At 37.2% G+C, this 72,089-nt stretch overlaps 2 protein-coding genes across 3 annotated transcripts; one reads left to right on the forward strand and one right to left on the reverse strand.

Annotated features, from left to right (window-relative positions):
* Positions 1-1,660: 1,660 nt before the first annotated feature.
* Positions 1,661-20,007, forward strand: GPR89B (G protein-coupled receptor 89B). 2 transcript variants are annotated; one of them, XM_083362769.1, is made up of 14 exons: positions 1,661-1,834; positions 3,739-3,798; positions 4,576-4,679; positions 5,933-6,039; positions 6,150-6,251; positions 8,892-9,012; positions 9,278-9,358; positions 11,865-11,974; positions 14,641-14,729; positions 15,507-15,599; positions 15,845-15,940; positions 16,610-16,699; positions 17,791-17,856; positions 17,952-20,007. In XM_083362769.1, exons 1-14 carry the CDS (start codon positions 1,793-1,795, stop codon positions 18,156-18,158), a joined length of 1,368 nt encoding a protein of 455 aa, XP_083218895.1. In that variant the 5' UTR covers positions 1,661-1,792; the 3' UTR covers positions 18,159-20,007. The 2 variants fall into 2 exon arrangements, with proteins under 2 accessions (XP_083218895.1, XP_083218896.1); XM_083362770.1 differs by lacking the exon at positions 5,933-6,039 and having other exon boundaries at positions 1,819-1,834; positions 17,952-20,002.
* Positions 20,008-21,231: 1,224 nt separating this feature from the next.
* PDZK1 (PDZ domain containing 1) lies at positions 21,232-35,687 on the reverse strand (the record flags this gene model as incomplete). Its single annotated transcript, XM_083361262.1, has 8 exons — positions 21,232-21,270; positions 21,644-21,946; positions 23,844-24,029; positions 29,496-29,692; positions 30,124-30,319; positions 30,962-31,098; positions 33,089-33,335; positions 35,481-35,687. 8 exons carry the CDS (start codon positions 35,685-35,687, stop codon positions 21,232-21,234), a joined length of 1,512 nt encoding a protein of 503 aa, XP_083217388.1.
* Positions 35,688-72,089: the final 36,402 nt, after the last annotated feature.

Below are 72,089 nucleotides of genomic sequence, written 5' to 3' on the forward strand. Positions count from 1 at the left end.
TTTGTTAGCTATTTAACAGGCTCTAATTTAGTAAAACTGATAGCAAGGACGCTTAATTCTGAATCGCCCGCTAAAAATGCTATCGGAACCTCCTCAAACCAGGCCTTTCCCTCATTCCCGCGCTTCAGCCTATGAAAACAAAGCAATCCTCTTACTCGTGGACTTCAACTCCCAAAATTCCTGAGCCAGCAATGCCGGCTCAAGAATTGTGGGAGTTGAAGTCCATAAGTCCTAAAAGGGCTATAGTTCCCCACCCCTGCCCTAATTCGACAGGCAAATTGGCCCGCCCACCATCCCAAAGCGCCGCCTTTAGTATCCAGATCCCGGAAGTCCAGCTAAACCGCGTGAATCCCTTTTCAAGCCTCTGCAGTTACATTTGGTTCCCTTCCGCTTCGGTGTTAGGCGATGACGTGATCTCTGCGTCTTTTTAAATTACTTGAGAGAGAGCTTTAGACTCAGTATAAAGGAAAGTGAAAGCCACCGCTACAAAACGGAGCAAATTCTTCAGTCTAACCCTGACCCATTTTCTGCCTTATCCCTTCACTCTCTTATGAGAAATCAATCAATCAATCAATCAATCTATCTATCTATCTATCTATCTATCTATCTATCTATCTATCTATCTATCTATCTATCTATCTCAGGGGTAGGCAACCTCGGCTCTTTTATGACCCATAAAAGTCAGCTATGCTGACTCAGGAATTCTGGGAGTTGAAGTCCATGAGTCATAAAAGAGCCAAGGTTGCCTACCCCTGATCTAGATAGATAGATAGATATAGATATCTATATCTATATAGTGAAGTTATAAGAGGTGCTGCTCATTCCTGGTTTTATTAATTTTTATAGGGGAGATTCAAAACAAGATAAAAGTATCTTTCGTCTCCCTGCTTGTCTACGGAAATTCTTAGTCATCCAGATCGTGATTGTCCCAAAGCTGCTTTTTTCCAAGAGGCAGCAGGACTTTCTTTGAAAATGTTTCGCTTCTCATCCAAGCAGCTTCTTCAGCTCTGATTGGATGATGGAGAATGGAAGGATTTATATTGAATTATATTGAATGCAAATGACCAGCTGTCTGCAAGAAATATAAATCCTTCCATTCCCCACCTTTCAGTCAGTGGCACAGCCTGCCGTCAGAAATAGTAGCAGGAGCTTCACCACTGAAGGTTTTTTTAAAGAAGAGACTGGACAGCCGCCTGCCTGAAATGGTATAGATCTCCTGCTTGAGCAGCGGGTTGGACTAGAAGACCTCTTGAGGTCCTTTCCAGCTCTATTCCGATCGACCGATTGAGAAACGAAACGTCTTCAAAGAAAAACAAAGTCCAGTTGCCTCTTGGCAAAAAGCACCTTTGGGATTTCCCTTCCTTTCTCTAGGCCAGCGTTTCCCAACCTTTAGGAACTTGAAGATGCGTGGACTTCAACTCCCAGAATTCCCCAGCCAGCATAGCTGGCTGGGGAATTCTGGGAGTTGAAGTCCACGCATCTTCAAGTTCCTAAAGGTTGGGAAACGCTGCTCTAGGCCTCATCAATTCCCGGAATCTCCCCGGGAGGAATAGATCGGGGATGGGGAGAGAAGACAGACCGAGAGCGCGGCGCAGACAAGGGCTCGGGCTGCTCTTCCAGTTTCCTATCTCTGCAACCCGTCCGAGCTTTCGCCTCGGGACCGAGGAAGCGAATGAGGCGGGGCTGCGTCTCCCTTCTGCAAGAGAGGCGCGAGCTCGGCTGAGAGGGCGCTTTGGGGGTGGGGGGTGGGGTTGCAAGAGGCATCCCGCCCGCCTCGGACGGGCTGTGCACCATGAGCTTCTTGATCGATTCCAGCATTATGGTCGTCTCCCAGGTACCGGGCTTCTCTGTTCCGCGTCAGGCTAGGCTGAGGCGCGCAGCAGCGAAAGGCGGGAGAAGCCGGGCAGGAGGGGGCAGTCCTGCTTCCGGATATAAGGGAATCCTGGCCTTGCAAGGGACGACGGGGGGGGGCGGGGGGGGCGGACCGCGAATTTAGTTGCTTCCCTTTGCCCAGCCGAGCACGAGCCCCTCCCTCTTAGGACAGGGGTTTAATCGGGCGTGGGAAAGCTCGGCTCTTCCTTTAGAAATTGCTTTTCTTTTCTTTTGGAGCTGAGTTATCCCACGTAAAGAGGGTTCCGGTGAATTAAGGTCTGCCCGCGGTGGCACATTGCATTTGTGAATTGGGCCTCGGAAAATGCGCGGAGGCCTGGGTTCCTCTTCACTGGCTTGTGTTAGCGGTGACGTGGTGAACCGTGATTCAGTGAGCCATGGTTTACTCAAATGTTGAAGGGTTTGTTGCACGGCATCTTAAGCCACTATTTAACTGTAAAGGCTGGCCTCAGAAGAGTGATGGTGCGCCCTCCAATCGTTTTCGACTCCTAGCAGCTGCAGAGATCTTCTCCACGATGAATCTTGGCAACCTTGGCTTTTTTTATGTCTTGTGGACTTCAACTCCCAGAATTCCTGAGCCAGCGTAGTATAGCTGGCTCAGGAATTCTGGGAGTTGAAGTCCACGACTCATAAAAGAGCCGAGGTTGCCAACCCGTAGGCCAGGGAACTTTATCTCTCACCAAAGAAGTCAACATTAATCTTGACATTGATAACTTGCTTCAGTAATTTTAATATCCTGAAATTCAAGGTTTTGAATTCTCCAAAACTGTTCACTATAAAAAACAGAGAAAGGAAAAAAAAGTCCCAAATACTGATTCTGTAAGATTTTGAGATAGCTAGATTTAAATGACTTTCAAGGTCTGCTGGAATGAAGAAACAAAAGCAAAGAACAATTAATTCTCCACTTTAGAAAATATGCAAGATTATCCCCCGTTTTCATGGAAACACCTGCATCCTGAGATCTCATTTTTTAGTAAATAAAAATATAAGAATAAAATGACATGGAGGGCACAGCCAATGGAATTTCTAAAGGAATGTCCATCATAACTTTGAACAATCACTAAAAAGCCAAATGTAAATCAAGGATTACCTATATGCTTACACTAACATCTCACTTTGCATGGTACAGAAGTTCTTTTTTTAACTAAACGATTAAAATTAGTGTTCTCCAGGACATACAGAATAGTTTCAAGAACCAAGATGGCTTTATGCAACAGTTTATTTTTTATAAATGCTATGTAAATAATAATGAGATATTCCCTTCTGTGAAATGTTGTTCTGTTTTATCCTTTATGTTTTGTTTGTTAAATATTTTTCATGACCTAGAGATATATTTACGCAGTCTCCACAAAACACTTAACGTTCCTCAGGTTCAGAATGAGCTTTTAAATTGGAAAAATGTAACTACAATATTGGTACAATGTGTGTTTTAAAATGTTTGTGGTTAAAGCAAATAATTCATTTATCCAACCATTAAACACACAGACATACACACTAATAAATATGTTTTGGTTTATCAGGTTATCTTACCTTCGTAACAACAGCATTTGTTCATATGCTAATATGCTTTGAGATTTTCACATTTTGCAAACAGCATTCTAGCCATTAGCTATCATACACATAGACAGAAACACAAAACTGATGGAAGAAAAAGACCTAGTAGTCCATTAAGTCTGTCCTTTGTGTTTATTTGCTTTTTTGTTTTCTTTTTAATTCATTATTTTTAATTATTTTCATATTTACTTTTTATTTTGTATTTTTGTCAGATGGTGGGCATGTGTTTATGTCAAGCACTGAGAGCGCTGAGTTTATAATTACTGATGATATTCTTTTTATTTGCTTCTGCAGGTGCTGTTTTTTGGATTTGGATGGTTGTTCTTCATGCGACGGCTCTTCAAAGACTATGAGGTGAGAAATTTAAATTATAAATTAATAGCAGTAATCTGGACAACATACATGTTGAAGGCTAATAATTACAACAACAGTTAAACGGTTTGAACCAATAGCAAAACCAATAGATTTTATTCTAAATTGGAATTTTTGTGTTTGGAAAAATAAATTCTCTCTTACCATAAAAACAACATAAGCTGGAAGAGTTCACTTAACTTCCCAGCCCAAATGTTTAGGGGAATAGCCAGGTTTTTAGTGCCATGCATAAGGCTAACAGCAACTGGAGTAATAGGAATTAATCAGAACACTGACTTCTGATTGGAACTTCCTTGTGATTTAAAAGTAAAACCACCAATGTAGAATATGTAAAAAAAATACACATTGTAATATGCCTTGTAAGGATGCACAAACTCTGCACTTGCACAGAAGTAGACATTTGACATTTGAGAGTTGTTAAAAAAATTTTAAATAGATATTTTTAAGATTTTTAAAAAGTCTGCCGTTGTCCTGTATGAAAACAGTCATCCAGAGAAATTAATGCTAAGGAAATAAATTTTAGATTAAAACCTTTATTTAAAAATATTTCTCTTTTTGAACATAAAAATGTTCAGACTGGGAATGTAAATATATTATCAGTACAGATTTCATCTCAGCAAACACTTGCTTAGATATATCAGCCTGTATGTATTTAATTCCAGGATAGTCTAATTTTTTATTTTTGTTATGGATGTCCATTACATCCATAACAATTACATAAAAATTAATTCAAAAATGTTTATGTTCATTTTATTACAGGTTCGGCAGTATGTTGTACAGGTTGTCTTCTCTGTAACCTTTGCTTTTTCATGCACCATGTTTGAACTTATCATTTTTGAGATTCTAGACATCCTAAGCAGCAGGTAAGATGACACTAAATTCCAGCTGCATAACATGGCACTGAGATCTATAATTGATAGATTTGCTTTCTTATTTGTGGCTTCATCGCCGTTTAATGTTTTAGCATGTTTAAACATAAAGAAGTGAGTATACATTATTAATGTGCAGCTGGGTTCTGAAACAAAGTAGAAAAATGATGGCCAGGCTGTTTTATTATTTGCTTCTTTTAAAAAATGTTGCTGTTAAGTACTGCCAACATTCCTAAAGGTAAAGACACATTAAAGAAATTGCCACAAATGGTATGATATAAGTTATTGGTTCTCTGATCTAAAATTACTAAGCTTTCCAAGCAGTATCAGCAAATGCCAAAATATGTATGATTCCCAAATGCACGTAATTCTATTTGTGTAACTCCAATTCAGAGAACACATATTTTCCTCAATAATTTATTATTTACTAAAATAAGTAATGAGTCCTACGGGAGAAGGGCGGTATATAAGTCCAATAAACTTAAACATAAACATAAAATATAAGAGCCTTGGTGGAGCAGTGGGCTAATGCCTCCTTAAGTAACACCAGCTGCCTGCAATTAGTGCAGGTTCGCATCCCACCAGGCTCAAGGTTGACTCAGCCTTCCATCCTTCTGAGGTAGGTAAAATGAGGACCCAGATTGTTGGGGGCAATTAAGCTGACTTTGTAATAATGCCGCTTGGGGTGTGTGTGAAAGCCCTAATAAGCAGGCATATACATAGAATGAAGGCTACTGCTAAGCTTGTAAGCCGCCCTGAGTCTTCGGAGAAGGGCGGGATATAAATGGAATTAAAATAAAATAAATAAAAATAAATAAAATATCTTTGCTTGTTAATGAACACTTGTCCTCTGAGGGGCATTGATGAAAATCTTTATATGTTTTTTGGACTTTAAAGCTTAAAATGCATACTTTTAGACAAATAATAAAAAATGTGTCTTCTCCTGAAATTACACTAATGGGAAACTATATAACTTTGATTTTTTTAAAAAAAAAAAATTGACTGGTGGAAAGGAGATCAAATATAAGTATCTGAACAATTTGCATAATTTTGACAAGAACATTTAATGTATAACTTTGTATCTAGTCTATTACTGTGCATCTTTCTAAAATTATATTTGATTATAAGTGTAAATTTTTTATATTTTATGCAGATAATTGCTTACTATATGAAAGTAGACAAAAAGTAAAGCTAGAATTATTTTGTGACGATGATTAAATAGTCATCAATCCTTCCATTACTTCCAGCTCTCGGTATTTCCATTGGAAATTAAATCTTTGCGTGATTTTGCTTGTTCTGGTGTTCATGGTGCCCTTTTACATTGGCTACTTTGTTGTGAGCAACATCCGATTGTGTAAGTATCATGAGTATTGAAAATAAAAATTATAGTGGCACTATAAAGTTTAAATAATATTTTTTAATATAATTAACATAAGATATTAATTTTCTTTCTATTACTTTCAGTACACAGACATAGACTTCTTTTTGCCTGTGTTGTCTGGCTAATATTTATGTATTTCTTCTGGAAACTGGGAGATCCATTTCCTATCCTTAGTCCAAAACATGGTGAGTTTTATTATTTCATTAACTTATAAGTGCACATCTGACTGTTTTTTGATTTGTGCAGCTATAGATGGGAACTTCTATTGCTGTGACTGCCTTTTGGAACAGAATACTATCTCGCCTCCTTCCCCCCCCCCCCCACAAAAAAAATGATGGTGCTGACCCTGTTGGTTTTCCATAAGACTTTGAAAGCCTGGCTCTCTCTCCCAACCATTGGGCACCAGTGGTTGGGAATGCTGGCAGGAGGTTACCAAGCCCATGTTTGAGACCTGAGAGCTGCTGTGAGGGAGGTTTAAGCTCTCATCCTTCACTCCAGCTCCTGGTGGGGACATGAAAGGAGCCTCCAACCAGGCGTCCCCAAGGCAACAGGGTCACCGGCTAATCCTTTGAACCTGGAAGTGCCTCAGTGCTTCTGACCTGAATGCAAAAAAGCTCTTCTTGCAGTGTTTTGAGAATATAAACATGTTTGTGGTTTGCCTTGGTTGTACTAGGTAGTCCTTGCTTAATTAATGTAATTGGAAATGGAATTTCCATCACTCAGCAGAGCAGTTGTTAGGTGATACATCATGTGGTCACACCACTTAGTGACTATCTTAGCCTATCTCTCCACATTTCTGCATTTTTGGCCACTATGTACACCACTATTGCCTACCACTGCTGCCCACGTAACATCCCCAGTTGATTTTCAACATCTTCTTTCTGCTGCTACTGCATGCCCTGGCCTCCCTGGATAACAAGACATCCACATATGTTAGTAATGTGCAAGTTGGGATTGCAAATAGTCATAATGCAATAATGGAATTAATGATTTGGAACAACTTCTTGGTCAATAGGGGTCAGAACAAAAATACTGGAATTCCCGCTCTATCTAATATTTGCTCTCACGTGATGATTACAGTTCCGAAGGGAGCCTTAGTTTGTAAAAAGTTATTTCTAAGTAGACAGTCACATTGTTAAGCTTAACAAAGGCTTCAGTTTAATATTGTAAATTAGCTTCATTACAAGATATAAGTAGTCCTCAACTTACAACATAATTTATGGCTTTTCTTGTTTCACCATTTTTAAGGGCTCCGAAGATTTTTCAGTTAAATTTGTATGTAATCAAATAAATAAAGTAAGCAGAAACCAAAATTCATACTGAGTTCCAGAAGCAGAATTGAGTGTTTTTTTTAAAAACAGTGCTTCAATAGCACAGAACAAGTAAGGTGGAGAGTAAAATATTGTCAGTACTGGGACCACACTCAGGTATTCAAAGAATTACAGTTGTATATAACTAGACCTTGTTTGCTACACCGTTACACCCAAATTGTAGATAGATAACACTCTCAAATGTCACTTTTTAGTCCATTAGATATAACTGTGCATTCTTTGCTTGAGAATGAGGCTTTTAATCTCAAGTAAATCTGTTTTTGGAACATAGACAGTGGCATTGAATCTATATAAATAATACGTTTGCTCCAAGTGACCTGCTGAGGTCACTGTTCTCTTGCTTGGATAATGAATTCTGTGGCTGATCTTATGAACTGCTTCTGAACAAGTGATTGAGAACAGAATTAGATTTGTCTTCCCAGATCTAAGGATTCTGACTCTGAATGACTTTATTTATTCTGAATACTTGAATTCCTGTCAAAGCAAGGATCTTATATCCAAATATGTTTATAAACATGATTCTTTTTCTTTTTTTTTTGGTTATCTACTGAATATATTTAGCAAGTTCGTGGAAAAAGAAATGAATTGAAGAATAGTTTCAATGACTCTTATTCATATAGCCTCATTTATTTATTATTTAGAATTAAGGAGGACGTTAAAGAGCATAATGGTAATCATGTTCTCCATCATAACATATTATTCCATTTTTTTTGTTAAAACAGCAATTTTTTCCTTATAGCCACCTAATTCTGGAGCTATATTATTCTGGAATTCAAATTTAAATAGGAATAATCTAACAAACTATCAGAGCTTTTTTTCACATTACAACTATACACTGTTGATGTAGTAGTTAACTATACAGCTATCTAATGTCACATGGAATCTGTGAAAAGGATTAAGTACAAGCCTTGTAGAGTTAGTTTAACTTTCATATATGCCAATTGCCATTTGAGGCAACAAAGTTATTGATCAGCTTTACTCACTCAGTGAGATGTGCTACAGTGAACTGAACTATATTGCTGTCTTTGCCAGTTTTCAAGTTAGGGTTCAAGGCATTCTGTCTCTTTCACTGACGATGAGATTAGAAGCCACAGCAACCTGGTTCTTTATCTGCTTCCATTCAATTAACTATGTATTTCAGTTTGGCATAAAACAAAATAAAGCATTGTTGATTAGGGAAGATTAGACACTATTTGGGAGTACTCATTTTCAGTTGAAGTTTTTCACTTAATCCAGAATGATTCCAAGATTATGACAGCTATATTAGAAGTTATGGTTCATTTTTTTCCAATTATTTTTGGTAAAGCAGTCTGTTAAATACACAGATATGTTTTTGCCCCATTACAAGAGCACACTTGAGGGTTCTTATGAAGGAGTATCTGAATAATTAAAAAAAAATGGTGTAGATCTAATATGGTAATGAGATTCTGCTTTTCTATTGTTCTCAATAAACGTAATAATAAAATTAACCTTGTGGTATTTTCTTTTTATCAGGAATTCTATCTATAGAACAACTCATCAGTAGGGTGGGAGTGATTGGGGTAACCCTCATGGCCTTGCTCTCTGGCTTTGGTGCAGTGAATTGTCCATACACGTATATGTCTTATTTTCTCAGGTAAATCTCCCCTCCTCAAAAAGATTCAAAGCAGTTTTAAAATCCATGTCTGTTTCTACCTCTCTATCCTTCTTCATGTCAGTCTGCCTGCTTGTCTGTCTGTCTGTCTGTCTGTCTCTGTGTGTGTGTGTGTGTGTGTGTGTGTGTTTGTATTTGCTGTTTTTGTTGTAATCAAGTTATGGAGAAGAATCAGAATAGCTGAAATTGGGAAGAGATTGTTCTAGAAATCATAGGAATAATTCTAGATGTATACATCTTATTATAGGAATGTCACAGATGCTGATATTCTATCTCTAGAACGTCGACTCCTCCAGACAATGGACATGATCATCAGCAAAAAGAAAAGGTCAGATAAAGATATTAGAGTGTCCAACAAGAAATTATTTGCTATTGAACAATAATCTATATCGTAAGATCCTGATATAAGTGTGGGTGAAATCTGAGCGAAGTACAGATCCAAATTTTATCTCGATTTGTGTACTTGGGTACTTATCTGGGATTAGTATTCTATTTAGAATTTAAAATTAATATAAGATGTCAACCCTGCAAACATTGGAAGTTTTTGCTTTGACATAAGATTTATAGTATAGTAGTATTAAACCTCGGTTAAACTGTGTTACTTAATATATTTTGAAGAACATTAAAAGGGTTAAATATTTGGGGGTGATTTTGTCGCCCTCTAATACAAAGCTATATAAAAATAATTATGAAAAACTATGGGGGAAAATTCAAAAAGAATTGGAGAGTTGGGAAAAATTGCAATTGTCTTTGTTGGGACGGATTGCAGCAGTGAAAATGAATGTCCTGCCCAAATTTTTATTTTTATTTCAAATGATACCGATTCTTAAGAAAGATTCTAACTTGGAGGAATGGCAGCGTGGTATCAATAAATTTGTGTGGGCAGGGAAAAAGCCACGAGTTAAATTTAAGATTATGCAGGATACTCGTGAGAGAGGTGGCCTTAAATTGCCTAATTTTAAACTATATTATGAAGCTGCTGCATTAGTAGGAATAAGCGATTGGATTAATTTGACGCAACCGAGGTTATTAAATCTTGAGGGCCATGATTTGTTGTTTGGCTGGCATGCATATTTGTTGTATGATAAGAAGGTAGATATTGTGTTTAGGATGCATATTTTAAGGCAGGCATTGCTGAGAGTTTGGAAGAAGTATAGACATAAGTTAAGCAGCAAGATACCATTGTGGGCAATTCCAAAACACGCAATAGAAAATATACATGCTGGTTTCAAACATGATGTGACTACGTACAAGGAAATTTTAAGCTTGGAAAGGAATGTTTGGTGTTTGAAATCATATAGCCTCTTGCGAGAAGAGAAGGTTGTTCAAACTTGGTTTCAATATATTCAGTTACGGGCCAGGTGGAAAGAAGACCAGAAAAATGGATTTGCAATGACTGATGAAAATTTGATAAAGCAAATTAGAAATCAGGGACCAGCACATATCAAACGGATATATCTTGCACTGATAGAGATTGATTCAGAAACAGAGCTTGTTAAGGATTGTATGATAAAATGGGCCCAAAACATTCAGGAAGTTATTACAATGGACACGTGGGAAAAGATTTGGGTGAGGAATGTAAAATTTACTCAAGCTCAAAATCTAAGAGAGAACTTTTACAAAATGTTTTATAGATGGCATTTAGATCCTAAAAAGCTTGCAAGTATGTATCCGAATTACCAGCCTAAATGTTGGAGGTGTGGTGATGAAGATGCAACATATTTTCACATATGGTGGACATGTAAGAAGGTTAAGGTTTTTTGGATAAAAGTCTGGTGGAATATGCAGAAGATTTTTAAACGGAGGATAAAGTTTTGTCCGCAATTTTTTTTGTTGGGAATAATGGTCGACGCTACAGTTGTGGACTCCAAGTTGATGTTGAATTTAGTTACGGCAGCAAGACTTTTGATAGGTCAATATTGGAAGAAAGAGGAATTGCCGACCATAGAAGAGTGGACTTTAAAGGTTTCCGACCTGGCAGAGATGGCGAAGATTTCGGCCTATTTGAAAGATCATTCGCAAGAACGTTATATTATGGAATGGAGAAAATGGATTGAGTTTATCCAGAACAAGTATAGGGTTAAGAAGTTTTATGTAGCATTCGAATAAGTCTTCTTTCGTTTTTTTTTCTTTTTCTATTTTAGTTTTTTATATATATTTGATATTGCTAAGATTTGTTTTATCCTATATAAGCTAGAGAGTGATGGATTTTAGAATGTATAGTTGTTAGTATATGGTTGTTTATGATTGCTTTTTTATATATATATATACCTTGTATTTAGCTCTGGGAAGTCGGGGGGGAGGGGGGGAGGGGGGGAGGTAGGGGGGAGGTAGGGGGGGGAGGAGGGAGGGGGAAGGGGGGCTTTTTAAAGGAAAACTATTTTAAAACTTTTCAATAAAAAAAATATATTTTGAAGAACAGTATGGATGTTCTCTTGAGTAATACTTTAAAAAGTTTCAACTTTCTTTATTACCAGCTAGCCTGGTTAAAGGTTAGATCTACTTTAAGAATAATTCATTAGAATATCCCTGATTTAAATGAGTCACCTCCAGTAATAAACACATGTAGATGTAATTTATAGAATGTAATGTAGTTTATTCCTAATTGGAAGCACTTTTTAGTTTGACATAATAGCATGAGCAGTAGCACACTTCTACACCAAATCTGCTTGATTCCTTTCTGAATGGAATTCTGAGTGTTCCTTTAAATTTTGAATGTCAGATTTTATAAAACATAAAAAATACAAATATTTACAGATTAGCTATGTTGTTATGGGATTTGGCTCTACTTGATATTTTATGATTTTACGTTTCTAACTTTGTCTCCCGATCAGGATAGCAATGGTTCACAGAAATATGTTCCAGAGAGGGGAAGTGCACAACAAAACCACTGGTTTCTGGGGAATTATAAAAAGTGTCACAACATCTTCACCAGGAGGTGAAAGTATCCTTTACTTGCAGACGGAGGTCCAAAAAATCAGCTTGCTGCCTTTTACAATAAATGAAAAAAAAGTAGAATATTTTATTAATGGGTTGTATTAAATTACCTTGCTTTCAGCTTTTGGAGATCATATACTTGAAGAGAATAATATCAATCCAAGTTTGTAAGTGTTAAGCACTGACATCTAATCTGCTAGGACACTTTCATGACCATTTGTGCATTAAGTAGCAATTTATATAACACACAGTATGCAAGAATGGAAAGCCAGATATAATGAATTTAAGCAATCTTATTTTTATAAAATAGCACTTTCCATCATACTTTCCATTTTACTGAGTATTAATAGAAACAATTGATTTATCTATAAGGGAAAATAAAAATTGTGATTGATTATACTTTAAAGTGCTTTATATGTTGTGGATTGGTTTATTGTGTTTGCATGTTTGCATTATATAGGATTCAGCTGTTCTTAAAGGAGAATAAAGTCAAAATTTTATAAAAAGCAAAGTGTTTACCATTAAGGATTATTTACTTATAAGTAAATCTGCAAATATGACTAGTCTTTGACTTAAGGCAGGGGTAGGCAACCTCGGCTCTTTTATGACTCTTGGAGTTGAAGTCCATGAGTCATAAAAGAGCCGAGGTTGCCTACCCTTGACTTAAGGACTGGTCACAGTTATAATTAATCCTACAAAAGGGATTTACAACCCAGTTTAGAAATTTCTATGTGCCTTTTCCTGCATTGACTGCATTTAGGGCGCTCAGTAACTGGCCCACATTTAGGTTCATTTGCAGTGCATTGCAGTCATGTGACTGCAATTTACAGCTGTTTAGCTGGAAACTGGTATTTACTTCTGGTTTCCAGCAAAAACTGGCCCATAGTGAACAGTGGTTTCACTTAACTACTTTGTATGCTTAACAACTGCAGCAAAAGACATAAAAGTGAGTCTGGTCACATGGTGATCTGCTTTATAACGATCACAATTTACGGCCATCATTTTTGGGCTCAGTTATGATCATAAGTTGGGGACTACCTGTATTGTGGCATTTTCTGTTTCTGAAAGGCATAGGTATTATTGTAGATTTTTTTAAAAATTGGATGTTTAAATAATAACATCCTCGGTAGTCATTCTTCCTGTTTCATTGGGGCCCTTCAGATTAAAACCATTGTGTAAAATGCCTGGGGAGAAAATATCTACTGCAATATGAATACCATGTATATCTTTTTAACTTTTGTATCGTTGTATTTTATTGTTGTTAGCCGCCCTGAGTCCTTCGGGAGATAGGGCGGCATATAAGTCCCAATAATAAATAATAAATAAATAAATATCTCCTTAGGGAAGGTACTGCAGAGTGGTGCTTAATAACTGAGAAGGAGCTTTCATTTTACTTAAAGTTGTTCTCTGTGTAGCCAAGCCGTTTGAACTTTATTGTTCAAAAGAAATGATCAATTCCCCAAGCAGTTATATATATATAGGAAGATGCTTTCTTTGAAACATTCTTATTTCAACATTTCAGAACATTAAATGACTGGCCTACTTTAAATAATGGCCTGAAATTAACTAAGGGCTATATGGCTGACATGATTTCTTTAATTTAGTAAAGTAGCAGTAAAATAAGATAAGTTTCAACTTACTGGTCTTCATCCAGTCCATTACCTCAGTTCTAATTCAGAACGTTTACCAGAATAGGCAGAAAATAAAAATCTTAATGTCATTTCAATGTACGTTTCCTGGATAATCTTTTCCGGTTATTTCAGGTACACATTGAATAAAATCAGGAATTAAATGAAGTCCTTCTTATTTATGTAATAATTGCTCCCTTAGTCTTTTCTGGGAACAACCCGGCAATTAGGAACATAATGACTATAAAATAATACTCCCTCTTCAAAAATCTATTCCATAAGGATACCATAGTCAATTGTTTTGAAAGCTAATTAGAAAGCCAGAAGGTCAGCAAGACTAAATTTTTCTGTATCCTATTGCTCAGGAAAGATTATTCTGTAGGATGATTGAGGTAATTGCTAAACCAACTTGGATGTTTACTCAAATTGAAATGGATCTAGAAAATCACCTTCATTTCAAAATGTCTGGATAAAGTCTGCAAATAAGTACTTTCTATCCAGAAAGAGATGTTAAAAATGATCTGCAATTATCCCTATAGTTATATAATATTTTATAGTATTCAATTGCAGCTTTTATTTTCTTCCTGCAGATGGCTGTAATGAGTAATGTTGGATTTCATGTCTTGAGTTATTTACAGACATTTTAAAAAACCTCTTAAATGTGCCTTGCCATACATATTGTTTTAAAAATTGCACTTTTTCAGATATTTCAAATTTTATTTTATATCCACTATGTGTTAAAGAATAAAATAAAATTTGAAATATTTTTTCCAGATTTTAATGAATCGGTTCTTCATCCCAATGGTTCCACTAATATTTTTTTATACAGGCAAAGGGCATCAAACTGATGTATACAGTATACTGTATACAGTATGAAATGTGCTTTCATTTGTTCCCTTTTTTAACATTCATATAATCTTAAACAAGATATCACAGTATTGTTTTCCTGTTGATTTTTGGGTTTGGGGAATAAAATCACGCTTTAAAAAGAAACATGTCTTTCAAAATGATTAATGATTTTGAGCTTGACTATCTTGGTTTTAAGATTTGACACTCATCCAGCAAGAAATTGATGCTTTAGAGGAACTTAGTCGCCAGCTTTTCTTGGAAACAGTTGATTTGCATGCTACCAAGGTGCAAACTAAGGGCATTTTTCCCAAGTCTGATGGGTGGGTAACTGGGATTGATATATGAGAGAAAATGTGAGAAAAACCTGGTAAATTAAATGAGCCAAGAGAAATGTTATGACTTTATGATACTGGTCTATTTTTTTTTTAAATTCCATTTATATCCCGCCCTTCTCCAAAGACTCAGGGCGGCTTACAAGCTTAGCAGTAGCCTTCATTCTATGTATATGCCTGCTTATTAGGGCTTTCACACACACACCCAAGCGGCATTATTACAAAGTCAGCTTATTGCCCCCAACAATCTGGGTCCTCATTTTACCTACCTCGGAAGGATTGAAGGCTGAGTCAACCTTGAGCCTGGTGGGATGCGAACCTGCACTAATTGCAGGCAGCTGGTGTTACTTAAGGAGGCATTAGCCCACTGCTCCACCAAGGCTCTTTATGTTAAAAGCTTGAACAACTTTTTTAAAAAGTCTGTTTATAGAAAAAAAAATCAAGTATAAATATGAATGTTCTGCAAATTGAAACTTTCCAGAAATAGATATCAGGCTTTGTGACTCTAAAGACAGGCTTAGAATACCAGAAATTTGGTTTTGTTCCCGTATTCTGTAATTTCGGTTCACTTATGTTAGACAAATGTTGATTTTGCAATTCTGTAGATTCATTACCTGTTAAGAAGCTAAACAACTTTATCTGTAGAAATGATCTGTACTGTATATAAAACCATATGCTAGTTTAAAATAATCTAAATGTTCTCTCTCTCTGAAAAAAAATCTATTTGCAGGAAAGAATAGAATATTCTAAAACATTCCAAGGGAAATATTTCAACTTTCTGGGTTATTTTTTCTCCATTTACTGTGTATGGAAAACTTTTATGGTATGTAACGCTGCTGTTGGTACAGTCATTTATAATTTGTAGTCTGACAAAATATGTGCTTAATAAAAAGAATGCTTTCTAAACCTATCATTTTTAAAAAATGTTGATTATAAATACAATCACATTTTAAGCCAGAATGGACATTTTTTCTCATAGAGAAACATTGCCTATGAAAGATAAATGTGTATATCTTATAATGGTTTTAGTGAAAGTATCTGTTATATTTCTTTCTTTCATCTCTTCAGGCAACAATCAATATTGTATTTGACCGAGTTGGGAAAACAGATCCAGTAACAAGAGGAATTGAGATTACTGTGAATTATTTGGGGATACAGTTTGATGTAAGAGCTCTCTTAGATTTTAATCCTACCTACCGATCCCCATGTTCATTCTTAATTTCTGTTTTATAGAGAGCTTGATAATGTAATATTAAACTTTTTTTGAAAGTATACCCTTGGGAAAATTATTTGTCTATAGCTGCTGTTAAGGTAATATATTGTGAGAAGACAATGATTTATTTATTCTTCTGTATAATTCTTAAAAGTTATTTCTATTGGATCTTATGTTTTGAAGACAGTTTAATATCCTAGAGTACTTGAGAGGCCCTAGGTTGCAAGATACAATTATAAACAGCTCCGCCTTAATTCTGCATTGTTTCTGTATACAGTGCTAAGAATTGTTTTTTTTCCTGAAAGTATTCTTGCTAATACTGGAAGTCTTCATTTAATGCCCACAATTGGGATGGCACCTTGGTTGCTAAGTGAAACTGTGACTGTGCTTATAGTCTTATTTCCTTTGCTTTACAGACCTGTAAAGGTTGGAAATTGAGGACTGGTCACAAAGTTTCTTTTTCATCACCATGGTTGCGAAACAAGGACTACTTGTACTCTTGAAAAAGCTCTGTGCACATAAATAGCAACTGAAGTTAAATAGCCTTTCATGTCCTACATGGTCAATGTACTTGTCTGTATCTTTGCGGGTTTAACCATTTCCTGTCTTTATTACTACAGGTAAAATTCTGGTCCCAGCATATTTCATTTATTCTTGTTGGAATAATTATTGTCACCTCTATCAGGGGCTTATTAATAACACTCACAAAGGTAAGCCCAAGTGCAATCTTACTATGTGAACTGTGTTGAAGTAAAGAAGAGAGCATATTAATATATCGGTCTGTAAAAGTGTTATGACTGAATTGTAAACTTCAAAAATATGGAATCACTGCAGGAAGTAGCAGCTTTAAGTTGAGTTTGTCTTGGTATTGTTCTGAGAAGTTCCCAACATTTGGTCTAACACCTTATAGAGATGTGCAGTATTAAGACCTGTAGTAACCCAGATTACTTCAGATATATAGTGCAGATGAGTTTTCTGCATCACTTAATAGTTTTTAAGGCCAGAGGTAGGGAACAAAGTTTCCCTGTATGATTCCAATATGTGATTGTTTAATAAGTCACAATAAAACATTGGTATTGATTTTATAAGAAGTGAAAGAAAATTGCTTGACATTAAGTTACCATTTTTCACTTCGATATGTTTTAACAGTATAGGGCTGATATAAAGGTGCCTTTTATATATAATAGTTCTATTGTATCATATTGCAAATGATAATCATGATCTTAGTGAAGTGCTGTTGTTTTTTATGCACACTAGAAAACATCTCAACAGGTTAGTTATCATTGGCTAATCCTGCCACATCAGCAATATGTTTAGTTGCACACTGCTCAAGTACCACTATTTATAGCTAAAATGTGATAATTATCACTTAAACAGTCCCATTTATCCCTGGGCTATGCCATTTGTGTTGGATTTGCAAAAGTATTTCTGTAGACATAACATCATTTTTCATCTAAATTCTGCATTTCCTTGGGCTAACCTACTTGTTCACTTAAATGCATGTCCGAAGATCATAAGGACTGCTTGCATGTAGGACAAATTATTGTTATTATTTAGATGATTCTGGGTGAATGTGGAGTAGAATGGGAAGTATGCTGAAATACGCATAATGGAAAAATAAGGGTTTTAACACACATTACATTGTTTCTAAGAAGCAGTTCTAATGATGGTGATTACATTAAGCATGAAGATGTTTTAGTATTATCAATGTGACGACTTTTTAATTTAGCTCTAAAACATTTATTAAATCATGTTTGCCATGTTATTATTTCAGCTGACTTTCTGTGCTTATCTTTCTTAGTTTTTCTATGCTATCTCAAGTAGCAAGTCTTCTAACGTTATTGTTCTGTTGCTGGCACAGATTATGGTGAGTATTTTAATCCATTTGAATCGCAACTTGTGCTCTCTCAGCTATGTCAGGAGCAATAAAATTGTCTAATGCTTCTCTTATCTTCTCTGCAGGGAATGTATTTTGTGTCCTCTGTACTTCTGATTCGAATGAGTATGCCTCTAGAGTACCGTACCATCATTACTGAGGTTCTAGGAGAATTACAGTTTAACTTTTACCACCGATGGTTTGATGTTATATTTCTTGTCAGTGCTCTCTCCAGCATCCTGTTTCTCTATCTGGCACATAAGCAGGCTCCTGAGAAACATATGACACTTTGAATTTATTTTAATTCTGCAGCCTGCAGTTATTCGCAATTATGAATTTGGTATATCACCATTTTAAGATGGCTTCTCAATGATGGACACTCATCTCTTTGGTTCAAATCAGATGCTTCACTGTATGCAAGAAGTGACAAGCAGTCTCACAAGGACAGCCTCCAGCTCCATAAAAATGAGAAAAATAAAAAATAAAAGGGAATACTAGAGACCTCTCAAAAGGCTGGAAATGAAGAAGCCATTCTGCAGTTTTGATTCAATGGAGTTGGCAACATGTTTGCGTCATTGTCTTTGCCTTGAAGATAATGATTCTAAAAGACTAAATAAAACAATATTTGTAATAATTCCCAATAGTTTTCTTACGGTTTATAGATTTGTAAAGTTTCTTCTTTAAAGTGGAACAAAGTTTGATGAATTATTAATTTCTGACTGAAGTGAAAAAAACAACCCTTACCTCCTGGAACTCAAAAATACAGGCTTTGTCTAGCACTGCTAATCACTTTCCCCCTTTCATCCCATTAAATCAGCATCAGAACATCAGGTCCAAGCATTAAAAGTGGTCATCTCCAAAACTGTTAAGGTGGCTCTCAGAATTCCTCCAAATGTTTTTTCCCAGTTGTAACTCTTTTAATGTAATACAATGGAAAACGTAACACCACATTTTGATAGGCTCTTGGCATGCTACTTAGAAACCAAGAACTATATAACCAAGTAAATCTCAAGTAAGGTCCATACTGTTGATAGAACCTGTTCTTTTAAGTCAGTACTGTATTTTAAGAAATCCATTTTATGGATATCAGACAGGTGTTTACAGCAAGTGAGGAAGTAATTAGCAGTTGAAATTTATTTTAATTTTTTTTCAAGCAAAACCCTGTGCAAACATGAAAGTACAATATGTAAAATGAAGAATGCAGGGGAGTTAAATATCTTGATAATAATTTAATATATGGGGCACTGAAGAGAATCTATCAGTCTTACTTCATACTATCAGTAGTATCTTTTGCTTTGTTGGTAAGGAAATATTGCCAGGACTTGGTACTGGCTTCAATAGATCAGTGTTCCTTAAATTACGTTCCTAAGGACGCATAGTATCCCCCAGTTCCTCTCAGGTCCACAAAATCAAAATTATTTGCCAGTCTTATGTTGAAAAATAATACAATATTAAAAATCCATCAAACAATGGTTAGAAGCAGCAGTAGCAGCAAATTGTCAAGATTTTAATTTGGTAAATATTGACAGTGCTTAAGGCACCAGGCCAGAAATTGGGAAACTATTGAGTTCTAGTCCTGCCTTAAGCATGAAGGCCAGTGTGACGACCTTGGGCCAGTCATGCTGTCTTGCTTTAGAAAGCAAGCAGTGGCAAACCACTTCCAAAATCTCACCAAGTAAATTAAGGGACTTGTCCTGGCAGTTGTCAGGAGTCAACTGATTGAAAGGCACCAATATACAACAAGTAAAACAACAACAACAACACACAAACATGATTTTTGGGTCCCCCATAATTTTTTCAAAATGGGAAAGGGTCGTGACAAAAAAAAGTTTAAGAAACGCCAATCTATATTGTTGGCATTACAAAGGTCAAAGAAAGCTTTGTGGAATTGGGAACGCAGCAGCATTTTCTATCCTCTATGCAGATAAGAAAAAGGAATGGGGTGTGCTGAAAGAATGACACTGAAACATCAACCAAGACTGTACATATTTGTGTTATATTAACCATAGGAAAAAAATCTTGATTTTTTTAAAAAAATAATTACTACTAAAGAGCCTCTTGTCTTCATTATTCTTTCACAAAAAAGACAACTGTGTGAATGTTACACTCAAGTGTTTGCTTATAAATTCATAACAAAAGCCTACACAGCTTTGGTTGGTTCTTGGTTTCTTTTGTAGGACTGTTCAGAATTCCTGTGGTTTGATCAACTGAATTAGCATTGGGCAATATTGAAAGGGTTGACTGCAACAATTTAACTTCCCAGCTTTAAAAAAAAAGTACAGCAGGAAATGCATAATAGGGCAACATTACTGGAAGGAAAGAATTTCTAATTCTAATTTTTACCTTGAATTTGAGGTGGAAGGAGCTGGGGATGAGAAGGGAAATTGTGCTGCTGAGGTTTGATCATTTGCTAGTAAAATTCAGTGCCCCAGTCTTGTGACACTGGGGGGCAAGATTGGCACCCCTTGCATTAAATAAGCTGAAGTAGTCTGCTCATGGGTGGAACAAGTGAGTGCAATTGGAATAATATGCTGTGACATGTTAGCTGGTAAGTCAGAACGTATATGTGGAATGCAAACCAACTGTTGAGTTATTTGTTTACCATCTTTATTAGTGGAGAACATACAGTACCTAATACTTCTTTTTCTCCCTATTTCACTCAACACTTTAAACATAGAGGAGATAAAATGAAACTATTTTTAAACTCAGCATCTATCAGAACTAGACATCCTAATGAGTAGCTAGTATTCTTTAGTTTCTTTGCAGAACCTAATGCTCGGCTACAAGATTATTTCTGCACTTAATTAAAATTGGATGCAGTTGACAAAAATATCACAGAATAAATGTGATATATTTTAGTTTTAATTGATATAGTATTCAATTTAATTCATACAATTGGATTCTCAATGTGATTTTGCGTGACTAGTTTCTGAAAAAAAACTCCAGTTGCAGCGATTTTACTCATGTTCAAATTAACATGGGGGAAAAGTGGTTCAGACCATCTATTTTCATATCCAGATCGCATATCTTCCCCCAGTTTAAACACCCACACACTGAGGAATGAAGGACAAGAACCTCGGTATTATGTACTGACTTAGTACTGTTCTCTAAAACTATCTTTGGCTGAAATTAATCCTGTGACGTGTTTGCATCCAGTGTGGTATGGTAGACTGTACTCTTGAGAATAGCTTAGCTATATTATTTCCAGTACATTCATTTGGAAATAATTCTCTGTGTGACTTGGTTTCAAGTAAGTATTACAGTCAAGATTTGTTTTTTTGGAGAAATAATACAGTATTGGCATACTTGCTTCAGAATAGCAGCCCCTTTCAGGTATAATATGGAAAAAGATGGACTCTGCTATCATCACAGTGCAGTATCTTCTTCAGACGAGGATGAACTGGACTAGGGAAATAAAGCAATAACTCTGTTAGAAAGATGGAAAATAGACTTATAGCACCATAAAGGATGACCAGTTACAATATATCGTAAACTATAGATTTATGGATTGAGCTGTGTGATGAATTGTTAGAAGTCTGAAATGATGGTCTGATTATGAATGATCAAAATCTTACAATAAAAATCTTTTAAAAACCAAATCATCTAACTGGTTAATTACAAATGTTTAGTCCTGTGATTTTAAGCATGGCTTGAGTGAAGGCTAAGTCTAGCTCTCTAAGCCAATTCTTTAGATCATGCAATTATTTGCAATGTATCATACTGGTTTGATAATCAGGTGCCACAGATTCTTGTGAGATTTTTCTGAAGTTAAACTCACCCTTTCTTGTGGTTCTGGCAGCGCATTTTCTGGCTCTGTTGCTTGTATCTCTGCGTAGGCAGGAGGCTCACCATGGCCATCACTTAATGGGTCAGCCATGGAGGCTGTAACAGCCTTCATTTGGGAGCAGAAGTGCTGATAAGCCTTTTTGTCGCACACCAATAGTGTCAGACTGTTACCGCTCTCTTGGATTCTTGCTACTACGTCTTCATATTCTTCATTCTCTACATTGGTACCATTCACTTCTATCACGATGTCATCATCTTGCAGCCCTGCTATATCAGCAGGCCCATCCTTTTTTACCTGCAATTAGATTATATGAAATGACTATATTAGTAACTGCTGTTCTGCTCGACTGAGAGCAGCAGGCAGTCCACAGTAGATGGTGTACATACAAATACATATTTACTTTTTTTTATTCAAGGGTGTGAGTGCCAGTTGCAGTCAGATGCTGCTCTTTTGGATAAAAGCATGACTATTTGGGGAGGGGGTTGTGCATGGAGAGTGTGCTTGTAAGATGACAATTAGAGCCCATTTATTTTGTGCAAAAGGGGTATGTTGTCAATTGCAATGTCTTGACTTCCATTTGACAGATTTTGAGTCACTGGGCATTCTGGGCTGTGGACTACATTTCTGCTGCCATAAGAGAGATGACAATCCTAGTCAAGGGTGAAACTCAGAAGTGGCTGCATTCTTGATCCAGCAGCAGTTTCTGGATTTATCCCCTCTGACTGGGCAGGACTATTATCTTAATTAAGGCCTCACACAAGGTGTGTTGTTATGTTTGGGCCAGGTGGGCTGGTCATCTGAGAAGAGGGACAGAATAACCTGAATATTATTGGCTCCTTTGGGGGTGAGTGCTACAAGTGAGCACTTGACTCTCACATTTGAATTAAGATCTCAAATGGCTGCAAAGATAACTATTTTGTCCAAAAATGTCCTTTTCCCAACATGAAAAAAGCACCATTATGGAGAGGGAGTTGCAATTTCTAAAAAAATTGAACTATACACAAACTTTGTTTGCTCCAGGTAAATAGGGCTTAACCGTAATCTGACTCTACAACTACATATTTTATATTTTCTGCTCTTTAGTGAAATAGCAAAGACAAGATAAGTTTTCCCAAAGATGCTTTTTCATGAGGCAACTGGACTTCCTTGTTTTTCTTGAAGATGTTTCGCTTCTTGGATGAGAAGTGAAACGTCTTCCAAGAAAAACAAGGAAGTTCACTTGCTTCATGAAAAAGCATCTTTGGAACAACTATGACCTGGATGACTGAGAATCTCCATAGACATAAGTTTGTTATCATTATATGTACATACAAATCAGCATTTTTTTAAAAAAAAAATGACTGCTTTTAAAGTAGCAAAGTGTCCCAAAAACAAAACTCCAGTTTCCATGAACAGGCAAATATTCATTGTCTCAGTTTGTAAGTTATGGCTCTATATTATTTTCCCTATCATTCACCATAATATATGCCAAGAGATTATGAAGACAATTTACTTGGGTTGAAAATTGAAAACACAAAGTTACCTCTTAAGCCACACTGAACATAAGCAGAATTTATATCAATTCCTGCTACTGTTTCTTTTCCTGCAAACAATTGAGACAGTGAATTTTCTACACTATGTCTATTTGTACACTCCTAACAATGTGGGAAATAACGTTAAGTGGAAAATTTTATCACTTGGACTTTAGAAGAAAAACTGCAAATATATTTACCATTTACTGTAGACTAACACTTTTTAAAACAAATTCTTAGTCTGATTCTATGTTTATTTACAAGTTGATAATTACTTTAAAGTGCATAAAAGTGCTAATTCAGTCAACATTGATTAAATCACCTTTTAAGATTGCTTGTGCCAAAAAAATTTAGCAGAGAAGGAATGAAAAACACTTAGATGGAATTAAAATAGGAGAATAGAGGTGTATTATGTTGCTCTAATATTAAATCCTAAAAGTATGTTTCCAGAATTAGCATCAATAAATTAGTTTGTTTGGGTCTGGAAGATACTTTACTCTGCCCGTTTCAAATTTCTTTTATTCAGTAACTATTGTATCTTGGTAAGACACAGAACAAAGATACACTTCTATATATATTCTGCTGAGTACATTCACACTACAGGATAGAAGGCTGTACTTTTTTTGCCTGATCAATGGTGACTTGTTTTGTTTGCCAATGAAAAGATTCTAGAGTTATACCTCTTTGATGAATACTCCAGGTATATTGTTAATGGCATTCAATCGAAAGCCGAATCCGGTGAGACCTTTTATGAGTTTACAGACCCTGGGCTTGTGATTTTCTTCCTCAGCATGCATGGGTATCTTTGCAATGTTCAGATGTGGCTCCAGTATTGTATGGCAGTACAGACAAGGAGATATTTTAGCCTTAACCAAGAACAAAAAAACATGAATTGAAACATCATGAATACAAGCTGGAGCTTGATGTTACACAATTCTTCATGTTGTGGAACAGAAGCGGAGACGCAGATGCCATGGGTGTCTCCTCTCCCCCAGCTCTTTACCATACAGTTTCTCACAATCCAGAAGGAAGGAAGTTTAAATTGCTGGAGGCAGCTAAGTTGTGACTCCAAAGGAAGTGGACAGGATTATGAGGAGGTTAAGCTCCTCCACATGCTTACTGGACCCGTGCCCTTCCTGGCTGGCTTATGCAGCTCGAGAGGGGACATGAGGCTGGTTTCAGGCGGTCATCTCTGCTTCTCTGAGTGAGGGTCACTTCTCCGCCACCTTGAAGGAGGTGGTGGTGAGACCTCTCCTCAAGAAGCCCACCTTGGACCCAGCTTCATTAAATAACTTTCGTCCGGTCTCCAACCTTCGCTTCCTTGCGAAGGTTGTTGAGAGTGTGGTGGCGCATCAGCTTCCTCAGGTCCTGGATGAAGCGGATTATCTAGACCCGTGCCAATCGGGCTTCAGGCCGGGCTACAGCATGGAGACGGCATTGGTCGCTCTGATGAATAATCTCTGGAGGGCCCGGGACAGGGGCCATTCCTCTGTCCTAGTCTTATTAGACCTTTCGGCGGCTTTCGATACCATCGACCATGGTATCTTACTGCGGCGCCTCAGGGGATTGGGAGTGGGAGGCACGGTTCTGCGGTGGTTCTCCTTTCTTCTGGGACGCTCGCAGTCGGTGTTGGCAGGGGGACAGAGGTCGACTCCGAGGCCTCTCGTTTGTGGAGTCCCTCAGGGGTCAGCCCTCTCGCCTCTCCTGTTCAACATCTACATGAAACCGCTAGGTGAGATCATTCGTGGTTTTGGAGTAGGGTACCATCAGTATGCTGATGACACCCAGCTTTTCATCTCAACTCCAAACAACATCAGTGATGCCCTCGACGTGATGTCCCGTTGCCTGGAAGTGGTTCGGGAATGGATGGGGAGGAACAGGCTTCAACTCAACCCGGACAAGACTGAATGGCTGTACATACCGGCATGCCAGGATACTCAGAGCATTCCATCCCTTAACATCGGGGGTGAGTTATTACCCCCTGTTGATAGGGCCCGCAACCTGGGTGTCCTCCTAGACTCACAGCTATCCCTGGAAGATCACATAGGAGCTGTGACCAGGGGGACCTTCACTCGGGTTCGACTGGTGTGCCAACTACGACCTTATCTGGACCTGGATGCCTTACGTACAGTCACCCATGCACTTGTGACCTCTCGCCTTGACTACTGCAACGCTCTCTACATGGGGCTGCCCTTGAGAGCCACTCGGAAGCTTCATCTGGTGCAGAGTGCAGCTGCACGCACACTTTTGGGGGCCTCCCGATACTCCCATATCACACCTCTCCTCCGTGAGCTGCACTGGCTTCCAATTGTCTTCCGAGTGAAATTCAAGGTGCTAGTAATGACATACAAAGCCCTACATGGCATGGGTCCGGATTACCTGCAGGAGCACCTACTGCCAGTGTCAACACCCCTCCATCCTGTGCGCTCCCACAGAGAGGGCCTCCTCAGGGTGCCACCGGTCAGAGAATGCCGGCTGGTGGCCCCCAGGGGAAGGGCATTCTCAGTGGGTGCACCAACCCTCTGGAACTGCTTGCCTACCGAAATCTGGATGGCCCCCGACCTCCGCACCTTCCGGCGCGACTTAAAAACCTACCTGTTCCAGCAGTCCGGCCTGGCCTGATAGCGCTTGGGGTTTCATTTGTTTTTTACTATTGTTTAACTGTATACCTACCTTGCTCTGTACACCGCCCCGAGTCCCTCGGGAGAAGGGCGGTATATAAAAACAAATAAATAAATAAATAAATAAATAAGTTGTAAGAAACTTGGGAGTTGAGCAATGACTCCATTGTGACTCCTGCTGGCAATTTTTTGACAATCAGCTGAGGGATTTTGTGTGGGTCTGGGGGAGGTGGAGACAAGTTGAAGCACTTCCCCATTGTTGGAGAGAAGCTAAACAGGAAAGAGAATTGCACATGTCCAAATGTTTTATGGGGTATATTTCAAAAGAAAACATTTTTTAAACTTTAAATTATAAAGCTTAAAAATAAATTATCTCTCTTGCCCACTTCTGGCCTCAACATTACTCATCGCTTAGTTTGTTCGATTTCACCACCACTGTGTAACTTCTGACCCCTTTCCTGGAGGAAATGCAGTTTGGGATTGTAATGAGGCAGCCACTCTGACACTATTGAAGCTTCACAGGGTTGTTGTGAAAAATAAACGGAGTACCATGTAAGCTGCCATTAACTCCTAAAAGGAAAGGTGGAATATACATCTAAAATTAAAATCTGAATAGGACTAAAACAAATTCAGATGTCAGGAAAGAGATGCTGGAAACTTGAGGAGTAGCCTTAGACTTTTGCAGGTCAGCTTTGATAGTCTAATTATAAGCAGAGACAATTACTGCTGCCTATCAGTAGATCACACCTTCAGTTACTCTTTTGTTTCTACATCCTGTCAAGATAGCAAAAAATAGAGAAAATAAAGCAAAAATAGTTCTGAAACTCTTGATTGATACAATAGTTTTGTCACTTTAAGACCCTATTATTGCTTAGGTCAGGCATGTCAAGCTTGCAATGTCACGTGACGTTGCACGATGTATTGTGACTTTTTCCCCATTGCCGGCAATGGGGTGGGTGCGGTTTCGGCATGACACAGCTGGCCCATGGGCCAGCAGTTTGACATGCCTGGCTTAGGTACTTATATTCCATCTTGAATATAGGGATCTTTACTTAGAACAGCTTATACCTTTAACGCCGTCAAACAATAATATCTGCCTACTCCAGGTCCTTTGGAAGGACTCAGGAGGTAGACAAAAATGCTAAACTCAGTCTAAATATCTGGCTGACTATACAACCAACCAACAGTTGACTTACAACTATTCATTGACAGTTCAAAGTTACAATTGCACTGAAAAAAGTGACTTATGACCATTTTTCACACTTATGACCTTTGTAGCATCCCCATGCTCATGTGATCAAAATTCAGATGTTTGGCAACTGGTTCATACTTATGACTATTGCTGTGTCCCAAGGTCATGTGATCAGCTTTTGCAACCTTCTGACAAGCAAAGTCAATGGGAAATCCAGAGTCTCTTAACAACTGTGTTACTAACAACAACTGCAGTAATTCACTTAAAGACTGTGGCAAGAAAGGTCGTAAAATGGGGCAAAATTCACTTAACAACTGTCTCACTTAATAACAGAAATACTAGGCTCAATTGTGGTCATAAGTCGAGGTCTACCTGTAATATAAAAAAATAAGGCAATTGTCTTGAAAGGGATCAATAGTTTCAAGAGGAGGAAGGTGTTATTTGAGGGAACACCTGCTGCCAGCATCAAGTTCCCTTCGTCCAGTGCGCTCCCACAGGGAGGGTCTCCTCAGGGTGCCGCCTGTTAAAGACTGCCGGCGGGTAACACCCAGGGGTAGGGCCTTCTCAGTGGGTGCGCCTGCCCTGTGGAACCAGCTGCCTGTGGAGCTTAGGACTGCCCCCAACCTCTGCTCATTCCGCCGGGACCTGAAGACCTGGCTCTTCGAGCTCTCTGGCCCAGGCTGAGAATATTTTTAATTTTAATTTTAACTGGGTTTTAATTTTCTCAGGGTTCTATTTAATCTCTTTTAATTTATTTTAACGTTTGTATTGACTGTTTTTTAAATGCCCTGTAAACTGCCCTGAGTCCTTCGGGAAAGGGCGGTATATAAATCTAAATAAAATAAAATAAATAAATAAATAAATAAATAAAGTACCGTAAATAAACTCCATCAGCTGTCATTTGTTTCAATAGCAAATTGAAAGATGACCTTCTGGCCGAAATAGGGTTACACAATTGAGGGTAGTTTATGCAATTCCTTTTGTTGCTAGCTTATCTGATTTTTCTGTTTTACATCAAATCCTTTATTAAATATAGGCTTCTATATTGTATTTAAGCTGTACATGTTGCATGGTTCTAATATAACATGATTAGTTTAGAAGAAGTCCTCATAAAGGTAATTATGACATTCAGAGTCAAAATATGGTTTAGAAGCAGAACTATATTTTGAATATGAATTGTATAGAAAAGTTTAAAAGTTTTAAATCTAGATAACAACATAATCTCATACAGAAAAATGGCATTTGTGCTAAACTCTTTCTCTTCAATCTCATGGAGACTGGAAATCAGATTAACTAGGAAAAAGATAACTGGTACAGTAGATAGCGATTTAATAGTATAATCCTTATAAATGTCATATCCTGTATGTCTTCAGCTCTTTCAGTCCTTTTTTTGCATTCCCTCCATTACAGCAAGAAATAATGCCTAATCACCCAGGGCTGAGTAGTTAAGCATGGTGAGACCCGATTATTACTTGGATGAAAGATCACCTGGAAATCAATGGAAAGTTAAAAGAGCATTCCTGAAAGAAGACAATAGCAAATTACATCCATGTTGTTCCCAAGAAAATTAAATAGAGGACGAATCAAGGTCACTTCAAAATGACTTCTCTTAGTAGCCAAATAATATAAAAGAACTGATTTGTTCAGCTGCGATTAATTTTAGAATCCAAAGAATAATGTGCAAACATTGCTATCAGTATTCAGATAACAAGGCAGATAGCTACCATGCCATTTAAATATTGAAATTATTTCCTTAACAACACTTTTACTGTGATGCTTGCAAGAACTTGGGATTTACTACATATGCAATGGATCTAATGCATGCTCTTCTAGATTTTTGTTTTTTTAAATAAAAAGAGTCAAACGTAATGCTTGATTTCCCAAAGAGGTTACTTAGCCTATAATCTTGCCATGACAAGATATTGGGCAGTCCAGGAAAGCAAATATTATTTTAACAACTGGACAGCCTGAAGGCTGCTGTGCTGTCCTTTCCTCATCCTTAAAAAAGCAGGATTACAATGTCAAAAATTGCTGCAGTGAAATTTCAATTTTTTTAAGTTATCTAGCTGCATTGTGCATATTTTTATTAGTAACCATATTTCAGGATCCTGGCTTGTGACTTTGCAGAAGTAGTCTGGTAGCTATGTGCTGTTGTAAAAAATCCTGGAAATTGAGCTGGGGATATTTTTACTAAGAGAAGCAGAATTCAACTTCTGGAAAATTATGACTGAGTAGTACATTCCTTTGTCATGGCAGGAGAAAGCAATGCAAATAAACCCAGTCCTGTCAAGCTATCAGAACTATCTTTTGGTTTTTAATGCTCAGGTGCTGCAAACACAAAGTTCTCTTGTAACATATAATGATTTAAAGCTGATATTCTCAGAATGTTAGGTATGCATAAACTTTTGCATCAGGGCACCCTTGCAACAGCTACAGCTTTTTACCCCTCCCCTCCATTACACAGCTCATTACATAATTTCCAAATTAACTCATTCTTGCACTCAAGCTGTGAACATTACCATTTTATACATGGTATCAGTCTCTTCATCCACCACTAGTAGTGTTGTGTTTTCACCAGATTGTTTGATTTTCTCTACCACAGCTTCATGGTCCAGTGCTTCAACTGGCTCTCCATTTACAGCGACCAAGATATCATTGTCCCTGAGACCTGCTTTAGCTGCAGGGCTGTCTGAATCAATATCCTTAATCAAGTGGCCTGCACAAAAAATAAAAATCAAATCAAATCAGAAAAGTCTAATATCCTAGCAAAACACAGTCCCATAGCCAATGTTTAATTTTGTACTTTAGTTTTCAAACTCTAATATTAAGGCAGATGACAGGCTTGACCCTAACCCTTTCATCTTGGTATATGCCCTCCGTTGTGGACATTCTAATTCAAACAATATACATCACAAAGCAGAAGCCAGACCAGATCTATAAAACTGGAATTGGGAGATTTTCCCTTTAACAACCATTATACAAGACTACAAAGGAGATGCCTGACTAAACTTGGAAGGAAATTATGGAGTTTCTTAAATGCTATTTCTCCTATTAATTGGAACATAGTTCTTGGGTGTGGGAATATACTATACATCTTTTAAAGAAGTAAAGTACATATTGCATACTACCCTGTGGGCTAATTCTTACCTTTTCCATTTTGCTCCATTCTCAGGTAAAATCCATAACCAGTATCCCCCTTTTTGAGCTCAAGATTTCGGGGTTTGTGAGGTAATAATTTCAGACTGGCCTTTCCCCTTGTCAGTTCCATATTCCGCCTGTAGTAATACTGATCAGTTTCTTTATCTGACAGTAGAAACACAACCTGATTCCCAGACTTTTTCACCTGAGGACATAGACATAGAGACAATATTTTTGCCCTGCTGTGCAACCTGAAACAGTCTCACCAACATACAACCAGTGCATAACAGTTATCCTTTTTGTTTTGTTTTTGTTGAAGTTTTCATTGGTGGAGCTAGAATTGTTCTGTACTGTCATTATAAAACCTGCATTTCTGAAATTGATGTTTACAGTGTTTGCTTATTCTCATATTTATGTATTTCAGGTGTGCACAGCTTTTTAACTATTTTGGATAGTAACGATATTAAATAATACTACTAGTATTCAGACTCAATTTGGAAACAAATTTTTATAATGTAAAATAGAAACCACATGGATGGATATGACTTGATTCAATTTGGAAGGATGGGACACTATTAGGAGGTGGTTGTACTTAATTTTAGGGACTGTGTAATTCACCTTGCTTAATATGAAAGAGTTAATTCAAACACATGTTTTTCCATGTATTGCGTGCAACTTTATTTTCCATCTGTGCATGCCAGTCTTTGTCTAAGATGATCTACTTGCGCATGCTGTGGCAAGATGCAACTGAGGCAATAATTACTTATATTCCATCAAATTACCATTATAACTTGATCTGAATAATCTACAAGAATTGGGTGACAAACGAGGTTAAGGCTTAAAGTACCTTCTCAACTACTTCTTCATGTGTATTGTTCTCCACATTCTCTCCGTTGATTTCTATAAGGCGATCATTTGGCTGCACTCCAGCTTTCACAGCTGGACCCTGTGGGGTCAAATCTACAATGAACAAACCTTTCTGTCCTGGAAATGAGAAGCAAATGGGAGAAACAGAAACAATTCTTTACTGGTTAATGGCTAATGCCTCCTTAAGTAACACCAGCTGCCTGCAATTAGTGCAGGTTCGCATCCCACCAGGCTCAAGGTTAACTCAGCCTTCCATCCTTCCGAGGTAGGTAAAATGAGGACCCAGATTGTTGGGGGCAATTAAGCTGACTTTGTAATAATGCCGCTTGGGGTGTGTGTGAAAGCCCTAACAAGCAGGCATATACATAGAATGAAGGCTACTGCTAAGTTTGTAAAGCCGCCCTGAGTCTTCGGAGAAGGGCGGGATATAAATGGAATTAAAACAAAAACAAAACATTTTGCTCACAGTGACCACAGCATGGGTAGCATTATATCCAGTCTAGTTCAAACAACACTGATGTGGTACCAGAAATGTGGCAATAACATTTATGCCCTTTCAGTGCTTCCAAAATTGAAAAGCGTTTATTATGCTGTAACCCAGTATTAGTTTATGCTACTTCTGGCACGCAACATTAAAAAACTACCTGAAGAGATATCTTATTTATATTCTCAACTGTAGATGTAAATCAGGTAATAATGCAGCATTCTGGTCACTTCTTTTGTCCACATTGTCATAATATGACTTCCTTATAGAGGTCTAACAATACAACAAAGTCTGGGTTCCTATATCAGAAGACCATGGCAACATATGCTGTGGATGGTCTAAAGCAGCCTATTTATACAGCTGACAAAACCTAATCAAAATTTTTAGAATTTGCATTGCTCTTGTGATAACTGACTCCCAACTGTCTTGAAGAAAAAATCATTTTTCTGTTCCTTATGATTTGAATGTTGATGGCATAGCAACAAAATAATCTCTAATGTGAGGAATTCTAACACTTAAAATGGGGGCAATTAGTATCTAAAAACTACTAAAACTTTTTGTCATGATCTTTAATTTGTTGGAATGATGCACCATAGGGCAACAGTGTTTGAACCAAAGTTACCTCAAATTGACTAATTTACAGGATGTGTCCAAAATCTAGAACTCATTCTCCTGAGGTAATGAAATTTGGGTAAATTGTGATTGCTAGCTACTACTACAAATCACCTGATCTTCAATTTCAACATTCTGTGACAGCTTCTTAGTCCAGCGTTTCCCAACCTTAGGAACTTGAAGATGCGTGGACTTCAACTCCCAGAATTCCCCAGCCAGCATAGCTGGGGAGTTGAAGTCCACGCATCTTCAAGTTCCTAAGGTTGGGAAACGCTGTCTTAGTCAGTCTTGCAATCCCTTGTTCCTTCCCCACCTAGCAGTTTTCACTTACCTGCCTGGTAGAAAGGCAAGAGAAGGGAGGAAGGAAGGAAGGGAAGAATGGGAAGGGAAGAAAGGAGGAGTGAATGAGGAAGGGAGGGAAGTAAGTAAGTTGAAAGTTGCTCCCATTCCTGCTGCTTTTTTGCCCACCTATGGTAATTCTGTTTTTTTGTTTAAGTAAAGAAGTATCTCTGAAAAAATGACTCAATAGGGCATGGGTTGCCAAGTGGAATATAAACAGAATTCTGCAACCTGTCATTTCCATATGATTGTGACTGCAGTTCCCAGGATTAATAGCCAGAATGACTGAGATGGCCATACCAGAGTTCATCTGCCTTGTATCTCTAAAAACCACAATTCTTTTCAGTGGAAGAACACCCGGAGAAAGCATTCAAATATTGTACATGTATATGTGAGTAATACATACAAATAAGGTCTAATATGTTCACAAACCTGACAGTTATAGATGCTTTGACTTGTTATATCTTTTTAGGAGAACTTTAGATTCATTCTTTCTAGGACTTACTTTAATTAGCATAACAATTGACCATCCTAATAATGTCTTTTAATAGATGGTTTAGGAATTTGGCTTTAAATACACACTCAAAATTATGTCACTGGTTATAGAATGTAGCTAAAAAGTTTTTTACACAAGAGGTTTACATGTCAGTTTTATTTATTTATTGTCCTTACCTGTAGAAGACTTCAGAGAGAAACCATAGCTATTTTTTTCCTTAATTAGATAACAGAGATGGGGTTGTGGAGCTGAACCCGATTCTCCAGATTGCACAAGTTGAAGATCTTCTGTCTCTTCTTGGTTTGGTGACTTTTCAGCCAACTCTTCAAGACTGATTCCTTCTTTTAATGCACTTTCATAAGAATGGTCATCCAAAACAAGAAATAATACAGGAGTGACACTTTTTCTAATTAAATCAGCCACCTATAATTGATGCAATGAGAAACTAAGAGGTAACTAAAAGAAATAGTAAAATGGTACAGAACGTGAATTAGGAAAAACACCTGAGGGAGGAGAGCTAGATCACAGAGCTGTGTCATACAGCTGTTTTTTTTACAGAGAGGATTAAAAAGTCAGAATAGCTGTTGTGACAATGCAATCAAAATCCCACCTCTTTTTTATGTGCATACACCTTGGGGTTATTTGCACACCTACCTTACCCTGAAGCCTATGGCAGATAGAATAATTAAAAAGCAGAATTTTCATAAAATTGATTGCTAAAATGGAGAGAGAAAATTATGATCCTGAGAATTTGTTGAAAATAGCAACCACTGTTTTATAATATCACCCGTATGATTTATTCTCTTGAAAATTACACTTATGTGACAGAAGCTTGAGTAGTGATTTCATATCTGAAGCTGTAGAAACTACAAAAGTTGAACTTAGCTGGGTTAGCTAAGATCAACCATTACAGGACACTGTAAATGCTCTCAAGTGGTGGCTCTCAGGACTTTACCACCTTCTCATCTTTTCTGTTGTGCAAGGATAAAAACTCCATCACATTAAATCAGCCGTAAGTCTCTTCAAAGTGCTTAGAAGTCAGTTGTCATTTAAGTTCCCCTATCATTACTGACTGGGTGGAAAGGTTAAGGAAAAGAGAAACTGGATTCTTTTGCTCATATGGAGAATGAAAACAAGCAACTGAAAGAAGGAAAGATCTTCTTTCTTTGCAGAGTTTTTTCTTTTCTTTTGGCATTGCATGGTTTGAGTGCTGGTGGAAGATTTTGGAAGTATTCATCTTTGGAAGAAGAAGATATTTTGAATAAATGCATTGTTGTTGTTAGTTGCGAAGTCGTGTCCGACCCATTGCGACCCTATGGACAACGTTCCTCCAGGCCTTCCTGTCCTCTACCATCTTCTGGAGTCCATTTAAGCTCACGCCTACTGCTTCAGTGACTCCATCCAGCCACCTCATTCTCTGTCGTCCCCTTCTTCTATTGCCCTCAATCTTTCCCAGCATTAGGCTCTTCTCCAGGGAGTCCTTCCTTCTCATTAGGTGGCCAAAGTATTTGAGTTTTAGCTTCAGGATCTGGCCTTCTAAAGAGCAGTCAGGGTTGATCTCCTCTAGGACTGACCGGTTTGATCGCCTTGCAGTCCAAGGGACTCGCAGGAGTCTTCTCCAGCACCATAGTTCAAAGGCTTCAATTCTTTGGTGCTCAGCCTTTCTTATGGTCCAACTTTCACTGCCATACATTGCAACTGGGAAGACCATAGCCTTGACTATACGCACTTTTGTTGACAGGGTGATATCTCTGCTTTTTAGTGTGCTGTCTAGATTTGCCATGGCTTTCCTCCCAAGGAGCAAGCGTCTTTTAATTTCTTGGCTACAGTCCCCATCTGCAGTGATCTTGGAGCCCAGGAAAATAAAATCTGTCACTACCTCCATTTCTTCCCCATCTATGTGCCAGGAATTGAGAGGGCTGGATGCCATGATCTTGGTTTTCTTAATGTTTAGTTTCAACCCAGGTTTTGCACTCTCCTTCTTCACTTGCAACAAGAGGCTCTTTAGTTCCTCTTCACTTTCTGCCATTAGAGTGGTATCATCTGCATATCTTAGGTTGTTGATGTTTCTTCCGGCAATCTTAATTCCAACTTTTGATTCATCTAGCCCTGCCTTTCTCATGATGTGCTCTTCATATAAGTTAAATAGGCAAGGCGACAGTATACAGCCTTGCCGGACTCCTTTCCCAATTTTGAACCAATCAGTGGTTCCGTGTCCAGTTCTCACTGTTGCTTCTTGGCCCGCATATAGGTTTCTCAAGAGACAAATAAGATGGTCTGGTACGCCCATCTCTTTAAGGACTTGCCAGAGTTTGTTATGATCCACACAATCAAAGGCTTTAGCATAGTCAATGAAGCAGAAGTAGATGTTTTTCTGGAACTCTCTAGCTTTCTCCATGATCCAGCGTATGTTAGCAATTTGATCTCTAGTTCCTCTGCCTCTTCGAAATCCTGCCTGTACTTCTGGTACAAAAATAAATGCATACAAGGATCAAATTGGTTGATGAGGTGTGTGAAAGAATGTGCTTTGCATTAGGAAACAAACAAACTAACTAAAATACCTCCTACCTCTCCATGATCTTTCTTATCTATAAACACTCCATTAATCTTCAGGACTCTATCTCCATCTTTTAGTCCTGCCTTCTCAGCTGGACTATCCTTTTCTACATTTCGGATAAGATGCCCTGTTTTGAATCTCTCAATGCGTAGGCAGAATCCATAGTTTTCACCATCTTCTCTGACCAGTGTGCATTCTCTGGGCTGAAGTGACATCATTTCTGTCAAAAGAAGAATAGAAAAAATATGCCAGAACATGCATGTGAAAAAAAGAAAGATTTTGTTGAAGGAAATTGCTCAAATAAAATGAATCAAGTGAGCTATTCATAAAAGGGAATGAAAGAGGGAAAAGAAAGCATTTTGACATGGGAAAAATGTATTGATTATTGCTGATAGGGTCATCTCATATAATGAATTTATCATAACATATTACAGGTATTTTCTTAGAAGAAAATTGAGCAATCTTGAATTTCTTTCTCACATCTTCATCTCTTTCTGGGCTAAGCTAACATTTTCATAATGGCTGGCACATACCTTCTTCTAAATTATATCTGTACTGTATTGCACAATACTGTACAATATTGGCTGCTCTCATGAAGCTAAACTGGGTTGGACATGATTAGTAGTTGAAAGAGAAACAAACTGGAAATGCCAGGATTATAAGCCAGACTGGGAGATGGAAAATGAAAATGGAAAACAATCTGGGTCAGTCAACAGGACAAGAGGGTTAGTGTTTGAGCTTTCTAACAGAGAGTGTGCTTCGGGCTATTCTGTGCTTGGTATTTATATGGTGCCGGTTGTGTGTGGCTTTTTAGTTGTTGATTGGGATGTTGATGGAACCCCAATGGCCAGCTAGTAAGTCATTGGCTGCTGTTTCATTCTGCTGCCAACAATCCAGAGCAGATGCAGTGGAAAATAATTGCTATATTGTTGCAGAGAAAGCTATAAAGTTTGCCCATGAAATTACTAAGAATCAAACTTGGCTCAAAGGAAACTTTACAATGAAAATATAGATAACCAATTCAGTGGCTGTCTTAACTCTACACTTAGATAAGGCGGTGAAAAAAATCAATGGGATGCTTAGTAAGATGAAGATAGCATTCTTAACAAGATAAACTACTTGGGTATTATGCAATGAATTGAACTGAGAAATACTGAAGTAGAGTCTTTCCCAAGTAGGTTGAAATTATAATCCTTAGTTTCTAAGTCAACAATTTTCAGTCTGTAGAAAGCACGAAGGCATAATTTATTATACATCCCATTAGTTCTTTTATTGTTATTCATGACTTCTGGAGAGCAAAGCATATTACTAACTTGATATCTCAGGATTTCTTCAACTTCACTTAAGATAGCTGCGTGAATATCCAAGACCTGCAGAGAACTGAGTGGAATAGTGGTTTTTATTATTCTTATTATTTATCTGAGGTCAAGGCAAAACCAGAGTGATTCTCTTAAATCCTTTTTGCTTATTTTTAAAGTACAGTGTGAAGTGAAAAAAAATCACCTACAGCATCTTTCAAGGGCAATAGAAAGTTTAATGTGTTGCTGACAATATTTGTCTACACTGTTCTTGTCTAAAACTCTATTACTAGTAATCATATTGCTAATTTAGTGTTTTGCAATAGTATGTACTTTGCTCACTCTTTCTTTGCTCAGGATGCACGATAATCTTGTTGACTTAGTTAATATATCAAGAATTGTGGTTAATAAGTGGAAGATTTTTCTTAGGTCAAGAGATAAGATTAACAAGAATCAGAATATCAGACTATTAAGAATTAGAATGTTTTGTTTGTTGAGCTGTTTTATCTAATGATTTTGGCCACAAATAAATTGAACTGAATTGACTAGGTGGCATTCAACCTTTCTTCACTATTGTTCTTTCCACTTGAACAATGACTAAGATAGCTGATGCTTTTGGTCCCCTTGAAAGATTGTTAAATAAAATAAATTGATTCCTTTATAAAGCCCTGTCCACTCATCCTAGCCTCCTAAAAGATCCCTAGATTCCTTGGGAGATTTTTCTATCAAATCCTGAATATATGCTGAATTATGTTGAATATATATACAGGAAGGAGTAGAATTCCTCCTAAAGACCTACCCTCTAGATATGTTCAGTATTATCTCCCTGGTAACTTTTGGACAATCATTATCAGTTTTTTCTAGCTCTGCAACAAGTTTGCTGTTAGGATTATAAAACGAGGGGTTGTTTCATGATTATGCTTCCTTGGATTTATAAAGGCAAATAAAAAAGAATGAATATATGACACACGAAAGACCTCTGTGCAGGGAGACATAATCCTATTCTGTACATAGATATTCTCAGTGGTCTTCCAGATATGAGTATTAGAACCAACAAGCATCACCCATCTTTCCAATCTTCATAAATTAAAAGCATATTTAGTAATTGACCATAAATTAACTTTTCCCAAGACCATATTTAATATTTTGAGGAGAAAGCGTACTTTCCACTTCCTTTCTCTTCCTGTCCTTCCCCCTCAGATTTGGAAAAAAAGGCAACAAGAGTCTTACCTGCATATATAGTGCACAGTCCTCAGAACGATCTCTGGTGTGTCATGTTCTGAACGGCTAAAGGTAAGCACAGTTGCACTTTGAATGAACAAAGGTTGAATTAAAAGATGATTTATTTAACAGGGCTTCACTGCACGCATTCCTTGATAACCAGTTTTTCATTACTTTTACCTAAGCAGTACTGACCTTTTCCTGGCAACTTGGATCCTTCCCTAATAGTTCAGAGATCATTACAAACATTTCCATTATTACATGGATTTCTGCTGAGAAATACCTGAACAACAGTCAGCCCTCCAGGATAGATAGATAGATAGATAGATAGATAGATAGATAGATAGATAGATAGATAGATAGATGCAGAACTTGCCTTAGACCTGAGTAAAAAATCAAAAAGCATCTTAAAGAAATATAAAACTTTAACCCCAACACAAAATACCCATCAAATCTGAGTCTTTGGCCTGCTCATCAAATACCTTTCGCACATATTAATTGGGGTTTTTAAGAGTACAGGGTCAATTTAATATTTTTTAATTTGGTTTTTAACTTTTGTATATTGGATTTTTTAATTCCCTGTAAACTGCCCTGAGTCCTCAGGGAAAGGGCGGTATATAAATGTAACTAAATAAATAAATAAAAATAAATATTTATGATGATCCAAGCTACAATATATCAATCTGTCACGGCTTGTGAGATTGAAATAGAGTATGTTCAAGTGACACCCTACAAAATTGAGATGAAAGGATAGATGGGAAAAATGGGAAGATAAATAGATATATCATTAACTTTGAATATGTAAATATTATGATTTGGCACACACACACGCACACACTAATGGTCTCATCACTGAAAATTATAATATTTGGATTTTCAAAGTTTAGACTATATAAAATTAGAAAAGCAATTATTGTTTAATTAGCACGTCCAGTAATATTTTAAAATGCTCATTATAAAAAGAGCTTTTCTGTACCTTGCAAGTCTAAGGCACCCTGCAAATGTCTCAGCTGGAAATCCCCCATTCAGCTTTGAGAACAAATTGCTGCCAGATAAATCCACATCTACCCTGACCAGTGGTGAGATTCAAATATGTGAACAACTGGTTTTCTATGTGGATGCTGTTTCCAGAAGTCCATTCTAGGCTTGGGCAACAAAAAATTAGCTACCATTTTTGCTGAAATGGTGTGAACTGACTAAATCCCACCACTGACCCTAACTCTCTTCACTTGCTTTCAACCAAAGCCATTGACCTAATTCTCATGAGGTACTTGTCAATATTTAAGGCTTATACAGTCCAGACTCAAACAGGGTTAATAGGATAACCTCTCCACAAAGAACTCTGGGAAAAAGAGTCTTTAGATGAATTGCTAACCACATCATGGTTAGATTAACATACAGCATTCAACTTCCAGGTTAAGTTAGGTCACCATTTTCCTGTCTTCTATATCCTTCTTTCTTTGAGTGCAAATAAACTACACAGTTTTTTTTTCAGATAATTGGCAGCTCTCCCTTCAAATACTTTGTTCCATTGTTATTAACAGAGAGTTCTTAATCCCTTACCAACTTAAATTGGTACAAACCAATATAAATCTGCATTGCGACTCGATTCCGTTACATCTGGGCAGGAGCATTGATGCTTAACTTCTTGAAAATACCAGTCAGATTTGCCTTCTTGCTTTTTTGTCAGTTCAAGGATTGCTTTTGGTGCCTGGCAGAATTCCTTATTTTAGTCTGAGATATCAGAGAAGAAATGCAAAATGTCAGGTGAAGACTTCTGCTTTGTAAGCAGGCATATACATAGAATGAAGGCTATTGCTAAGCACATTTGATTTGTGCTTAGATTGTAAGCCGCCCTGAGTCTTCGGAGAAGGGCGGGATATAAATGGGATTAAAATAAAAAAAAAAATACTAGGAATGTCTTTGCCATGACATTTGCCATGACATTTCTATTTATTTTTTTTGATAGACTGATCACAAATAGTTCCCTCAAAACACCATCCTGATTTATTTAATTGCAGTCCTAATCTCAAAAATTGTTGGAAAATTCTTATTTTAGACAGTGAGCATAGTCAGTCCTTCAGTTATGCCAGTAGTGGGATTCAGCCAGTTCTCATCAGTTCAACAGAACCAGTAGCTACTTTTTTGTTGCCCAGGCCCAGAATGGACTTCTGGAAGCGGCATCGACACAAAGAACTGATTGTTGACATATTTGAATCCCACCACTGAGTTATACCCTCATGATATTATTATTAAGATTAAATTTCACAAAATGAGTAAAAAAGAGCTCAGTGACATGGACCACAGTGAAACTTGCACTGGGCTGCCTTATGTGGCTAAGAATAAGTTTAAGCCATTTCTCTATGTCTGTCTGTGTCTGTATCTCTGCCTGGGTTTTGAATAGAAGATAAAAACTAACCTGAATTAATATAAAGTAGAGAAAAGGGACAAAGGAAGGCAAAAAGAAAAAAAGACAAAAATGCAGAAAAAAGAAATAAAAGAAATAAAAAGAAATAATTTCTGATTTTCTTTGCAGCAAATATAAGTATAAAATTACCTTTTACTTCATGGTTACAAAAAAGAAAAGTGACCTTTTTTATAATCACCAAACCATAAATCAAAGGATTATTTTTTTTTCCTGTTTCATGCAAATTCCATAAGGGGTTTCCAGTCAGCAATAAACATAGATGTTGTCTTTTCTGTAATCAAGGAAGTCAGTTTGGCGATCTCTGCAAATTCCAGCATCTTCACGAACCATTCCTCTATTGTGTGCAATGCTGAGTCTTTCCATTTTTGAGCATACCAGTATAATAATCTCGTTCCTGATATCCTAGTCTAACCCTGTTTCTTACTGAACCAAGCAACAAGCCTTTAGTTTTTAGCAGAACTGATTAGGGAGTATAATAAGGAAAAAGCCAAGGATTTTAGTACTGAGGAAACACTATCTAGTTTCCAAGAATTTGTGTTTATTTGGAAAATAGAAAGGGGCATGTTTTTTTGCTTTCCAATCAGCAGTAATCTTGTTCAAATGTATTGCACTCTCTTCTCTGAATAAACTAATTTTGTCTGTTTTATTAACATTTAAGAGAATTCAAGTAATCTTCTAGTTGTTCTAAAAGGGCCATCAATATTGTAGTGTTATGGTTACTTGCGCTACTAGATCAAAATCTCATTGTACATATATTTCAAAAAAAGTTCTAAGGGGAAAAATTTTAAGTCTGTAAGCTTGCCATTCATTCTATATTTCAAACAACTGATCTTTATTTAGATTCTAAATGTAATGTGGGTTTTTTTGTTAATAGAGAAACACAGTTAGGTTCTCTTTTTTGGCTTTGGAGGTCTGTAGTGTAAAAAAAACCATGGCAACATACCATCTGTTTTCACACTATGAGTCAAAATTCTTATTTCTTCTTATTAAATTATGATATAATTATGATGGCATAGGATTAAATTTAAGCTTTTGATGAGGAACACTATTTAAATCAGTTGGTTATTAATTCACATTAATTTTAAAATGACTTAGTTATGACTGGGATGTCTGAATGGAGTCAACTGAATAATTAGTTTCTATATAAAAACATAAAATAAATTAAATAAGTTCTAGATCATTCTTCTAAGTTTACTGACATATGTTATTTTATTAACTATTTAGAGTTCTTCAGTGAGACCCCGTGCTGCAGCTAAAAAGAGGAAAAATTGACACTGATGAAGACTGAATCTTGAAATTCAGACACAATAAGGCCATGTATTATTAGTTGCTAGGATCTAACAGTGAGCAAAGGCTAGGGACTGTACATCTTGTTTGCAAGCCTAGAAGTATCTAGTTGGCCAATGTGGGAAAATGATGCTGGACTGGACAAGACCTTAATGTGACTGGGTACCTTTTCCATTCTTCTCTTTCCATTCTCTATAATACACAATGTGTTTCTGTTTTGTACAAATTAACCTACAAAATAAACAATACATTGATTGCTTATCACAGTGCAGATCTTGTTATGCTCCATTTGTAACCTTTCCATGTTTGCCCATCTCTTTTTTCATTTTACCACACTACTCAAGGTAGGAAAGAATAAAAGATGCACAATGACTTGTCATGTGGTTTTAAAATTGCTTCTATCTTACAAACTCTTTTTTATCTCTGCTGAGGTCTCTCAATTACAAGTGATTTCTATACAATTAAAAATAGAAGGTTATTGATTTACTGTTTCATTTCTAATGCAAATATTACAGTTCTGCTATCAGCAAAACTAAATATGTCAGGATGAATATGTGAAATTATACCTAACAGTGAGACTAGAAATGAGCATTCTTTGTTCTTGCAAAAGGAAGTTAATCCTTAAAGTTTATAAACTGAAACTATGTGGTAGGATTTATCTGCTCAATCTCTGAGATAACAGCTTTCCAAATAACCCTCAAGAAATTATCTGTAATTTATTTATTGTTGTTTGTTAGATATGCTAACCCAGAATATCAGCCAAGATATATTAGCTTCACTTACTGGAAAGTATAGCTTCACTTGCTGATAAAGGATAGCCTGGTAGTGCTTAGTGAAAAGGCATGAATTTTCTTATCTTAAAACAAAAAGCCCATCCCAGGTTGCTTCAAATTTTTGGCTAAGCGAAGCTTTCATATTGCTCATATTTATAATTTAGGGTTGCTTGTGCTATTTGAGTTAATTGTACCACTTCAATGATTTAATGCTTTAACTTTTGTTAGGTAGTATTTATAAGCGAAACCCAAGCATTAAAATATTTATTTAGTTTTAATATAAACCATTCTTCCTAAATGTTTAGACAATAATGATGCTACAACTCATTTAAAATCATTTTGACTTATACAAATTTAAGAAGTACACATGCATTGTTAGTGCCCTGATAGCACATGTTCTAATTCTTCTAGATGTCTAAGCAGAATAGGAAATCACTGAGTTTATATCTTAGATTTTACTGTATAAAATTAAGTAACCTTAATTCAATTCAGCATTAATTTAGAGTCATTTTCTGAATGTGTGATATTCAAGGATGAGGATAGCCAAGCCTGTTTGAAATGTTAGTGGCTCTTGCGACCACAAAGTTTGAGTACCCCTATTTTATGGTGGTGTTTTGGATCATTTTATTTTTGCTGAAATAATGGCAGTTTAAAAAGACACATTAGTATGTACTGATTATTAACTAGTTTGATATTTCTCATGTTGAAGGACTAACACGGCAAACTATTTTTGGAACCAGTGAAATTAAATAAGGACTTTTAGAGTTTATGTGGTAATAGAAAAATGAAGTTTTTCAGAATGTAGCATTTGCTTTCTAGCAGTTTTTTTGTCTTTGTGGGTTTTTTTTTAACTTGTCTGTTTCTGAAATAGAATCTGTCTTTTTGTTTTAAACTGGTCCTTTTTATGGTAATGAAAAAAAACCTCAGCAGTTGATAGTGCTTGCTTGATAATTGTATTCACATCTGGAAGGCGTCACTTAATTTGATTAATCTGAACCAGTATCTGTGAGAAATTTTATTTTTTCCTTAATTTTATTTTATAATTTTCATGATCTTATAAAAAATGTCTGTATATCGAGGCATTTTTTTGCATATTAGGTTATGTATTGATTTGTATATTTATACACCAGATTCTTTGACATCTTAATTGTTTTATATATAATTGGATAATATTTCATAAGTATTTTTGCAATGTTTTGAGAGAGAACAAAGGTTACAAGAAAAAAAGGTGAAAGAAAAAAATCCCATTTCCTTCAGATATATTCCCCTTTTCTTTTTCTTTTTCCTATTTCTATCCCAGAAGAAAATATGCAACAATAAAGCAGTTCTGCCTACTAAGATGATAATTATGAAATAGTTATGGTTAGATTGTAGCTAAGTTTGATTCTATAACTAAAGTGCCTCTACTGTTAAAAGTTCTAATACATTTAGAATATAGGTTAATCACACTACTTGGTTGCCTTTGCTGATTCCTATGTGGCTTTGCAGCCTACTGCTGTTTTTGTCCCCCAGAAAAATGCAGATAAGATTACAGTTTTAATTATTGTGCTGTCAGTTTTACCATGCTCTGAGAAGCCATATCCTGGCTTCAAAAATCTGGATGACCAGTAGATGGAAGCAGAGGGACACTGAAATGTATAAAACTATATTGTTATTTAGTGGTTAGCTGGATATTTAGCAGTCCAGCTAAGGCAGTCATTATCTTATTATTATTATTATTATTATTATTATTATTATTATTATTATTATTATTATTTGAATTTCTATACCGCCCTTCTCCCAAAGGACTCAAGGCGGTGTACAGGGCAATAAAATACAACATACAAAAGTTAAAAGTAAAATTAAATTAATTTAGCCCTAACAATAAATAGTTAAAACTAAACCCAAACCCTTAGTCCAGGCCGGCCTGTTCAAACAACCAGGTCTTCAGATCACGGCGGAAAGAGCGAAGGTCGGGAGCCATCTGGAGCTCAACAGGCAATTGATTCCAAAGAGCCCACAGAGAATGCTCTCCTCCTGGGGGCCACCAGCTGGCAGCCCCTGACTGATGGCACCCTGAGGAGGCCCTCTCTGTGGGAGCGCACAGGACGAAAGAAAGTTGACGCTGTCAGCAGGTGCTCCCGTAAGTAATCCAGACCCATGCCATTTAGGGCTTTATAGGTCATCACCAGCACCTTGAATCTCACCTGGAGGGCAACTGGAAGCCAATGCAGCTCACGGAGAAGAGGTGTTACAAGGGAGTATTGGGAAACCCCCATCACAACTCGCGTGGCCTCATTCTGCACCAGTTGAAGCCTCCGAGTGGTCCTCAAGGGCAGCCCCATGTAGAGAGCATTGCAGTAGTCTATCCGAGAGGTCACGAGCGCATGGGTGACTGTACACAGGGCATCCCGGTCCATCCCGGTTAGGGTTAGGGTTAGGGTTAGTTGCGTATCATCAGCATATTGATGATACCCAACTCCAAAACCACGAATTATCTCACCCAGCAGTTTCATATAGATGTTGAACAGGAGAGGCGAGAGGACCGACCCCTGAGGAACTCCACAAGCGAGAGTCCTAGGGGTCGACCTCTGCCCCCCTGCCAACACCGACTGCGAGCGTCCCAGGAGATAGGAGGAGAACCACTGAAAAACCGTGCCTCCCACTCCCAATCCCCTGAGACGCCGCAGCAGGATACCATGGTTGATGGTATCGAAAGCCGCCGAGAGGTCTAATAGGACTAGGACAGAGGAATATCCCCTATCCCGAGCCCTCCAGAGATCATTCACCAGAGCGACCAATGCCGTCTCTGTGCTGTGCCCGGGCCTGAAACCCGATTGGTAAGGGTCCAGATAATCCGCTTCATCCAGGACCAGAGGGAGCTGATGCGCCACCACACTCTCAACAACCTTCGCAAGAAAGCGAAGGTTGGAGACTGGACGAAAGTTGTTCAATACAGCTGGGTCCAAGGCAGGCTTCTTGAGGAGAGGTCTCACCACCGCCTCCTTCAAGACGGTGGGGAAATAACCCTCGCTCAAAGAAGCAGATATAACCGCCTGGAGCCAGCCTCGTGTCCTCTCCCTAGCTGCATAAACCAGCCAAGAAGGGCACGGATCCAATAAACATGTGGTGGAACTCAGCTTCCCCATAATCCTGTCCACTTCATCAGGGGTCACAGAATCAAACTCCTCCCAGATAACATTGACAGGACCGCATAGAACAGCATTGTTATGTGGTGAAATAAATTAGTGCTCTCTCTCTCTCTTTGTATTTTAAAATATATTTAACTGTATTCATTATATTTTAAAACAGAGGGAGAGCTATGCAAGCACTACCATGCAAGAGCTACAGAACATATTCAGATTCAGGAATCACATAGGACCATTCAGGGCTTTTTTTCTCATAGAACGCTCAGAACGGAGTTCCGGCACCTTTTTTGGATGGAACCTTGTAGGGTAGGCAAGGCAGGTTGTATGACATGTGTGAGTTCCGGCACCTTTTTCTTTTACAAAAAAAGCACTGGGGCCATTTATTTATGGCAAATTCACATAGATACTGGAGAGACATCCCTGAAAAATATATAATAGTATTATGAGGGTTGAGTTTCATTACTATTTGGATCTCTATCCCCTTAGTAAGGGTAAGAATGGAGCCTGTTAAATTAATTTAACCAATAGACTTTTGAGATTCATCTTAAGAGCCTAGAGAAATACAATATTTGTTTCAGATATTGCAACTAATTAGTTTACATCAAATGGAAAATCAGCAAAGATTCCTTATCAGATTTTTCTGTTAATGGTAAATGACTGCTCCTTGCTCCCAGCTGGAGATGATATAAACAAAGTGACCAAAGTCTGTGTAAAGTCGAACAGATCAGTTGATTCAATCGCGGTAAATTTTATTACATTAGATGCACTCAAGGCAAAATGTGCTGTACATTTTTCATTACTGAAAACTGAACAAGGCCCCTGTCCAGACTGGGCTACAGCACATAAAAATAATTTTTAATTTTTCCCCACTCTACCTCACTGCTTCTTTTTTTTTTTTTTAAAAAAAGAAGAGGTTCTTTAAAGAATATTATTTAATTTCAGGGTTTTGATGATAATTTATGGAGGCAGCAATGAAGACAATTACATTTCTTCCTGCCTGTCTTAGGGCTCATCCTTATATTCTGCTAACTTTGACACTAAGATGCCCAGCTAATCTGAAGTTCTTTGTAAAGCCATCCATCCACCCCTCTCTCTATTGGTGACATTATTTGGTCATTTTTGGATATAGTGTAGATCTACCCTAGGGTGAAGCAGAGGTTCATGTCAACCTCTTGAGAAGATTATCTGTGCCAATGTCCATCATTCCGGCAAAAAGAGACTAAAAGCTAAAGTTCTGTGTGGAGAGACTTTCCTCCTTTAAATTTCTGGGAGTCTACCTCTGTGAAGATCTGACCTGGAAAGTTAATACAACCCAGGTGGCTGGAAAGGCCCAACAAAGGCTTCACTTTCTCAGGGTCTTGCGGAAGAACAGGGTAGAACAATGGTTAATGACCCTCTTTTACCGGTCTACTATAGAGAGCGTCCTCTCGTATGGTATTGTGGTTTGGTATGCTGGTCTGACAACCGCGGATAGGAAAGTATTACGGAGGGTGGTGAGTACAGCACAAGACATTGTGGGCTGTCCCCTGACACCACTGGATGACATCGCCAGGGCTCGTTGCCTTGGAAGAGTGAGGAAAATTCTCAGGGATGACTGACACCCTGGACGGTATCTCTTTACTCTCCAACCATTGGGTAGGAGATATAGGAGTATAGCCAGCTGCACCAACAGGCTGAAAAACAGCTTTTATCCATGGGCTGTTAGGCTTTTGAATGAGAAATAACTTTTGTGAATTTTATGCAGAATTGATTTGGGAAGCCGGTGTGTGATGTAGTTGGTTCACATGGTGTAGTAAGATGGAGGGTTTGTTGTCACTGTGTGTTGGGGGGTGGGAGCACAAAGGGAGGCTCAGCTAATCTCAATGTACACATAGTTGTACTTTGACAATCAAGGTTCATTTTATTTCATCCTTGGCCCCTGCCCATGGTTGCCCAAGGCTGCTCCATTGTTAAATAAAGTACTTAGTGGTTGTTTTATCTACCAGGAAATGATGCTGGGTTGGAGGGGAAATACAGCTTGGAAGCCCACCAATTGCTGTCCTTACATCTTTCTACCTTGAAACTGTAAATACAATGCCAGCCAGCAGACTTATCAGTTGTATAGACCCAAGAATAAGGTACTGACTGTATGGAACTACATTCTGTGTGATTAATACAACACATCATTTAGCCTTCCTTAACTTGACTTCTGCAGACATCTATTTAAAGCAGCGTTTTCCAACCTTAGGAACTTGAAGATGCGTGGACTTCAACTCCCAGAATTCCCCAGCCAGCATTTAAAGTATTTGTACAAATCTGCAATGCTTCCAGATGGTTTATAAAATATGAAAAACAGGCAATCCATATATTTAGGATTTCAGTCTAAAAAGCTTAGTGTAGAAGCAAAAGATAGAAAAAGAAAATAAGTTTATAGTTTCATCATTTCTATAATGGCCAATGAAGATGGAAATAATTGCTTAGGGAGGTTGCAGTCATTGCTCTCTGGCCATTATTTTAAGCACTGTGCTTTTCATCATTGGATAATTGCTTCCAATGCTTTTTATGAACAGAAAGAAGTCAAGGCCAGTTGTCATAGCAATAATGAAGAGCAAATTCTTGAGCTGATTGGTAGTTGTGGGAATTGTAGGTCAACATGTTGGATGGTGCCAAGTTGGAATAGCTGTTGTAATTTGACCCTCAAGTGGATCGTGCATTTAATAAATACAGAGCTATTCTCATGTCTGAGGAGAGAAACAGTATGTTAGTCCATTTTGTTAGCTTCTTTTCTGGCTAATAAAAATTATTAAAAGGCATAAGCTTTTATGAACTGATAAAGTGAGATGCAACTCACGAAAGCTTATGTCATTTAATAGTATGTATTAGTCAGAAAAAGTGTTCCTTGACTTCTTCTGAGACTTGATCTCAAGATTTTTATGCTGCTGGTTATATTTTTAGATTTGATGTACCAGTCCCCATGTTTAGTTTAGTTTAGTTTAGTTTATTAGACTTATATACCGCCCTTCTCCCATAGGACTCAGGGCGGTTCACAAGGTTTTTAAAAGAAACAATACCACAATTACAAAATTTAAAACAATTAAAATGATTATATTAAACCTTGAATATAAAAATCTTAGTTAAAAACCAATTAAAACCCCAATTAATACCCTCAGTCCAGGCCAGAGAGCTCAAAGAGCCAGGTCTTCAGGTCCCGGCGGAATGAACAGAGGTCAGGCGCAGTCCTAAGCTCTACAGGCAGCTGGTTCCAAAGGGCCGGCGCACCCACTGAGAAGGCCCTCCCCCTGGGTATTGTCTGCCGGCAATCTTTTACCGGCGGTACCCTGAAAAGACCCTCCCTGTGGGAGGGCACAGGACGAAGGGAACTTGATGCCGGCAGCAGGTGTTCCCTCAGATATCCCGGACCCATGCCATTTAGGGCTTTATAGGTCATCACCAGCACCTTGAATCTCACCCGGAGGGCAACCGGAAGCCAATGCAGCTTGCAGAGCAGAGGTGTTATGTGGGAGTATCGGGAAACCCCCATCACAACCCGCACGGCTGCATTCTGCGCCAGCTGAAGCCTCCGGGTGGTCCTCAAGGGCAGCCCCATGTAGAGAGCGTTGCAATAGTCCAATCGGGAGGTAACGAGCGCATGAGTGACTGTGCGTAGGGCATCTCGGTCCAGATAGGGCCGCAATGTTGGAGTACATAGGGACAGTTTGGCATTTTTAATGAGCGATCGTTCTTTATTCTTAATCTATATTTTTTTTCTAAAGCAGTGGCTTTATCTTAAACAAAGCAAACATAGGATAAATAGTGCACCCTTGAGAATAGTCAGTACACAGAGAAAGACAATAGAATAGAGCCAAATGCTAAACATCCAGAATATAAGAAATGAATTCAGAAAGTGTTCTTTGCTGTTGGAGCACAACTTGTATTTAAAACCATTTCCCATCTTTCTTCCCCCTCTTTTTCTCTTCTTCTGGGATGTGGATTTCTTTTTGTAAGCTAAACGATAATATGGTATAGTATGACATGTATTGTTGCTCATCTGAGGTGGTATTTACTTGCTTTTAAGAACTGCTAAGGGTCAGATTATTTTTACTATGTCTTGATGCATAAAACCATAGAACTCAAAGGGGATATGCTTTGTTTTTCACATGATTATCTTTTTTTATCTATTTCACAGATAAGGAACAATTAGAAGAGAAAGTGCTATATGCATACCACCCTGAGCTTCATATTCTATGTTCTTTGAGGGATACTAAAAGGCTTGGGTCCAGATTATTTGAGGGAACACCTGCTGCCGGCATCAACTCCCCATCGTTGCGTGCGCTCCCGCAGGGAGGGCCTTCTTAGGGTACCGTTGGTGAAGGACTGCCGGCGGTTGACTCCCAGAGAGAGGGCCTTCTCTGTGGGTGCGCCTGCCCTTTGGAACCAACTTCCTATGGAACTTAGGACTGCCCCCGACCTCCGTTTGTTCTGCCGGGACCTTAAAACTTGGCTCTTTGAGCTGTCTGGCCTAGACTGAGGGGTTTTAATTGGGTTTTAAAGTTTTAATTTTTGACCTTAAATTTAATTACTTGTTTTAAATTTATTTTAACTTTTGTATTGTATGTTTTAATTGCCCTGTAAACTGCCCTGAGTCCTACGGGAATAGGGCGGTATAGAAGTCAAAATAATAAATAAATAATAAATAAATAAATACTTTGGGGGATGACTGGACACACCACATCTTAGATGAAAACCAGGATTAACTTTACCTCCCTAGCCTTTTAAAGTTGGCTTAGTCCCATAAAGATATCTATAGGATTCAATCCTTACAATGCCTATAGTTGTTCAAATACAAGAGTAGAATTCAGTCATTGTTTACCTCCAAAGGTTCTTTCACTTAGTGGACATGATGCACTGGTTTGGTTGGATGGAAAATTGCTGCTAAGCTTTAGGCTAAGATCCAAGTTCTCTTTCAGCAATGCTGGTATTGATTACCAATGTGTACTCCCAAGTAAAGCTCCAGGCAGGAATCAAGCAGGGTTGGTTACTTATCCTGGCTTGTGATTGGGGCAGCTGAATGTCCACTCTGTTTCTTGCTTGTTTCTGTTAAACTTGATATGATGCACTTATTTTAAAAAATAGTTTTTCCATGATGTCCTAATCCTAAAACACGGCATCAGGGATTTGGTTTTTGAAAAACACTGAGAGAACAGATAATTCAAGGGCTGCACTCAAGATATTCAAATTAATTATTGGTTGAGACTAAATGCAGATTCACCATTTCTGGTTGGCCCATAAAGTGGTAAAGGCCACCCACTGCTTCTTGAGTGCAGAAACAGATGATATCCTCCTCTTTCAAATCTCATCCCATTACAAATGCTCTGCACACCCAAAACCACATATTACAATACTTTAATTGAACAATTTATACTGATAGTTACAAAGTCCTATACTGCTTCTGGGCTATAAACAAAGAACAATCATTCCTGTTCCCACACTATGTTATGCTTTGAAATGCAAAACAATGATTTAAATTTTGGAAGACTATGACAATATTATGTTTTGTCATACCCTCTTGGAAACAAATAGTCAGCTGGCATTTTGGCATAAGATTTAGGAAACAAAATTTCATGGAGTGTAATTAACAGTTCTATTTGGCAGTCTTGGTTGGCAAACTAAATTTATCAACAGAAAGTCTAAGAGAGATTAAAAACAATGGCCATTAAAGTTCCCATATACAAAGTTCTGTCTTTCTTAACTCTTTTGTGAGTCTGATTAGGAATTGCATCTTGAAAACAACAATTACCTTTTGCTAAAATATTTTAAAAGTGTGCAGTATTCTTAGTGAATTTGAGTCAGCTTAGCTTAATTTACTTTCCACATTAAAACACTTCGTCATCAGTGAAACGTACTTTAATTCAGCATCAGAACTTGTTTCAAACTATGGCCCTCCTATTAATGACACTCTTAAAATACAGTTAATTTTAGAACAGTGCCACTACAAGGTCAAAAAATAGAAGGAAATAAAAGCCCTTAAATTATAGCCAGACTTAACCAATGTAAATCAGCCACAAACTCCTTAATTAGACATAAAGAGATAAATGCATGAATTAGCACTGTCGAGCAACTTATTAAGCTGTCAACATTTGCTAACCATAGATTCTATTTTAACCCAGTCACATTTTCTTCTGGACATTTTATCTGTAGTCATTCAGGTTTGGGCAAAATTAACATAAGTGCTGTATCTATAGCAATAATTGTTATGTCCCTTTAAAGAATTAAAGAAGTTTCGGATCTTATTCCTAATTTCTAGTCAGATTCACATATAACATAGTTTCTTATTTTTGTGAATACACCTATTGTGATTTGTAAATTATGATTTGTGGATTAGTACACTGTATGAATTCAGCTAGTTATTCAATATTCAATAAATCACAGAAAAGCAAGCAATTATTATAAGATATGTGAATCAAGTTTCAATAATAAAATTTTTGCTTGTATGCAGGTAGCCACAAGTTCATATCTAAAATGCCAGCATCAGCGACTATGGTAAACTGTGATGTATCGTTTTCTCAGAGCTCATTAAGAGGTATGTCCCTGAGTGAGATAATAAGAAGCATACCTTAGGAATTTCATATCAGATGTCAAGGAAAACATTATCATATACGTAATTAGTATGCCACTTAAAGCTTGACTGCTGTACTGATCCAGTTGTGCTACTGAAAGCTCCAGCCTCTCTAATAATTATGAGAAACAGGATCCAGATCAATGACACAGATCTAAGGAAGACCCAGCTACTTAGTGATGTCTTAAAGATTCTGCATCCCTGCTGTATACTGATAGTACAGTGAAATACTCTGGTCCAATCTATTGCTGAAATGTAGTGCCATAACAAGGCAATTCATAATGCAGTGATATGGACCATCTACTTTGGCCAACTGATACCAGAAACATTGCTCCCCCCCATCTAAATCTGTGGGCTGTTAAGGTTGTGGGGGAAGTTTGGTTTTTATTTCAGGGACTGTAGGCTTGCAGTGCCATATTTGTAAACCTCTGGCTACTGCATAATTTAGAGAATTCTGTTCAGGTAGTTCTCTATACATAAAACATGGCCAAATACAGCCAGACCATACTCTAAATGACTTTTCTATAACTCAGCATCATATTGAAGAGATATTTCAGCCAAACTGTATATTTTTACCAAAAGCAATTGGTGAAAAATGTAGTGGTCAGGTTGCTATCAAGTGCAAAATGTAAGGTTCATCATGCGCTTGGGCTGAAAAATGTGTACTGGTTTGCATAATTTAAGGTTCTATAGTGTTGACTTTTGAAGTTTAGGTCTTGTCTGTTGAAGTTTCTATTCTCCTGGTATGAACAAGCCTGGTTATTTAGATCAACAGAAGAGACCTTACCATTTCTAGAAGCTCCTTTATTTGATTCTGAAAGAGGGATTATGAATACTTGTTTGGCTTGTTAAACAATTTTGAAAAGATATGGTATATTATTTGTAGAGCAGCTGTCTTTAAAAGTATGTCCCAATTAAATATATCTATTGTACAGAAATTGCATGCTCCCATTACATGATTTTTCACAATGATGAAATTCTTTTACCGTAGAATCTGCCATTAGGATTTTTTGTGGATTTCAGATAAATATGTTTGAAGTGTACTCTATTTTTAATACTGTATATATATTATCTTCATTAGGACATTTCTTCAGGATCCTCTGCCTAATTCTACCCACAACTGCTAACCTACTCAGACTCCCAGACCAGAGTATAAATTGTTCTAGGACTCAATTCACAGAAATGAATTCAAACTATGCCTCTTTTTACTCACTGTAGCTATGCACCTGGGTATTACATACTTATAGTAGCAATCAATAGTATAGTTTAAAACAGCACATCCATTCGTCATCTCTCATTTTAGCTGCTAATAGATTTTTCCCAGCAATTTATATTTGGACCAAAAGTGTCTCAAAGGAAAGCAGTGAGTCTGTTTTTCTTTATACACTGCTGGAAAATGTTATGGATATGTTTTTTTTAAAAAGAAAATCAAAATCAATGCTTATTTTGTTTCCTATTCAGAACTTCTATATGTTCTCCTGACACTGGTAGCTAAAATTTGATGTGCTCAATAGCGAATGAATAACGTACATGCATTTCATTATAAACTTGCCCTTTGTAATAACACAATTTCAGGGACACACAGCCATTATGTGGTGTCTTTGTGTAAGAACAAAAAAAATAAAAACTGGCCATTACTATCCTATTCTTATTTTCCTCTCTTTTTTCTTTCCTCTTTGTACATGTAAATTCATGCATATCTATTTAAATATGTTTTTACTTTGAAGTTTTAATAATTGGTGAAATTGGTCAAATTTATCTGGAAATCTGAAAAGCTACAAAATGGATCTGTAAATGTGAAAGGCATAAAAGTTCATCTGTAAATATGTAAGCCACAAACATTATGAAATTTGAACTTCAGGCAAATTTAAGAACCACATAGCCACATAAGCATAGAATCCTCTTGCTGTAATTCTTAAAATATTGAAGACATCAGATCACCACTCAGCCATATAGCTCTTTGTGTGACATTGGCCCCATTGCTGTTTCTCAGTACAATCTACCTAATGGAGACAGAATGATGGGGAGCAGCCTTGTGTTACTTCAAGGAAAGGTGGTATAAAAATTGATTGGATGAATGAAAAGTTAATCCAAAATATTATTGTCTTGGCAGCTATCAGGTGATTAATGGCAACAACCAAAATTAATATTTCAATGTTTTTTTTAAAAAAAAACCCACACACATCCGATTTAAGATGATGGCTGATTTAAGTGAAGGCTATCTAATGCTGATTTAAGGGTAAGCTTTACTGTCTTATTGTAAGAATAGACAAGCTGCAGACCCAAACCACATGTGGTTCCTATGATCTTCCTTTGTTGCCCCTGTCCAATCATCCCAAAAGATTTTGGATTCATGATCGCAAAAGTTTATTTTTTATTTTGTGACAGAAAATGTATGTGTGAGCTCTTCCTCCACGGAAAACAGAAATGGGGCAAAAGAGTTGTCCACGTGTATTATGGTCCATCTTTTCATTATCACCTTGCCATTGCCCATTTTGTTTCCCTCCCCAAATATTAAATATAGGGCCAGGTTACAAAATGGTTGTTCATTCCTACATTAATATACATTGCCTTATGAACAGTAATGATGCTGTGCATTATTAGAAATTATACTTGCAATTTATATTCCATATATAAATCCCTATAAAAGAGATCCTGCATTGGATCAACAAAAGCACTCCTGCCTCTTACCTTAATTAATACAATAATGCCTTGCAAAATATCTCTGCCTAGGCAACGGTATCTTTATAGATTAGCCATAATTCAAGGCACAAAATGTTAACTTAGAAGGCATTATTTTTAAAAGCCATTTATAATTCCATATACATTTTCCCTGGATATAAGTAAATGTGTGGAGAGACCATTCAAGATTAGAACTGATTAGAATACAGAATAGAATACAGAATAATACATTAGAAAGGGATCTTGGAGGTCTTCTAACCCAATTCCCTGCTATAAAATAGTTATATATGAGTGTGGAGACACCAATCAAGATTAAAACTGTAGTATAGACAGAAGGCTAAAATATTATACTCCGATATATGTTTCTTTGCCCTATCGTCTTGTTGAAATATGTCACCAATAAAAGTTTACCTATTGAAAGGTAAATCGTATCAAGGTTAATTTGTAGACTGATTTTCACCTGAAATTATGAAAAGGGGAACCTAGAGAGTGAACATGATGGGGGTGGTGGTGGAATGGGAGTCACAGTTTTGTTCTTTTGCCATGATCTAAGATAATTTCTCACTCACTTTTATTATTTACCAAAAATATAAAGCAAGTAAATACCACATGTGATTAACATCAAGTCTAACTTGCTTTTAAATATAGCAGTCCTAGAATGGATGGCTTTCATATTGAATTTGCATGTATTTACTGAATTAGTGTGATATAGTTGTTAAGAATATAAGTTGCCAAGCTGTTGTTTCCTGAGCCATAAATTTTCCATTAAATTAGATAACCTTTATTGTCATTTTTTCCCTGTGGGCACAATGACACACATTAAAAAAATGAAATCTAGTTGCTTCCTCTCAAAGTGTACACATACATAAAAACATACTTTATACAACATATGTATAGACCTACACCCTTACATATAAATAACATATAAATATTAATCACTGTCTACCTTGAATACATAACAGAAAGAGGTAGAACAATGTACTGTAAAAGAATAAATATATCATATAAATCTAAGCATAATTATCAAAAAAGCTATATTATAAAACTGCTGTTTTTTCACAGGTATATTATATGTCTTGAACCATTTCAGAACAACTTGCAAAGAGAAAATCATCATGCGTAGCATGATTTCTTGGAAGCTGGATTGTTATAGTTCTGAGCTTCTATCCTATGTAAAGAGGACCTTGACCTATGCTAAGGCAACCAAGACATGCATTGCTGAGATCCAGACAATGCAGAAACCTTTGCATATATAATTGTATACAAGAATATCTTAGCTATGCTCTAAGAGCAGAAGTCTTTGGAGTGGAATGCTCAACAAATAATGCTGATTCAGGCAGCGTGCTTGATATGATCTTTTACTTTCATGTATCTCTTTGGCACAGAATCATATGGTTAAAAGGGACAGTGAAGGTCTTCCAGTCCAACTACTTGCCCATGGATGTAAGCCTCATATCATACCCCCAAAGGTCTACCTAATCCTTGCTTCAATGATGGATGGAAGACCTATGAGCCCAGCCTAAGCTACTCTGCTCTTTGTAGATTTCACTGTTGTGAGCACTACTACTTACCACTCAGCAATACTGGGCACACTCTCCATTCAGAATATGTAGCACCTTTGATAGAATTACGGCATTTGATAGAGCTGAATGTGAAAACACTTTCCAAATTGACACACATAAAGATTGATTCTCTCTCTCTCTCTCTCTCTCTCTCTCTCTCTCTCTCTCTCTCTCTCACACACACACACACACACACACACAAAATATATCCATTTCACTAATCCATAGCTCACCCACTTTAAGTTCGAACAATATTTTCTTCTGTACTAGCCATATCAGTAACACAATTATACTAAAACCCAAGTACAATAGAAGTGGTTGTTGCAAACTGGATTTATTTGTCTAGTTTAGTGTAGAACACAAACCATATTTAGTTTTAGTTATCTTCTTAGTAAAATATTTATCACTAAATGAAAGTGAGCTACATTGGCCTGATTGGGTCCTTAGTTTCTTACTTGCTTTCATAATGGCAGAAAACCTCTTTTCAGAATATAATGATACAGTGCTTCAAAAATACGCAGCAACAATGAATCAGAGCCATGAAAATAAACTCCTTTATACAAAGGTTAAAAGATATAAGCTGTAGAGATCACTTGCTGATCTCTACTTTTTTTTTAAAAAAGTATCTAGTTAATGGAGACACAGAAGAATTCCTGACATTGCTTGCTTCTGATACATCACATTTCTGTTGTTAAATCATAAACATATATTGAACCAAGTAATTTGTCCACTTAATATATTTTCAGCTACGTTGAAGGGGTAGCATTTCTTCTGGCTTCCATTTAATTCAGTTATTTGTATTTACATAAACTGATGGATCATCTACATTATTTATATTTAGTTTCAAAAGATTAAATGAATTCATTTCAGCTATCATTGAAGCTTCCCTGAACAATCCCCCAAATTAAACAAGCGATAACAAACAAATGTAACAGTATCCCAGATAGCTCTTGCAGCTTAGCTGACTTCATGCCCTAAGTCAGGGGTTTCAAACTGCCGGCCTGCGGGCCGGATGCATCACAACAAAACCACGCCCACCCCATTGCTGGCAATGGGGAAAAAGCTCCAATACATCGTGCGACATTACATGACATCATGAGTTTGACATGTCTGCCCTAAGTGATTTAAAAATAAATAAAAATAAAGCTGGCATATTACATAGTGATGTGCTAGACTTTAGCTTCATGTGTAGTTAACATAATTTTAGAATAAGATGTTTAAAACTTTCAAAGATACGATTTAAACATGTTTTTTATGGATTAATAAAGTTACAGGTTAATTTGGTTATAAATAATTTGAAAGTGGGTGAAGCTACTTGGTTTATTTTTTATTTCCCCTTGAAATAGCCTTATATAAAATATACTCTTGTTTGTAATGTACACACAGAAACATAGACATTGACAATTATTGATACATTTTTATGACAGGCATAGGCATAAATTGTTTAGAATGGACAAAAATTGCTTTAAGGTGGTATGGTTCTGGCTCCTGGCCTGTACTGTGTCATGGAATATAGGCAATCATACAGTAACTTTTCCTATTTGCTAAGTTTTATTATGACCTAATGGCTGAAATGTAAGATGTCCTTCCTAAAGGTACTTGTGGGGAAACCTTCATCCTTTTTCATGGAAAATTGCTTAAAATAGGCAAAGACCCATTTTCCTTTCAAGATAATTGTGACTAGAAAGTTCCTGGCTTCACTAGAATACCAGTACTTATGGTTGGGATGCTTTGCCCATGTAAGCGTTGCGTGCATTCACTAACTAGTCTTTCATGTAAATGTAATGTTGAATTCTGAGTGATATATATGGTAGTATTATTATCTTTTTCCTTTTTCTCCCCTTTAATTTGAAATTCCCTGAGTTTTTTTTCTTATGTATCTTAGTCATATTTCAAGTGCAAGGCATGAATGATTCCTGACTGATAAGGTCCATTCCAGTTTTCTCAACCCATCTTGATTAAGCTATAAAAAGTGACATACTGCTAGAGGTTTTTTTGTTTTTAAATCTTCACTTAGAATTAGATCTGCATCAAACTCTTAGGCTGATTGCTCAGATATTTTTTCCTTTTTCTCATCAATGAATGGAGGAAGGATTGGCCAGGGTGAGAAAAACACTGAGAGGGAGAGACAAATTCTCCAGACAACTTGGGGACACAAAAAAGAGGAGGGGGGCTTAGATATATTGAATTTTCTCCTTTAAGAACAGAAAAGTATATGACATCAGTTGCCCTCTAGTCAGACATGCAATATGTTGAATGCTCAAAAGACAAATAGTTGCAAATTATGTTGGCAGTTGGAAATGGGACAGGCTGGTTTAAATAATGTATCATTTCTCATAACCTGAATGTTGATAAAGAACAGATATAAACTTCTGTACACCTTTATTTTGCTCTATCAATCTGCTGTCTCCAGGGCACAGGACATCATATAATTCACTATATCCTATCACTCTGCTATTATGGTTTATCTGTTCAGTTTCATATGACACTGCAAATGCATCTGAGTTTACCTTTTAGCACACATGATGTGATGATTGTTAATGTGGTAGAGAATATCTGTGTATACTATACACTCCACCCATAGAATTTGGCAAGATTTAAAGTATTTTTGCTGTATGATTATAATTATTTGGTTTCAAGGGCATGTTTCGAAAAGGATAGCTAACCACATTAGACACTAGAGGGAACTGCTGGCTCAGGAATGAAATTGATTCTAGATCAGTTTAAGAACTGTAGGAATGGGCCAACCACTATGCTATGGGTTTAGCATAACTCTGAGTTAAAATACTGCCAATTTCCTTTAAGTTCTCCAAGAGTTATTAATCAGAACCTGTTTTATTAGTATTAATCCAAGAAACAATCAATGCTGTAAATGCACGCGGTGCCTTTTGGTTGGAAAAGCTGATTGTAGGGATTAACAAGTGATTGACATGTGACAATTCCCAAGTCTCCCCTCACCTACAATGACCTTTTAAAGACCATACAAACTTCTTTGGCAACATGTATTTATTTATTTGCATCCTGCTTTTATCATTTTGACAAATAACTCAAGGCAGCAAATATAGCCACCATACCTTTTTCCTCTTTTCCTTGCTGAAAACAACTCTGTGAGGTGAGTTAGACTGAGAGAGAGTGACTGTCCCAAAATCACCCAGCTGACTTTCATTGCTAAGGTGGAGCTTGAACTCATAGTGCCTTGTTTTCTAACCCAGTGCCTTAATCACTAGAGCAAGCTGGCTCTCATACTGGTTAACAAACTATTAGGTTACATTTATGAAATATACAGAGCAAAATGCAAGATGAATTAAAGATCAGTAGTACCGTAACATAATACTTCCCAAATATCCAGAAGCATTTGAAGGCTTGTTTTCTGAGAAGCTTCCCTGGAAGTTTTGTCCCACAATATCCATTAGCTGATAATGTACTTTGCCACAGTGCTATTTGCTGCATCACGGCAGACCCATTACTAAAACTAAAGTCATTGTCAGCTATTAGGAAGGAGTCAAAATTGTGACATACTGATTGGATCCTTAGCACAGAAAGGAACAAACCATCTCATAAACAAAGAACGGGTAAAATATTTCCATCTAGTACTTGTTGGGATTCTGCATGTTCTCGGGAAGAAAACTGGTTCTACCTTTCTCAAATGGAATCTAAAATTCAGACTTAAGTCATTGATAATAATGATAGCAGCACATCACTGTATTCTCTCATTCTCCACCATATACTGTATTAGAAGATCATCACCTCTAACAAAGAATCATAGAAAAGAGAAGCTAGCTATGAAGACCACGATTGCTTGTAGAGTTATTATAGCCACCAGGTATCTGTCTTGATTGCCTTGCATTTAAAATATGCTGTTTTCAAATTTCTTTTCATAAGGAGCTGGTTTGGTCTACTAAAAATTCTCTTTTTGCACTTTTCCACCTACCTGCCACTGGATGTCCTTAGCCAATGATACAAAAAGCAAGCAGTTTGGTCTGCCAGGAGACAAACAGAACAGAGTGCTGAGCAAAGGGAAACAGTAGTCTAGAAAGGTCTAGACTATTTTAATGCACTCTACTTGGCCTTGAAGAAACTTTGGAATTAGCATTGGTTGCTAATTGGCTTCTGAGTTGAATTTACAGTGATATTTTTTCATGGCTTGCTTCTAGATATCTGCAAGCCCACATTTCCCAAACAATTTGGCCCAAACAATTAGATCTACCAGAGAGAAACAGATGCATATATCTTTTTTTTTGGTTCACGGGGCTGACGTGAGAATGTATTGTATTTCTGTTGCATGCTGACATTGTGCAACAGCTTCTTTGTGGAGATTATTGGCCATTTTTTTTTACCAGTCATCTCTTCCAGATTTTCATAATGGTTTTGTCTAGTGAAAGGCTTGCTAGTTCCAAGCTCATCAGTCTTATGAAAAAGGGAAAGGACTAATAAGAACTGATGCAGAAATTAAAGCTACCTTACTACACCGTTTTCACTTCTGAGATCTCTGTCTGTCCTTATTAAGGAAAATAAATCTGGTCAAAAGGGAAATATTAATGAATTAAGAAGCTTGATATTGCTTAAATCCTTCAGAAATACACAACAATGAGCCTTGCATGTTGTGCATTATAAAAGTACATTTAAAAAAACAACAATCTGGATTGTTTTAGCTTGTAGGAAGCTATGTCGGTGTCTTCAGCTATATTTTATTGGCTTGCATTTAGTGCCGTAGTAAGCAACCCTTCTGTCAGTCAGTTTATGGCTAATTATAGAGATTAATTACGTCTTTTCTATTTTAACCAATTTTCCTGCTTCATCTATTGTGCATATCTCAGTGTGGGTGGAATTAGCACATGGAAGAAGCTAAGTAATGTACACGGAGTAGATAGTTTTATGAACTGTTGCTTTATTTGTATTCAATAATACATTTTTTTCCATATTCTATCTGTTCAAAACAATACTGTAATATTTTTTCAGTGGATTTCAACATTTTAATTTCAAATCAGAAAAAAAATAGCAAGAAAACTGAAGGTAAGCTGAACACATTTTAATAGAAAAATGAGCAGTTATAGAATTGGCAAAAGAAGCCATGCCACTGTTAGTTCTTGTCATTTTGCTGTTGATGGCATTAATGTCACGTAACGTCCTAACCTGAGTGCCAGAAATAAACAAAATATTGCCCATAAGCAATCATGGAAAGAAAAAGCTGCAGTCAAGGTAAAGATATTACTGGATTAAAAATCTTTATTTTGATCAACTAGTCTTTTTTTTAACTGGCTGTGATCCTTCAGCTGTTATTAGTTGTACTCAAGAGGTATGAATAAATATAGAATAATTAATTACATATTCAGTAATTAATTAATCCAGTCCAAAGCCTGTAATTCTGAGTCAAGGATATTCCCATGATACTGTTTGTTGTTTTGTTGATCAATACTCCACATTTCTTTCTCATTTATTCTTGCTTTGTTCTACTTGTTGGAAATGTGTTCTCAGGTTTATTGAAGATGGATTAGTAGAAGCGAACGTTTACTTTTTATAGTTATATTATTGGCAGCAATTTTTTCTCCACTGGCATAACAAATAAGCAAGATCTCAAAATTGGCATGTACTGGAAACATTGGAATAGACACAGAAAATGGGAGTTGACAATGCAGGCATGAATCACTTTTCATGGGAATTTGGGCTATAAGCGAAGAACTTGGAATGTTTCAGAATGATTTTGACTTTAACTGGGCACAATTCGAAGTACACCATACTTGTACAATCTATTCCCCAAATCAATTTGTTTTCTGGTTCTTTATTTGTTTATTTCATTTGTACTGCAAGCGCAGTTTGTAAAACAGACAGCTTTATGTTGTGTGGTGCTTTGAAAACTTAGACAAGACAAGACAAGTCAAGATAAGATAACCTTTATTGTCATTTTTTTTACTGTGGGCACAACAGCACACATCAAAAATGAAATGACAATAAAGGTTATCTTATCAAAGTCTTAAAAAAAAGCTGTGTGTTTTACAAACTGTGCTTGCAGGACAAATGAAATAAATAAAGAACCAGAAAACAAATTGATTGAGCACTCCTAAAAGTAGTTCTTTGTTAAAATTATGGAGTAAAAGCAAAGTTTCTTTTGACTCAAGCAAGACTTTTGTCATTTCAGTGGATACAGTGATTTTTTTTTTGGCAATTGTATGGATGTGACTTGACACTGCAAATTTTAACTGTTCTATTTGCAGGGATAATTTAATCTTTTTAATTGTCTTTTAACTTTTGTATTTTGTATTGATGTGATTTTAAAATGCCCTGTAAACTGCCCTGAGTCCTTCGGGAAAGGGCGGTATATAAATCTAATAAAATAAAATAAAATAAATAAAATAAAGCAGGTTGTTTGACTTCCTGTCTGGGATACATCTCAATTAAGAGTTCACCAGGTCTGACACTGTTTCACCTTTTCACAGAAAGCAAGGTCAGCTAGATACTGCCACTGCTAAAGCTATCATGGGACAAAAACTAATTAAAAATAACAGCACAATCCTCTTTTTAAAACTGCTAATATTTAGAAGGAAGATTCTCTTATGCTTTAGGGTCAGAACTCAAACAGATAATTTGAGATTGCGCTAGGTATGCTCAATAGATTAGCTGTCGCAAAATGGATTTGCTCATTTATAAATTGCTGTTATTACAGCAGCCTGAAAAAGTTTTCATCACTGCTTCCAAGTCTCCCAGAATATTTTTTTATTAAACATATGTCATTTTCCCCTACTCTCTTGGGGCCATACTTATTTATAAGTAAAATTAAAGTCATGCACTATATTTTCTAAGAAAATAAAGATAGTGCCTATAAGACTTATATGGAACAATTTGCCTTGGAATTAAAGTTTATTATGAATGATGAAAAATCACTTTACAGCTTTCCAATTTAATTTTTTAAAATTTCAAATATTTTTGGAAGATGCCAGGTGGGCTTAAATGGAATTCAAATTGGCAAACTGAATTAAGAAAATGAGAACATTGTGTTGATTAAAGGTAAATTTATGTCGCATCAAGAACAAAATGGTTAACATGCCATCAAAGCAAGGTAGCACATTTTCATTAAAAAAACCCCCAGCTTCCTCTAAGGAGAAACAAATCTTCCTCTAATACAACACACATACATACATGTATATATTTATTTACAGGATATTTGTAATCTCTTTTTTCCTCATAAATTTTGTTGTTTTTATGATAAAACCAAGATACAAAATATTGCTAATTTGCAGTAAATGCTTTGCCATTCATATCGACTTTATATAATTGGTACGGTAATAGTGAGGACCTGTCAAAGACAAAACAAAACAAAACATGAGTTTGGTGAAATAACTGGAATCCTGGTATGATCTTGTGAGGTTCTTTGCTTTCCAAAGACTGGACACACCAGAGCATAGCAAATCTAAACAAAATGCTTTAACATAACACACATCTTTCCCAACAACAGGCTATTGCTCTGAATAAACTTCAATCTTCCAGGCTTTGCAAGATAATATTGCCATGTAAAGATGCCTTTAATATTCATTTTCTTAATACCTTTTCTTTTAATACTCAGGTCAAACTAAAGTTTCAAAGTCTTTAAAGTAACATACAGCCTTTGTCTTTTTTTCAATCATTCTTGAACTAGTGAGGTGCTATTTCAGTGTAATTGCTCCTTTTTAAGTTGCTGCTGAGCTCCAGGCAAATCTCCAAGCTCCAGGCAGGACTCCCACCCCAGGACATGCCATTTATTCACCGTAGCTTCTGGTCCTGGCAATTCAATGAAAGTCCTCTTGCCTACTTATAATAGCTACCAGCATCTAGACATGGCCTCCACTTCCTTATCTGTATGCCGTTTGCTATCACCTTTCCTGGTACACACACCCCTTTTCCACTTTGTCTTAGCATTTATGGCTGCTTCTGGACATCAACTTGCTCGTGTAAATACCTGGTGTGGCTTAATTGGCTAGACAGCTGGAACACTGCCTTGGATGCCTTGGGTACAGTTCTGAGGGAATGGATGACAGCCTGAGGAAATGGGGTAGGGGTGTGAAGATGAAATTTGTCTACATGACTGCAGGTACTTTTGAAAAGAGCAGACAACAACCTCAACGTTACTCCTCCACAGGTTTAGATATGTTGAGGCTGCAGTGTTCAAAATCACTAGTTAGCATGTGCTTGACTACTGCCCAGGGTTATCCTGGAAATCAAGTCTCAAAGCTAGAACACGATACATCTGGAAAGTCCTGGGTTCACATAGACCAAGATAAAGCTGTCTGCCCAGATGGTTGTATATATAAATTTCATATTCCGTACCATTTACTGTGAATCTTATTATTTTTCATTGTTTGTACTTTGCTTTCCTTTCTGCCCCTCTGTCTCCTAAACTTCAGAAGCAAAAGAAATCCCTTTAGCTCCAACTCACGTATAACAATAAAGATATCCCGGTCCTTGCTAGATTTCCACTTCTCAATTTGCAGTGTATTTTTTGTCTGATTGCTTGCAAAACAGTTCTGAACATTGGCTTTGGGATGGAATTTTCTGGCTTCAAAGACATAATTCCTCTGCTGTATTTAAAAGCTTTTTTCATTATACATCAGAATCGTTGAATCCTTCTCCAATTCTGTTTACAGACACTTTTGATTTCTCTGATTGACTAAGTCATGATCTTGTCCTTGGAAAAAGTATTTCTTCAGGTGCAGAAAAAGCTGGCAAGCAAATGAGCAGTGTTGAGAGAGGCAAAGTAAATGATTCGTACAAAGTATCTTGCCACTGGCCAATCAAAGTCCAAAGGTACTGGCCAATACATCTAAAATCAGAACATAAAAACAAAGCTGATTTGAGACCTGAGACTGATGAGTCAATTCAGAAGTAAGAATGAGGCACAACCTGCAAAGCCAGAATGAGAAAAGAATCAAGCAGGGACATAGGAATCAGCAGGGATTAAGTCCATGTAAAATATGTAGTAGAAAACCTAAATAAACTGTTAAATTAATGTATGCCTAGCAGGCGTAAGCTGTTGCTGTGTGTCTAATGCAGCAGTTCCCAAACCTGGTGGCTCGCCAATCATGGGGCCCGGTTTGTGGCCCGTTTCCCCTCTCCCCCCACCCCAGCCAGGCCACCAAGCCAAAAAGATTGGGGACTGCTGGTGCAAGGAGTGAATCCATATGCAAATATTTCATTAGAGCAAGGTTTATTCTGTATAATTTTTGTAATATCCTCATGGTCTTTCGCTTTTTCACCAGTGCAGAAGAGCTTCCTTAGCAATCTTTCAGCAATTGTTTGAATTAGTGTTGCATGTTTAAAGTTCTTAATTTAGATTACCTCAATAGAGTTTACAACAGCCTTCAGTAATCTGCAAAACCACTTGATGGTAATACATATTATAAACAGCATGACCATTGGTCATGTTGATTGGGATGATGATAGTTGTAGTTCAACATATTCTTAGTTTATTCTCTTAATTACCACATTATACTATAATTCCACTTTATCCAACTTGGATACTTTTTTAGATATGTGAACTTCAACATTCAGTAAGAGCTCAACCATTGCCAAGTTTTCTCAAAATTGGCCAATCTATCTGGAAAACATTCAGATGTGGAAAACTACTATAGCTAATTAAATAATGCTTTCTAATGTGTATGGTTATCCTCACCAATAGATGCTTTACATTTCAACAGAAATATTGTAAGTACTCATTTTATTTTCTTCTCCTCAATATTATTAGTGGTTTTAACCTTGAACCATGAAATTTCATTTTAACCTTAGAACTCGGGTAGGCAACCTTGGCTCTTTTATGACTCATGGACTTCAACTCCCAGAATTCCTGAGCCAGCTATGCTGGCTTAGGAATTCTGGGAGTTGAAGTCCATGAGTCATAAAAGAGCCATGGTTGCCTACCCGTGCTCTATACTTATCAATAACATTCTCTTGTTCACTTTAACCTTCCCTGTTTTCACCCCACCATGATTACCACCATGATTACCTATAATTAATACTTTCTTGACTCTTTCATTGTTTTACAGCTTAAATTTTATTTTATTACTCATTTTATTACTTGACTGTCTTTTCTCTTCCCATCTTCTCTTTTTCCTCAGCACAATTCCATTCAGGTTTTCATTAAAGTCTCTGTATGCCAGGTCTCCATAGATCCCTATTGGGATACTGCCATTCTGGAGGGAAGTGGGGTCTTGTGGCTTTTCTATGATGTATCCATTTTGTTTTGTTTCTCTTTTTTTGCTTTGATGTATCTTCCTGGGAATTGGGGAGGAGGGATGAACCCTGGGGCCATCTGGTTTGCCTCATCTCTGGAGAACTCTGCCTGCACCAAGATTATGGCACCTGAGAATGACTTGTTATTACCTTCTCCGCTCAGAGTTCTCACAGCACCTTTGCACCTTCAGATTGGTTCTCCATGGACTGGGCAGTTGGGAGGGGTTTGAATGGTGGAGTTTAGCCAAACGTTTTCAGGCAGGAACTTTAGATCCTGCCTGCTTTCTCTGCAATCACTTTCGCTCAATAAAAGATCTTTTTGAAATAATGCCTGTTTCAAGAGTTTGACTCTCTTGAGGGAACAGCTGAGGTAAGAACTTACACTGGGTCTGAGTTGGGTGCTCTCAATAAAACCTGCTCATGGTGCCATTTCTCTGCCTTAGTCTCCATCCTTTTGCAAATATCTTCTATGGTAATTTTGGGGGATGAATATGAAAGCAGTTTTACCAGCCTTCTTTTTTATCCCAGCCCTTGTAGTATTTATTCAGCTTCTTTACAAATTATGTTTTTTCTGATTCCAGCAGCTATCACCACCCTTGACTTTGAATAATACCAGATTTGGGAAAGACATGGCTGTCTCATAGCAATAGCATTTAGACTTATATACTGCTTCTTGGTGCTTTACAGCTTTCTCTGAGTTTTTTACAGAGTCAGCATATTGCCTCCAACAATCTGAGTCTTCATTTTACTGACCTCGGAAGGATGGAAGGCTAAGTCAACCCTGAGCTGGTCAGGATTGAAGTCCTGGCAGTGAGCTGAATCAGCCTGCAATACTGTATTCTAACCATTGCGTCATCATGGCTCCTCCTCATCTTCTCCAGTCTTCTCTTGTAAGTCAGTTTTGCCTGAAATGTGTGAAACTTTCAGTCTGCTGCATTTGCTGACACCCACATCTTCAATAGCAATCTTTTTTTCCTTGCCTTACTCTTCAATCTCCTTAATCTTCAATCTCTTTGGGATCACTTATCTCCTCCCCCTTGCTCTCCCATTGCCAGTAAATCATTTTGCTGCTGTCATGGATAGCAGTCTGTTGACAACCCAGTGACTAATTCCTATCTGTTCCTATTTCATACTTCTCAGCTTCATTTTCCCATTCCAGAATGGTAGCTTTCTACATGCCATAGAACAAATTCTTCTGTCGAGAGACATTCACAAGTGGCAGACAGAGAATCTTCTGTCATAGCAGGAAAGGCTCTTTTGAAGATGTCTGCCTCTGGGAAACTCAGCTAAGATGTCTTTGTGAGAGGACTTTCTTGTATGGGGTTCCCAACTAAGGAATGAATTTCCAAGTTGGCTTGGCCCCAACTTTCCCAAGGAGACAAAACACATCATTTTGCCACACTTGTAAAGCACAAACTTGATTTTAATTGTATCAGTTTTATGAGTGTTAGTTTATATTTTGTAAGTAAGTAGTAAGTTTATATTTTGTTTTATTATTATAAACTTCCTTGAATGCTTATATAGGAAGAAAGGTGTGCTATACATTTTGTAATGAAATTAAAAATTTATATAAAATGAAACTATGGAATTTTGTTCATATTACATATACATAGAATGAAGGCTACTGCTAAGCTTGTAAGCCGCCCTGAGTCTTCGGAGAAGGGCGGGATATAAATGGAATTAAAATAAATAAATATTTTCCTGAAACAATTCCTGGTCCTTGAAAAAATACTGAACAGAACTTAAAATACAGGGCGGAGGTACAAAAACTATCCATATGGTGTTGTAACAACAACTTGCACCTGAACATCGGCAAGATGAAAGAGATGGTGCTAGACTTCTGGAGGAAAAAGGAGGAACCTGCCCCACTTTACATCGGGGAGGACTGTGTGGAGAGAGTTTCCTCCATTAAATTTCTGGGAGTCTACCTCTGCAAAGATCTGACCTGGAAAGTTAATACAACCCAGATGGCCAGAAAGGCCCAACAGAGACTTCACTTTCTCAGGGTCTTGCGGAAGAACAAGGTAGAACAACGGCTTATGATCCTCTTTTACCGGTCTACTGTAGGGAACATCCTCTCGTATGGTATTGTGGTTTGGTATGCTGGTCTGACAGCCGCGGATAGGAAAGTATTACAGAGGGTGGTGAGCACAGCACAAGACATTGTGGGCTGTCCCCTGACACCACTGGATGACATTGCCAGGGCTCGCTGCCTTGGAAGAGTGAGGAAAATTCTCAGGGATGACTCACACCCTGGACAGTATCTCTTTACTCTCCTACCATCGGGTATGAGATATAGGAGTATAGCCAGCCATACTAACAGGCTGAAGAACAGCTTTTATCCAAGGGCTGTTAGGCTTTTGAATGGGAAATAATTTAATATAATATAATATAAACTTAATAATATAAACTTTATGCATAATTGACTTGCGAGGCTGGTGCGTTGTGCAATTAGCTCACAGGGTGTAATAAGATGGAGGGTTTGTGTCACTGTAAGTTGGGGGTGGGGGCACGAAGGGAGGTTCAGCCAATCTCAATGTATACATGGTTGTACTTTGACAATAAAGGTTCATTCAAAATGTGATATTATTTTCCTGAAGGGTTTTTTTTTTGTTTGCTTGTTTTCCTTGGATCATTTTGTCTGGCAAAACCTGCAATGCATCAATCGAGATATTTTGGTTGTTTTTATTATGTCTCAAATGACATTTGAGACTTTTTTTTGAGACTTTGCTATTAACCAGAAACCTCTTTAGCAGCAAAACAAGATAGTAAAGTCCTATCAGCCCTATTAGGTCAAAGAGATTAGGAAAGCAAATCCACAGGAAGATTTATTTACACTTTATTAAGTTGATTAAAACAACAGGATCTTGCAAGTCTGCTTATGTTTCACCTTCCCTTTCCTTTATAATCATGGAAGAGCCAGATAGAGATTGTTCCTAATACTATTTCCATCTTCTGTTCAAGGCTATCTCCATGGTTCTCTGTTTTCCATTCCTAGTCATTGATAATTGCTTGGTGAACATGAAACATTTTTGTAATAGAAACAATGCTATTGTTTCTTTCATCCATTTTTTTAAAAAGAGGTAAACAGCTTATTTGTGTCCTTTACATATGCTGGGACAAAGATCATTTGTGATAATTTAGTTTAAAGGGTAAAATCAGAGGCAAAATTCACTGCAAATAAACATAGCAGCTTGTACACATAATTCTTGTATTCAAATGGATAAAATAAAAATAATACTCACCCCACGATCCAGGAAGGGATAATTAGGATAACTTCAAGACAGAATTACTCAATAGTGAGATGGATGGCATATAAAAATGAATGAATGAGTGAATAAAGTTTATGCACTTCAAAGCTAGATACTCATCAGTGTAAGAAAGTAATTGCTACAACCATTTAATATCTATTATAGTTGCTATATTTAGTTGCTTATCTACATTAAATATTATCTTGCGCCTATTGACAAAAATAAACTATTGGCAATTCTTTTGTTTATAAATGGTATAACTGTGCTAAGGTTCCTGTAAAGGTTCCCCCGCACATGCGTGCTAGTCATTTCCAACTCTAGGGGCCGGTGCTCATCTCTGTTTCAAAGCCGAAGAGCCAGCGCTTGTCCGAGGACGTCTCCATGGTCATGTGGCTGGCATGACTATAGACGCCAAAGGCGCACGGAACGCTGTTACCTTCCCACCGTAGTGGTCCCTATTTTTCTACTTGCATTTTTACGTGCTTTCGAACTGCTAGGTTGGCAGAAGCTGGGACGAGTAACAGGTGCTCACTCTTGTTACGTGGCACTTGGGATTCGACCGGCCAAATTGCCGACCTTCTGATCGACAAGCTCAGCATCCTAACCCACTGAGCCACCGCGTCCCAATAACTGTGCTACGGAGTCCCTATTCAATACAGATTCAGTAGATCAAGTTGTTTGCCAAAATGATAGAATAATTCAACAGTAACATTTAAGACTTTTCATAGTAGCCTTACAGGTGCTACTCGGGGTAACGTCTATTGAATTTGATAGGTATAATGAACAGGCAGCTTATTTCCTCCATACCTGAAAACAAACTACATTCAGTCATTTCAGACTTGAAATATACTTCTTCAAGGAGGACAGTTGCATGATATGGATCAGGTTCAAAATCAGGTTATTCCCAGGCCTCCTTTTCTACTTTTGACTATGGAAAAGTATATATAGGAGCATGGGGAAAGGAGAGAATAAGCTGGAAAGAGAGGCAGATTTAGTTTATTTTGTCTCTGATATTTATTTATCCAATTTTTGGGCCACCTAACTCCTTGAAAACTTCAAAAACTTAGAGATAAAAGGGAAAACAATATATGTAATAGGAAATAGTGGCTGGTATTTATATATTGTTTCTATACAGAGCAGACCTTGTACTTTCAAATCAAATTGGGATAACTTGTTTTTATAATATTAGTGAATCCATACATTATATGTTGTGCTCAGAATCTTATTAACTTTTACTGTATTTTTTTTAAATGGGAGATTCCTAAGAAGGACTCCTTGTATTTTTAGCAGCACTGTAGGAGAACGAGTGGAATAGTTTGGGGGGGGGGCGGAGTCAAAAGAGGAATTAGCCTAGAGTCCCTAAGTTTCCAGAAGTGGACTAAATCCAACGTTTCTTGAATCCTGTTCACCTTTATCTAGCACCAAAATAGTGCTGTTGACTAGATTCCTGTGCTGAGTAAGAAATCAGTTTAATTGAAACTTAACATGTGACTCTGGCTTTCACACCTGACAGCACTGTATTAAAATCTTACCAATCATTTATTATTTTTCATGCAACTACTTATGTTATAAATTAGGTTTTTCATGTTATATTTACTATTTTTATATAGTGACTTTTTAAAAAATAGCATTTTAGGATTTTGGTCTAATTTCCAAAAGGGGTTATGTTTCCCTTAGTAACATGCCTTAAAATGCCAAAGGCTAAGAGATGGCACTAGACAATATCCCCTTCGCCTATTTTTTTTTTACCATAAGGCAAACTGTCCCACACACTGTTGGTAAGGGAATGATGTCATAAAGGCATCCTACAGAAGGATAGGCAGCAACAATCACTACCAAATGTTACACTTGTGCATTGAATTAGTTTTGCTAAGAAGTAAGTGGGTCCAGTGTCTAAGGATGACAGGTAAGAAAAAGCAGCAGAAATGTAGATAATTAGATCTTTAAAATGTGTTTCTTTCACTAAAATATTAACATACTTTTTCAGTGGGCTCTTTGAAGCTTTTTCATACTAACATTAATAGGAGACAAAGTCTTTATTGAATTTAAATATGGTATTTTTTCAGAGCTAAAGGTTAAAAAAGGACCACTATTGATCACTGGATCATGAATGATTTATAATGACTTATAAAAGAATAAATTCAAAATAGAAGGGACACTGATTTTTATCTTACTTCTTATAGACTCAGAAAAAAATG

Source organism: Vipera ursinii (genome assembly GCF_947247035.1).
Source record: "Vipera ursinii genome assembly, chromosome: 4".
Taxonomy (NCBI): Eukaryota; Metazoa; Chordata; class Lepidosauria; order Squamata; family Viperidae; genus Vipera; species Vipera ursinii.

Coding starts and splice junctions, on each gene's coding strand:
- GPR89B (XM_083362769.1), top strand. CDS start 1,793: ATGAGCTTCTTGATCGATTCCAGCATTATGGTCGTCTCCCAG. Junction 3,799..4,575: donor GGCTCTTCAAAGACTATGAG/GTGAGAAATTTA, acceptor ATTTTATTACAG/GTTCGGCAGTATGTTGTACA. Junction 9,013..9,277: donor TATATGTCTTATTTTCTCAG/GTAAATCTCCCC, acceptor ATCTTATTATAG/GAATGTCACAGATGCTGATA.